The 71083-nt window shown below is 47.7% G+C and overlaps 2 protein-coding genes across 8 annotated transcripts; one reads left to right on the top strand and one right to left on the bottom strand.

Moving 5' to 3' along the window:
- The first annotated feature begins 43248 nt into the window (after positions 1-43248).
- On the top strand, positions 43249-48058 carry SMPD1 (sphingomyelin phosphodiesterase 1). Its single transcript, XM_046017770.1, has 6 exons — positions 43249-43755; positions 44665-45437; positions 45979-46150; positions 46566-46642; positions 46823-46968; positions 47133-48058. The coding sequence occupies exons 1-6, from the start codon at positions 43456-43458 to the stop codon at positions 47540-47542; spliced, it is 1878 nt and encodes a 625-aa protein (XP_045873726.1). The 5' UTR covers positions 43249-43455; the 3' UTR covers positions 47543-48058.
- Positions 48059-48245: 187 nt separating this feature from the next.
- Positions 48246-70519, bottom strand: APBB1 (amyloid beta precursor protein binding family B member 1). 7 transcript variants are annotated; one of them, XM_046017126.1, is made up of 15 exons: positions 70408-70519; positions 62154-62888; positions 56471-56649; positions 56315-56371; positions 56150-56235; positions 55972-56035; positions 55386-55535; positions 54872-54999; positions 54760-54765; positions 54346-54460; positions 54121-54205; positions 53783-53866; positions 49230-49345; positions 48906-49082; positions 48246-48821 (listed from the first exon to the last, which is right to left on the bottom strand). In XM_046017126.1, the coding sequence occupies exons 2-15, from the start codon at positions 62872-62874 to the stop codon at positions 48654-48656; spliced, it is 2136 nt and encodes a 711-aa protein (XP_045873082.1). In that variant the 5' UTR covers positions 62875-62888; positions 70408-70519; the 3' UTR covers positions 48246-48653. The 7 variants fall into 7 exon arrangements, with proteins under 7 accessions (XP_045873082.1, XP_045873077.1, XP_045873079.1 ...); XM_046017121.1 differs by lacking the exon at positions 70408-70519 and adding an exon at positions 70004-70352; XM_046017123.1 differs by lacking the exon at positions 70408-70519 and adding an exon at positions 70004-70349 and having other exon boundaries at positions 56471-56646.
- Positions 70520-71083: the final 564 nt, after the last annotated feature.

The following is a 71083-nucleotide window of genomic DNA, read 5'->3' as shown; positions in this document are numbered from 1 at the left end:
AAAATCCCATGCCAGTTGGATAAGAAATTGAGGGTTGAATTTTAGAAGTAAAACTGATCTTTATGAGGGAGGAGTCAAGATGGCGGAGAAGTAGCAGCCTGAGACTACATCAGGTAGCAGGAGATCAGCTCGATAGCTTATCTAAACATTGCAAACACCTACAAATCCAACGGGAGAGTGAAGAGAAGAACAGCAACTCTAGAAACAGAAAATCAACCACTTTCTGAAAGGTAGGACTGGCGGAGAAGTGAATCTAAAACGACGGGAAGACAGACCGCGGGGGGAGGGGCCGGCTCCCGGCAAGCGGCAAGCGGCGGAGGAACGGAGCACAAAATCAGGACTTTTAAAAGTCTGTTCCACTGAGGGACATTGCTCCAGGGGCTAAACCGGGGTGAAGCCCACGCGAGGCCAGCGTGGCTCCAGGCCCCGCAGGGTCACAGAAGGATCGGGGGTGTCGGAGTGTCGGAGAGCTCGCAGCTATTAGAACGGAGAAGCCGGCTGCCAAGACAGAGCCGAGGACTGAACTCTCAGCTCGGGGTTACCTTGAACTGGTCGCAGGCTGGGTGAGCTCCGAGCGCGGCTAGAGGCTGGGGATACGGGAGTGATTGGGTGCTGTCCTCTGGGGGCGCACTGAGGAGTGGGGCCCCAGGCTCTCGGCTCCTCCGGGCCGGAGACTGGGAGGCCGCCATTTTCATTCCCGTCCTCCGGAACTCTACGGAAAGCGTTCAGGGAACAGAAGCTCCCAAAAGCGAACCCGAGCCGATTACTTAGTCCGGCCGCCGGTAAGGGCGGTGCAATCCCGCCTCGGGCAAAGACACTTGAGAGTCACTACAACAGGCCCCTCCCCCAGAAGATCAACAAAATATCCAGCCAGAACGAATTTCATCTATCAAGGAGAAAGCAGATTCAATTCCTAAGACAGCAGAGCAATTCCAGAGGAGGAGAAAGCAAAGCACGGAACTCATGGCTTTCTCCCCATGATTCTTTAGTCTTGCGGCTACTTCAATTTTTTTTTCTTTTTTCAATTTTTTTTTTCTTTTTTCAATTTTTTTTTTCTTTTTTCTTTTTTCTTCTTCTGCTAAATTTTTTAAAACTTTTACCCTTTTCTTTTTTAACATTTTTTGACTAGTTCATCTAAATATATATATTTTTTCTTTCTTTTTTGTATTTTTTTATTTGTTTTATTTTTTAAATTTTTTTCTTTCTTTTTTTTTTTTTTTTCTTTTTTTTTCAGAAGCTGTTTTATCCCCTTTCTCCCCCCCACAATTTGGGGTCTCTTCTCATTTGGTTACAGCGCATTTTTCCGGGGTCTTTGCCACCCTTTTAGTAGTTTATTTGCTCCTTCATATCCTCTTATCTGGACAAAATGACAAGGCGGAAAAAATCACCACAAACAAAAGAACAAGAGACAGTACCGAAGGCTAGGGACCTAATCAACACAGACATGGGTAATATGTCAGATCAAGAGTTCAGAATGACGATTCTGAACATTCTAGCCGGGCTCGAAAAAGGCATGGAAGATATTAGAGAAACCCTCTCTGGAGATATTAAAGCCCTTTCTGGAGAAATTAAAGAACTAAAATCTAACCAAGTTGAAATCAAAAAAGCTATTAATGAGGTGCAATCAAAAATGGAGGCTCTCACTGCTAGGATCAATGAGGCAGAAGAAAGAATTAGTGATATAGAAGACCAAATGACAGAGAATAAGGAAGCCGAGCAAAAGAGGGACAAACAGCTACTGGACCATGAGGGGAGAATTCGAGAGATAAGTGACACCATAAGACGAAACAACATTAGAATAATTGGGATTCCAGAAGAAGAAGAAACAGAGAGGGGAGCAGAAGGTCTATTGGAGAGAATCATTGGAGAGAATTTCCCTAATATGGCAAAGGGAACAAGCATCAAAATCCAGGAGATGCAGAGAACCCCCCTCAAAGTCAACAAGAATAGGTCCACACCCCGTCACCTAATAGTAAAATTTACAAGTCTTAGTGACAAAGAGAAAATCCTGAAAGCAGCCCGAGAAAAGAAGTCTGTAACATACAATGGTAAAAATATTAGATTGGCGGCAGACTTATCCACAGAGACCTGGCAGGCCAGAAAGAGCTGGCATGATATATTCAGAGCACTCAACGAGAAAAACATGCAGCCAAGAATACTCTATCCAGCTAGGCTATCATTGAAAATAGAAGGAGAGATCAAAAGCTTCCAGGACAAACAAAAACTGAAAGAATTTGCAAACACCAAACCAGCTCTCCAGGAAATATTGAAAGGGGTCCTCTAAGCAAAGAGAGAGCCTAAAAGTAGTAGATCAGAAAGGTACAGAGACAATATACAGTAACAGTCACCTTACAGGCTAATAATGACACTAAATTCATATCTCTCAATAGTTACCCTGAATGTTAATGGGCTAAATGCCCCAATCAAAAGACACAGGGTATCAGAATGGATAAAAAAACAAAACCCATCAGTATGTTGCCTACAAGAAACTCATTTTAGACGCGAAGACACCTCCAGATTTAAAGTGAGGGGGTGGAAAACAATTTACCATGCTAATGGGCATCAGAAGAAAGCTGGAGTGGCAATCCTTATATCAGATCAATTAGATTTTAAGCCAAAGACTATAATAAGAGATGAGGAAGGACACTATATCCTACTCAAAGGGTCTGTCCAACAAGAAGATCTAACCATTTTAAATATCTATGCCCCTAACGTGGGAGCAGCCAACTATATCAACCAATTAATAACAAAATCAAAGAAACACATCAATAATAATACAATAATAGTAGGGGACTTGAACACTCCCCTCACTGAAATGGACAGATCATCCAAGCAAAAGATCAACAAGGAAATAAAGGCCTTAAATGACACACTGGACCAGATGGACATCACAGATATATTCAGAACATTTCATCCCAAAGCAACAGAATACACATTCTTCTCTAGTGCACATGGAACCTTCTCCAGAATAGATCACATCCTGGGTCACAAATCAGGTCTCAACCGGTATCAAAAGATTAGGATCATTCCCTGCATATTTTCAGACCACAATGCTCTGAAGCTAGAACTCAATCACAAGAGGAAAGCTGGAAAGAACCCAAATACATGGAGACTAAACAGCATCCTTCTAAAGAATGAATGGGTTAACCAGGAAATTAAAGAAGAATTGAAAAAATTCATGGAAACAAATGATAATGAAAACACAACAGTTCAAAATCTGTGGGACACAGCAAAGGCAGTCCTGAGAGGAAAATATATAGCGGTACAAGCCTTTCTCAAGAAACAAGAAAGGTCTCAAGTACACAACCTAACCCTACACGTAAAGGAGCTGGAGAAAGAACAAGAAAGAAACCCTAAACCCAGCAGGAGAAGAGAAATCATAAAGATCAGAGCAGAAATCAATGAAATAGAAACCAAAAAAACAATAGAAAAAATCAATGAAACTAGGAGCTGGTTCTTTGAAAGAATCAATAAGATTGATAAACCCCTGGCCAGACTCATCAAAAAGAAAAGAGAAAGGACCCAAATCAATAAAATCATGAATGAAAGAGGAGAGATCACAACTAACACCAAAGAAATACAGACAATTATAAGAACATACTATGAGCAACTTTACGCCAACAAATTGGACAATCTGGAAGAAATGGATGCATTCCTAGAGACATATAAACTACCACAACTGAACCAGGAAGAAATAGAAAACCTGAACAGGCCCATAACCAGTAAGGAGATTGAAACAGTCATCAAAAATCTCCAAACAAACAAAAGCCCAGGGCCAGACGGCTTCCCAGGGGAATTCTACCAAACATTTAAAGAAGAACTCATTCCTATTCTCCTGAAACTGTTCCAAAAAATAGAAATGGAAGGAAAACTTCCAAACTCATTTTATGAGGCCAGCATCACCTTGATCCCAAAACCAGACAAGGATCCCACCAAAAAAGAGAACTACAGACCAATATCCTTGATGAACACAGATGCAAAAATTCTCGCCAAAATACTAGCCAATAGGATTCAACAGTACATTAAAAGGATTATTCACCACGATCAAGTGGGATTTATTCCAGGGCTGCAGGGTTGGTTCAACATCCGCAAATCAATCAATGTGATAGAACACATTAATAAAAGAAAGAACAAGAACCATATGATACTCTCCATAGATGCTGAAAAAGCATTTGACAAAGTACAGCATCCCTTCCTGATCAAAACTCTTCAAAGTGTAGGGATAGAGGGCACATACCTCAATATTATCAAAGCCATCTATGAAAAACCCACCGCAAATATCATTCTCAATGGAGAAAAACTGAAAGCTTTTCCGTTAAGGTCAGGAACACAGCAGGGATGTCCATTATCACCACTGCTATTCAACATAGTACTAGAAGTCCTAGCCTCAGCAATCAGACAACAAAAAGAAATTAAAGGCATCCAAATTGGTAAAGAAGAAGTCAAACTATCACTCTTCGCAGATGATATGATACTATATGTGGAAAACCCAAAAGACTCCACTCCAAAACTGCTAGAACTTGTTCAGGAATTCAGTAAAGTGTCAGGATATAAAATCAATGCACAGAAATCAGTTGCATTTCTGTACACCAACAACAAGACAGAAGAAAGAGAAATTAAGGAGTCAATCCCATTTACAATTGTACCCAAAACTATAAGATACCTAGGAATAAACCTAACCAAAGAGACTAAGAATCTATACACAGAAAATTATAAAGTACTCATGAAAGAAATTGAGGAAGACACAAAAAAATGGAAAAATGTTCCATGCTCCTGGATTGGAAGAATAAATATTGTGAAAATGTCTATGCTACCTAAAGCAATCTACACATTTAATGCAATCCCTATCAAAATACCATCCATTTTTTTCAAAGAAATGGAACAAATAATCCTAAAATTTATATGGAACCAGAAAAGACCTCGAATAGCCAAAGGAATATTGAAGAACAAAGCCAAAGTTGGTGGCATTACAATTCCGGACTTCAAGCTCTATTACAAAGCTGTCATCATCAAGACAGCATGGTACTGGCACAAAAACAGACACATAGATCAGTGGAACAGAATAGAGAGCCCAGAAATCGACCCTCAACTCTATGGTCAACTAATCTTCGACAAAGCAGGAAAGAATGTCCAATGGAAAAAAGACAGCCTCTTCAATAAATGGTGCTGGGAAAATTGGACAGCCACATGCAGAAAAATGAAATTAGACCACTTCCTTACACCACACACGAAAATAGACTCCAAATGGATGAAGGACCTCAATGTGAGAAAGGAATCCATCCAAATCCTTGAGGAGAATGCAGGCAGCAACCTCTTCGACCTCAGCCGTAGCAACATCTTCCTAGGAACAACGGCAAAGGCAAGGGAAGCAAGGGCAAAAATGAACTGTTGGGATTTCATCAAGATCAAAAGCTTTTGCACAGCAAAGGAAACAGTTAACAAAACCAAAAGACAACTGACAGAATGGGAGAAGATATTTGCAAACGACATATCAGATAAAGGGCTAGTATCCAAAATCTATAAGGAACTTAGCAAACTCAACACCCAAAGAACAAACAATCCAATCAAGAAATGGGCAGAGGACATGAACAGACATTTCTGCAAAGAAGACATCCAGATGGCCAACAGACACATGAAAAAGTGCTCCACGTCACTCGCCATCAGGGAAATACAAATCAAAACCACAATGAGATATCACCTCACACCAGTCAGAATGGCTAAAATTAACAAGTCAGGAAATGACAGATGCTGGAGAGGATGTGGAGAAAGGGGAACCCTCCTCCACTGTTGGTGGGAATGCAAGCTGGTGCAACCACTCTGGAAAACAGCATGGAGGTTCCTCAAAATGTTGAAAATAGAACTACCCTATGACCCAGCAATTGCACTACTGGGTATTTACCCTAAAGATACAAACATAGTGATCCGAAGGGGCACGTGTACCCGAATGTTTATAGCAGCAATGTCTACAATAGCCAGACTATGGAAAGAACCTAGAGGTCCATCAACAGATGAATGGATCAAGAAGAGGTGGTATATATACACAATGGAATACTATGCAGCCATCAAAAGAAATGAAATCTTGCCATTTGCGACGACGTGGATGGAACTAGAGCGTATCATGCTTAGTGAAATAAGTCAATCGGAGAAAGACAACTATCATATGATCTCCCTGATATGAGGACATGGAGAAGCAATATGGGGGGGTAGGAGATAGGAGAAGAATAAATGAAACAAGATGGGATTGGGAGGGAGACAAACCATAAATGACTCTTAATCTCACAAAACAAACTGGGGGTTGCTGCGGGGAGGTGGGATTGGGGGAGGGGGAGCGGGCTATGGACATTGGGGAGGGGAAGCGAACCATAAGAGACTATGGACTCTGAAAAACAACCTGAGGGTTTTGAAGGGTCAGGGGTGGGAAGTTGGGGCAACCTGAGGGTTTTGAAGGGTCAGGGGTGGGAGGTTGGGGGAACAGGTGGTGGGTGATGGGGAGGGCACGTTTTGCATGGAGCACTGGGTGTTGTGCAAAAAGAATGAATACTGTTACGCTGAAAAAAATAAAATGAGAAAAAAAAAAAAAAACTGATCTTTATTTTGTCTACCGTCTATAGTGCATTTCACGTGGCCTAGGCTTTTAACCAGTACCTACACTGATTACAGTTTCTTTACTAGGTGAACTGACCCAAATCTTCATACCAGGAGAGTTTGAACCCTTGGTGAATTAGTCTAGAATTGTGCTAATATTTTAAGTAACCTTTACTACCAGACACGGCAGAACAAGAAGTCATGCCAGGGGCTCCTCACATTCTACCCATAAATCTTCAGGCCTGTATTATATTGGGTGCTACTCAGGTGTCACTTTTTTGCAATAAGCAGAAGCCCACTCAAGCTGGCCAGGCTTCACCACACTGCTCTGCCCAGGATGAAAGAATCTTTGCCACTTGATACCATACAGCAAAGCTAGAGAGTATCCACATTCTTTGAGGCTCTATTGCTTGCAGACCTACTTGTCAAAACCCCTTTCTCTTCTAGACAAGGATCAGTTGGTTGCAAGGAACAGATACTATCTTGGTTAATATAAATGAAGGTGGGTTTATTATAAAAGAATTGGCAGCCACCCCCACTCCCAAAGAAGACTACTGAAACAATTTATTGAGTCTGGAGCCCTTCCTGAATAACCAAGAGGGAGGAGCCATTAAAGGATAATATAGCTTATTTATTCTTTCAATAGCTTCCCAGGCAGAGCAGGAAAGAAACCAGACCTCTTTTCTGAACAATAATGGAGCCCACTAACTCTGGGAAAAAGGCGAGATGTCCTTCTAATTGAGGAAATACATCCTTTTTCAATATGAGTCTAGATTGCACTCTCTAAAAATTAATGTCTGTTCCTGGGAGCAGTAGATGAGCTAATATAACAATTCTATTAATCAAATGAACTGACATGATTGCTGCTCACACATACAGGAATATGGAAAAGGAAATCTGGCCAGGAAGACCTAAATCCACAACTACTACAGACCCAGAAGTTCTTCTTCCTTCCCCTGCACCACCTCCTCCCCTATACACACAGTTCTGCAAGACTTGGGTGACAACAGGCATCGTTTTGAACTAGCTTAATGTCCTTGAGGCTCACCTCAGATTGGCACAGTGAGACTAGGAATGTTGGGCTGGGGTAAGGATGGAGAGAGAGAAGACCCAAGAAGTGAGATCCCTTCTTATGACTGGTCTGGAAACTGGTGGGGCTTCAAATGGGACAAATTTTAAAAGGAGGCCCAAGAAGAAAAAGGTGTCCAGCTAAAATCCAAGGAGTCTGAAGGATCTGGATCTGTACCTGTACATAGCATCCCTTTGAGAACTAAAGGAAAAGTCTCAAAAAAAAAAAAAAAAAGTTAGGCGCACTTTATCCTTCCCTTCTTTGACACTGACTCTTCCTCCTGAAATTGCTTCAACTCTTTGGTGAAGAAACCTGCACATAATCACTTAGGCTGCTGGTAATTTGGGAGAGACAAGAGGAAGAGACCTGTGAGGGGAAGGAAGATCTGCCCCCCAAAACCTCTTCTTTTGAGGTCATGGAGAGAGACCTAAGTGAGCTCTAACGAGGAGCTCCTGGTGGTGACAGGCTACCTGAGGGCAGGGGGAAATAACCATGATGATAGGATAGCCTGACAAAGATGACAAATTTGAGGAGCAATATGATCGAAGCTTTGGGGTCTTTGTGTCGATTACAGGACCCTGCCTTCTAAAAGAAGTGAAGGATGCTCACTTCCCAAGTGACCAATATCATCAGGTTACAGTTAGTTCTAAACCTCGGTTTCAAGCCCAAAGTTCTACACACTCTGATCCACTTCTATACACACACACACACACACACTCTCTCTCTCTCAGGGCTCCTATACTCCCTTGGTCTGCCTTCATTCCTCCAAATGAATCTGGGTGTCAAGCACAATCCCTTCATCAATTTTCGCTAAGAACACTGACAATTTCCTGTTTCAAGAGATCAGAACTCTAAAGTTTCAGAGGGTTGGTCATGGGAAATGTCACACCAACATCACAGACTCTACTCCACACACTCTTACTCTCTTTCTTCCTTTTCTCTCCAGACTAAGCAAATGCTTTTCCTTGCTCCAGCCAAGGTTTTGTCCATACTCAGATTCCTCGGCTTCTCAGCTTCAACCTCAAGTGAGCCTATCATGAAAGTTCTTCCAGAAAAGTAACAGTGCTGTCTCATCAGCAAGTCCAGTGAGTACAGTTCCTTCCATATCATCAACCTAGGGAGAAGTGACTATCTCACTGACTCTAAGATCTGAAAAAAAAAGCCTGTGGGACTACAATAAGGAGGTCAGAGAGCTCATCTTCTGCCTCTGATTCTCAAAGGTCTCCTAATCGTTTATCTCCCCCCATCTGTGTGCTTGCTCCATACTCCTTTCCTGAAGCTGAGTCTCTGTGCCTACTTATCAGCAAGGCACAGGGCCAGAAAATGGCTCTCCCAATCTAGCTGAAGCACCTACTATCAAATGATTAAAGTCACTGTGTCTTAGGAGAACTTCCTGAAAGATAAAGAGAGTGAGCACCTAACTGACAGCTTTGGGTCAGGCCGAGTTAGCTATTGCCCAGGAATGAGGGAATGAGATGAATACAGTAAATATGGCCAACTCTTTTTTTTTTTTTAAGATTTTATTTATTTTATTTATTTGAGAGAGAGCAAGCGAGCATGAGTGGAGGTGGGGGCAGGGGCAAAGGGAGAGGGAGAAGCAGACTCCCCAGTGAGCAAGGAGCCCGATGTGGGACTCCATCTGAGGACCCCAGGATCACGACCTGAGCCAAAGTCAGGTGATTAACCAACTGAGCCACACAGGCGCCCAATATGGCTAACTCTTTTTTTTTTTTTTTTAATTTCTTTCCAGCGTAACAGAATTCATTGTTTATGCACCACACCCAGTGCTCCATGCAATACGTGCCCTCCATAATACCCACCACCTGGCTCCCCCAACCTCCCACCCCTCGCCCCTTCAAAACCCTCAGATTGTTTTTCAGAGTCCATAGTCTCTCATGGTTCATCTCCCAATATGGCCAACTCTTAATAGGACCTGTGGACAAGGCAGGCACAGAAGCTTATCTAACACAACTAGCTAGTCCATTTATCCTTGGTGGTTGTTGTAGTTTAAAGGCGCCAATAAATAATACCCACCCCATTCTCTGCCTGAGTTCTGAATCAATTGAGAAATAATGCAAAGGAATAAAGTAAATGAGAGGTCAAAATAACAACACTACTGATAAGTTGATATTGATAGATGTGGCTTTATCATTTAGTAATTGGGCTTCTTGATCCTGAACCCCAGGATTAGGGAAACTAGCCCACCCATTCATAGATTGTGCAAGAAAACTATAGCTCTCCCTACTCCCCACTCCATCCTTTAACCCATCCAGGGAAGACCGCTTTAAATTTTACTTCATGGAGGAGGAGAATACAATGTGTATATTCAGGGGGAGTCTGGCTAAAAAGAGCCAGAGGAGCTGTGTTGAGCATACCCAACTCATTCTTTTCAAATTTATCAGAGAAATGACCACTTTGCCCCAAGGGGTCAAATCAAAAATCAAATCTGAATCTGATCAAATCTCTAGATCTAACTACTAATTCACCAGCAATATATGAGACAAAGAAACATTTTTCAGTATATCTAAGCAATCTATGCCTACTGTGGTATCTTTTGCAGGATAAATAACTCAGGTTCCTCAGCTAATAAATTTTAAAGAAAAATAAAGGTGGAAGGTAAATGTATAGATAAAAGAGATCTACAAAACTTATAAACTAATATTAATGATTATATCTTATTTGGACTCTGATTCCAAAAATAGGCTAAAAAATTATGACATAATCTGGGAAATTTGAAGGCTAATTGAATTTTTAAATGCTAACTGAACATTAAGTAATATTAAGGAAAAAAGTTTGAGTGTCATACTGGCTTTGTGCTTATGCTGGTTTTTTTTTCTTTTTTTAAAGGTTTTGAATTCCCACACAGTTGCGGGTACTGGAGTCAAAACCTGGTAGAGTTGAACTAGAGTGTTCTTGGCTACTGATCTCAGTAGATAAACTGATAAAGTCAATAGAATATGTTTGGCATACAAAAAAGTAAACTACAACTTTATAATTTGCTCACAGTATGATCTCTCGTTTTGAGAAGCTGCCTCTTAATGGTTTCCTAAATTTAGTATCCTTTGAAGGAGTCATTCCAGTCAGCTCTGAAATCTGGACTTTTTTTTTTTAATCTCCTTCTAGGTTTATTTAAGATCTAATCACTGTTTCTGAGTTAATAAAAATTCAGACATCTTACTCTGTTCTTATACCTTCTTTAAGAGCGATGAGACCTAGATGCATCTCCTTTTCCCACCTTTATTTACCCATCCTGGTCTTCTTAACATGTGGTGAGAGGAGGTTAGTCTTTCCATGGTTCCCTTTCTTGGGTAGGGTAATTTCAAAATGGCATTATTTTGGATCAGGTTTGGAGCAATCTGACCAATAATACAACTGGTAAACAATTGCCCTGCATGCCCCGTGTCTAAAAGGCTCATATTAAGAAGGACTCTTTCCTCCAGGAATGAAGCAGGAAGGTTTCAGCTACCCCTGTTTATTAGGACACTACAGCCCACCAGCATCTCTGTGTGGTCCCTATGTGGACCACGCACAAATGCTAAGTCTAACAGCTGTGTATTTCAAGGATAAACGGCAGCCATTATACCCAAGGCTCTCATCTTTACTGTGGCTGTGCCTTTTCTGAGAGCAGTGTGGCCAGCAGACGTTTGCTAGATTCTGTGTAGCAGGCACCTGCTGAGGCCAGTGTCGGCTGAGCCATCGCCACCTGCCCCAGCCCTCGGACCCTGGCCCAGGGCGGTATCTGTCTCAATCCTGCCCTTATAAATGTTGAGGCCACCTACTTGCGCTGAGCAGACACACTTTGGCTGAAGGCAGGAATGGCCTGCCCCTGCATCTTAAAGCCAGCCCACCACCCTGCCTCTATCAAAACAGATCCTCACCTGTGGATAAAGTCCTGCGAGGCGTGGGGACCCACCAAGGGGAAGACTCCACACATCTGGCACCAAAAGCCTGAAGTTGCCCGTCCAGTTACAACTGATAAAAACCAACTCCCTGCATAAACAAGCCAGCCCCATGGCTCCATGCAAGCGACCACAAGCCACACGGTCACAAACATATGCTTACTAAAGTCCGTACCTCAAGCTGTGGATCCTGGCCTCACCAGAAGCCTCTTCACGTGTTAATTGGATCCCCAAATTCTATTCCCTATTTATTTAATAAGGCTTCTGATCCAGTGAAATTAGGTCTTGAAGTTCTGTGGATCTTTAGTAAATAGCCCCCCACTTTTCCTCTCCCCAGTTCAAAACCAATTAAAAGGTAGAGGTCAACATATTACTTTTTTTTTTAATTGATAACACTAATAGTGGAGAAGGTGATGTATAAAATCGGATGAACTTTCTAATAGCCCCAGAAATAAAGAGAGGCTTACCTACCCAGTTACAGATTATCCTGGAAAACTAAGGTCTCCCCGCTGGGGCAAGTCCCTTGAAAACGTCCTACAGAACACATGCTTCCGTAGCCAGTCCAACTGCCAAAGAAAGACATGGAGGAGCTGAACCAGTGTGCTCACTTAATTCTTCTCAAATTTTCTGATAAGTTACTGACTTCTCTTCTGGTGAGAGAGGCCAAGAGTGTTACTCCAGAGGAGCTCCCTCCACATGAAACAAAACCCTGAGAGGGAGGGCAAACCACTTTTCTCAAATAATAGTATTGAAAAGAAAACCACTGGCACACACCGCGTGTCTGAAGGCCTCCATCCCGTCCACCTGCTCCTTCCACACTATCATCAGTGCTTGTACACTAAAGCATCCTCTGCTCAGACTCTAGCTCACCTTTCCTGCTGGCTGACCAGCTGAGAATGTTCTATATCTTGACAGAAGCACAGGTTACATTAAATGTGTGCATTTGTCAAAATACATTGAACTATACACAAAAGATCACTGTTCATGCATGGATCATGTTCAGCGACCACTGTGTTGATGTTCACACAATCCTATGGATTTGCCAAAACCTATATAATTGTATACCACAAAGAACAAATATTACTGTAAGTTAGAAATGGGAAAATTAATACCCCAAGTAGTGGGGGAAATGCAAAATAAAATACAAACTATAGCAAATGAGTCTACCTGCTTAACAAATAAATAACGTAACTACAATGAAGGGAGTAGGAAACCAAAATGACTTTGGAAAACTATATTTTGAACAGAAACTAGAAGACAGAATACAAAAGTACTGTCCATACATTATTTTGTATTTCTTTTTTTTTTATTTTATTTTATTTTTTTTTTGAGAGAGAGAAAGAGAGAGCACAAGCGCAGGAATGGGGTGGAGGAGAAGGGGGACAGAGGGAGGGGAAGAAGCAGACTCCCCACTGAGCAGGGAGCCCGACCACGACAGGACGATCACGCTGGACTCAAACCCAGGACCCTGAGATCATGACCTGAGCCGAAGGCAGATGCTCAACCAATGAAGCCACATAGGGACTCTATTCTGTATTTCAAAGATGTGTTCCTCATAATGATACTGATTACCGGTTCTGAAATGATGTGTATATTATGGTACCAACTATGTATATGTAATGTAGATAATGAGAGTCCATTTCCCCTGTCAAAGAAATATGTTACAAACAAGGAAAACGAGAAGGGTGTTCTCTAACACTGTGGCGTTACATTGGAAAAGAAAAAAAAAAAAGAAAACCACAGAACCAAAATGGAGTCACTTAAGCCAAGTCACTAAACCAGGTCTTCATAGTAACCTAATTGTGTTAACCAGCATGCAATGCAAAGTTACTCAAGTAAGAGGGCTGAAAGCTATCAGCAGAAGGGAGGAGGGGAACAGAGAACAGCAGTTCTATTTTGTTTTACAGAACCTACACTTCCAGCCAAGGAGATGCCCAACTAGGTGTTTCACCTGATAGCCCAAAGAAGCTAGTGTGTTCCACTGGTATCTCCTTACTGAGCTGGACTAGAGCTGAGGATCTACACAGAAGCCCACTGAATTGTCCTGAAGTTACCTTTAGTTCATTATAATACTAAGATCTCCTTCTATGGCAGTTTTCTGCTATTTTTTTAAACATATGATGCAGGCACTAGCATGTGGACATGTTAGGCCTGCCCAGGGGAACCAGAAGTGCCTAAGCTCCCTGCCCTGCCCACTAATACACTAAATCAGAGCTCCCTGTGCTAACCCCACAGAGAGACAGTGCTTTGAGAGCTATCTCCCTGTCTCCTTACTTGTACCAAGTAATAAAAAGTTCACTGCCTACAAATTTCCTTGCCTTGTGTTCAATTTGATGCACCCCAAGTGACAACAAACCCTTGGAGTTCAGTTACAATTGCAACTTCCATCTCCCATAGAAATGTAATCTTAACCAGTCAGTCAGAAATGCTCTGGTCTCCAAAGGAAGATGAGCTAATCTGCTGGATAAGACCCCCTGCCATTTCCCCCAAGGGAAGGAAAGGTGACTCTGCCTGAAACAAACCCTGCTTTTCTTTCTGCTAAAAATATCTTGCCACACCCTCCTTCCTATAAAAATCTTGTATTTTTGTACCACTTCTCAGAGCATCTCTCCACTTGCTAGATGGGGTGCTGTGAGATTCATGAATCGCTTAATAAAGCCAATGAGACCTTCAGATTCACTCAGAAGAACTTTTGTTCTTTAATAGCTATCAAGATTAATCATCCTAGACAACACTATGACACCTTTTGTTCCCTTTCTGCTGTGTGTCATGAGAAATATAAAATGACCCGTTTCCAGTATAGTGGAATCATTACTACAGTACCCTAGGGGAAATGCTCCTGACTTGGGTAGTACAAGAATCTTGGTGTCAGGAAGCCAGCATTTTGAGAATGGTTTTTAAAGTATAATTATGAGTAAGGACACTTCCATCCTCCAAAGGACATCTGTGTCTTTTGCAGAGCTTCCTGCAAATCAGGCATTTCTGTTGTCACAAAAAGCTGCAATGGATATCCTCCATTAGGGCCCTTCTGTCAAAAAGCCCGATAGTCTAGTGGAAGAGACTAATATTGTCAATAGTTACGAAAATAATTACTTAATTATCATCATGGTAAATGTTAGGAAATGCTGGGATAGGGTATATCACGCAAAGATCTAACCACATGAGGTTGAAGGTGAATCACAAAAGGCTAAGGAAGTCACAAAGGAAGGGACATTTAAGCTGAGACTTGAAGGATGAGTAGGAGGTGGTCAGGCAACAGGTTAGAGATGGGTACAGGAGGCAGAAGGGTCAGAATAGGTGAGGGTTTCGGGGCGGGGTGTGCACCACCAGCTCACCACACATACTAGTGCATACGGGAAGAGAGGTGGGCCCGTTCGGGAGTTAGTCACCAACAACCCTGTCTGCCTGATCCTTAGAATGGGGCAGGGAAAGGTTGAGGGTGGCAGGGACTGGATAGCCAAGGATCCTATGTGCAACTGGGAAGCGCTTTGACTTTATTTTATCCTCTACATGATAGAGGGCTACTGGAGGGTTTTCAGGAAGGATTTTCGGAAGCTCTACCTTGTGGCAGTGTGGAGGGTGGTCTGGAGAGGGGTAAGGTGGAAGACAGGAAAACCAGGTTGGGGACAGAACAAGCTGGGTGACCTTTGGCAAGTTATGTAGCCTGGCTGAGCTCCAGTTTCTGCATCTGAAAATGGGGATGATAATTCCTATTTTATAGAACACTGTCATGACGGCTGACAAAGTGTTACAGATATTAAATGCTCAGTAAATATTCACGTTTATTATTTGCCCAAATTCTTCATTCTTCCTTTCACATCTACTTTGCCACAAAATCCTATTCATCTTCCCTCCTAAATACCCCTAAATCTGTTTTCTCCTCCCTAACTCCTTCTTTACTTAACTCTCATAAATTCTAATTTGGTTGCCTATCTGGGTTCCTGCATGCAATCTCCCTCCCCTAAGCCACCCCACACCCCACACCTTGGCTACTAGCAAATTAAACAGAACCCTGAATTTCATCTGCCTACTTGAAAACCCTCCCGATTCTTCATGCATTAAACAGCCATAACCAAATCCCTAAGTAAGGACTATACGGTTCTTAACGATTCCCCACTCCACCTGTCTGTCATCCCTACTCCTTACCACCATCCCAGCCCATCCCCACCCACCCTGTTCCTTCTACTGTAGACATTTGGGGTACAGAATGATCCCTCAACACCCATGCTCTTTCCCACCCCACATCTTTATTCACACTTTTGCTTCTACTCCGGGAACCTTCCTCCATTGGTTCCTCACAAACAAAAACCTGGATCATACTTTGAGACCCTGGGTCAATGTCACCTCTTTCTTTCTTTATGTTCACCAACTCCCCAGACCCTAAATTTCTTCCTTCCCTGGACTTCTACAGCATTGGGTACATCCTTGTAGTCTTTATCACATGTATTATAATTATTTTGTTTATGTTAATGTTTCACCTCCAAGATTATGGATTTCGCAAGAACAGCAACCTTCGTTAACACCCTTGTATCTTCCCTCAGAGCCTAGCACAAACTCTATCAGGTACTAGGCCTGCTGAACAACTGAGCAGATGAGTGAATCAAATGTAAAAAGTCACACGGCATTTAATCAGCCTGGTGATTAAGAGGCCTTGGACTCTAAGTGGCCAGTGTTTAGGAGATCTGCTTGGGCCTTGGTAGCCTGGTTCCTCCCTGCCTCCAGGGAATATGGTCAGAGGAGCAACTAATTCCCTCTCTCTTTTCTCACCTGCTTGCACCTGGACCCCACCTTGGGACACAAGCCGGCCGACCAGTCCTTGTGTGAAGCTGCAGTGCCATCTACTGGTGACTGGAAGACCTGCAGATCAGGCTGAAGGAGGAAGGGGAGGAGGAATTAAGGGCCCCTCTGGCTTTATCTGGCCATAGAATCTCAGTTATTGGACCCCACACTGGACAGTTTTCCCCACCTATATGGAGACCTTATTTGTATTTCCTTTGACGAGAGACCTTCAGCCATATCTCAGAGGTCAGAGCTATGTCTTCAAACCTCTCAAAGCCAGGGCCCCCAACCCACACAGTCCCCTCAGAAGGTAGAGACCCTAACTCCATGAACCAAACATCCTCCTTGGTTCTCTCAGGGAGTACAACCTCTCACTTAGGACCTGTTGACCATACTCGAGAATTTGTGACAGTAGCCTCTCCTTTAGGTTTTGGTAACCAGATGGCTCCATCAGTAAGCAGCACTACTGACAGATGCCTTAGTGATGAGGTACATTTCCTCAGGTACTCAATGACCAGACCCCACCTTCAGCAGTGTCTGTGACTGGGGACTCTCACTCAGACCTGTGATGACCTCCCAGGTGACCCGCCTCAGTGACCAGGACCCTCACCTAGACCCTCACTCAGTTACCCAAGCTTTTCCCTCCATTCCTCTAGCCCTTCACTCAGCCTCTCAGTAAGCCAGTTCTCACTCAGGTCTCTGTGACAGGGCCTCTACCTCAGGTCCCTCTTCAGGGATGGCATTGCTGAAGTAGAACCACCAAAACTGAAAAAAAGTTTTTAAAATGAATTTGGTATTTGCAAAAAAGCATCAATGAAACTAACCATCACAGATAAACCTGAATTGTATTACTGAACTAAACGTACTCTATGGTTTAATTGTTTTACTTTGAATGACATATGAAGATCAGCCAGAAACTTTAACATGTTTAGACCTTTCAAAGTTTTGATTCAATCCCTTTCCCTCAGGGGCCTGGTGCCCATCACTTAGGGCTCAGAGATCGAGGGGACTTCATTAAGGTTTAGTGAGCATAACAAGAGCTAGGCTGTCCCTCCAGACTGCCCATCTCCTCTCTGCTTCCCTCTGGTCCCCGAAGAAGCTGCCAAAGCCCCTTGCCTCCAAGACTTCTGCCTCCTGCTTTGTCCCTGGGCCCCATGTCCAGACAGGGGCCACAGCTGGGCCCAGGTCTCATGAGGAAGTGTGAGCCTGCTGGGCTAATTGGTAAGTCCCAGGGACAATCTCCCAAAAGGCCAGCTTTGGCCACCTCTGCCCCAACCCACATGCATCAGAAGTGATTAGCAATAACCCTCTTTGAAACATTGCTGCCAAACAGTAATCCACGTGAACAGTAAAAAAGATAAACAAACCAACTTCTACTTTTACCCCAGGCCCCCTGGGAACATAGTACAGGGTCCAAAGTAAATATGATCATGGAAGAAACTGGTGGGATAGATGTAGGAAATTGTGACTCACCATCCCCCACTCGCATTCCCAGCCCTCCCATAACCTCTTGTTTCCTCTATTTTGGCCCAAGCAGGTTCCCCTGCACTTGACCAGACTGCCCATGGAGTCCCCTTAAGCATTAACCACTGCTCTAGGTTGCCAACTGCCCCAAGGCTTGTTTTCCCCTTTCATAAGCAGATGCTTCAGCATTAAGACTTCTTTTCAAAAACAAAACCATCCCCTGCTTATGAAAGTTACTGTGGGTCAATCATTCAATTCAATTCACTCATTCATTCATTCATTCGTTCATTCATTCCTATCACACGACTTTATTGAACTCTATGTGCTGGGGCCTGTGCTAGATGTTGGGGATACAGCAGTGAATAAAACAGTCAGAATACCTATCCTTGTGGAATTTACCTCCAAATGGGAGACACAGATGTTAGATAAACTACACAGTTTCTTATTTAATGAATAGTATGATATAAGCTGCAAAGGAGTGGGCCTAGCATACACATCTAGGCCAGGGCTACATGCTCTGGGTGATTAAAAAGAAGTAGATTAGATGTAAGTATACTGTCAAGGAGTCAAAATTGAGGTGGAGAGCCAACCTAGAGCTCCTGCTAGGGGAAGGAGAAGGTTGCAGAAGTCTTACACACTAAAGAAAGTCCTTGAGAATATCTCAAGGACTCCTGATGACTGGAAAAGACAAAAAATGGGTAAAGGAACCCAGGAAACAGGGCCAACAAGTCAGGGCTGGCATGATAAACTAGTGCCAACAGGCCAAACAAGAAAGCAAACTAAGTTTAGAAAATGTAGCCCCAGAGAGCTGCTGGTAGTACCAGCTGGGTAGGGAGGGAGGCATAAAGGGAAGGCAGGGTTTCTTAGAGACGGGGTAGGAGGCATGCAGGCTTCCCTCACCTGTTCAATCAGTCTGCACGGATAAATGTCAGGCATTGTGCTGGGCACTAGGGATACAACTACTAACGGAAAAGTTTAATGGGGGAAATACACAATTCAACACAATAATCGCTATAAAATATATGCATGAGGCTCGGTGGTGACTTATCCTTATAATGATGTCACCCTCGCTAATTCGGAAGAAAAAGGGGTGGTGTCACAGCCAGGACTCAGGAATTGCTTCTCCAAAGCCTGTGCCCCACACACAGTAGCCAGGAGTGGGCAGACTGCTAACACGCCAGAAGTCGTGCCAATTTCAAATCATCGTATTGCATTGAGATGTTAGTTATTTTTACCACCGACTTTCATTTCCTGCAAAAATCCTGTCCAGGTTTAGATAAAATTGGGTTTAACCTTTGAGAGCGTGTATGAATATGGATGCCATCCATCACACGTGGTGGGAGGAGAAAAGATTGAGAATGGCTGATGCACATGGCTAAGAATGAGTCTAGTTCCTTAGACCAGGGAGACAGCTAAGTTGGAGGCCGGCGGAAAGGAGCAGCAAAGGATGAATCAGGGTTTCGTGTCCTGGAGACCTCTCCCGTGTGAAGGAACCGAGGGCCCCAGACCTCACAGGTCTGGAGCAGGGAGGAGAGGAAGCAGCCCAGGGGCCTGGAAGGCCTCGTGGCAGAGCAGCGGCTCCTGACTACGGGACGCGCATGCTGCCCTTGGACATCTGACTGGTAGTGCACTATTTCTGTTTTCTATTTTCTCTTGCTCTCTCCTCTTCATAAAAACTCTCAGAAATGCCAGCTATATTTGTACTTTCTCCCATGAATATGTATTGCCTGAATAATTTTTTAAAGATATTTATTAAAAGTCATATAAAGAAAAGACTCTAAAATGATATTGCTAGTTGAGCTCTACTTGGAAGAATTAAAGCAAGTTTTGCCCAACTTCCCAGAAGAATTGTTTTTTAAAAATGAGCAATTCAGCCCCAGGTAGGAGTTAGGGGTAGGAGTGGGCAAGCAGCTGGTTTTTAGGTCTGAAAACCCCAAGGTTGTGGGAAGGTGGGACAGGGGAGTCAGGGTCCTTAGCTAGCTCCCTACCCTCATGGCCAGAGCATTCTTCCAGAACACCCCTCTGTCAGACCTCCCCAAGCTTCCGCGTGGTTTGTCCCCATGAAGAAACGCTGTTTCCATTACAGATGGATGATGGTGGCTGGAGAGACACTAAGGGGACCATCCAGCTCCAGGCTGCAAAAGCCTTGCAAATTCGGAGGGAAGCCAGGAGAGTCTAGTGAGGAGGAAAGGTCACCCAAATGTGTATCATCTCTTCCCTCCATCTTGGTCAGTCCATATCTGTGAGAACGAGACTGCACTCCACCTCCCCTGTGGAATCTTCCCTGACTCCTTTGGCTACCATGAACCTCTTCTTCCTTTAATTATCAAGATTAAGCATCCTTCTGTCTTGTCTCTTTTGGAAACTATATGCTATATATTCTGCCTGTTTATTCATTGGGGTCTCCGTGTATTCTTTTAAAATAAATTTATGGAAGTTCTTGTGGTAGCTGACTGCAAATATTTCCCTGGTTTGTTTGCCTTTTTATTTGGGTTGCCTTTTACTTTTTTTTTTTTTTTTAACATGCAAAAGTTTAAAATACTTCTACAGTCGGGTCAGTTAACCTTCTCCTTGCTCTCTGCTTCTGTTGCTTCTAATGGAAACCTACTTCCTTCCAGAGATGTGATAAGTAGTTCAGTGTTTCCAAGGTTTTTTAAAGCTCCTCAGTTCACCTGGAAAGTTCAAGGTATACAATGTGAGGAAAAGATGTCGATTATTTTTTTGTCGTTAGCTGGTTTCCCCAGACCATCCACAGACTAAAACTTTTCCTTTACCAGTAAATCCTGATTCCACCTTTATCATCTATTTCTTTTCTCCAAGCAAACTTTCCAGTTCCAAGCAACCATCATTTTGACACTTGATGGTACATTTGGTATTTCTCTCTGTTAACTACACTCGAAACTGCTTATGTAAAGAAATCATGTGTTTTCCTTCCAATTTTTCATTCAGCAAGTATTGGTTAGGTGTCCATGAACTTGCTGGGTGCTGGAAACCGAGTGGAGGATAAGACAGGCACGGTTTCTGCCATCATTGTTCTCATGATCAAATAAGTAAAGATGACGAACTATGGAAAGCGTTCAGCAGCAACTGGTGTATCTTAGAGGTGATGGAGGGAAGGCACAGAGAAGGCCTCCCTGAGGTTTCCTCCTAACACCCAGGAGATGAGCAGCACGAATGCAGAGTAGAAGGCTGGCAGAATCTGGGATACAAGGGGACCCGGGCCAGACCACCCCTACCAGAACCGTGATTCCAGCTCCTAGTGGAAAAGAAGAGGTGAAGACAGGAAATTGATGACTCTAGCTAGCTGTCCTGAGTGGAAGGTGAGGCGCAGGGAGATGGGGAAAAGCTCTAGCTCCCTACAGGTGTCATGACATTTCCATGTGGTTCTCATTTTGTTCTCAGAACCTTCCCAGAGGTTCTATCATTTACTCCACTGCCTACACGGGGAGACAAATGCTCAAGGTGTTTACATTACCCACCTGCTCCCCAACATATTCAGGATGAAGGGAGGCCCTGAAGCATGGGCACAGCCACCTTGTCCTGGTGTCTTCCTTCCTGGGCGGGGGAACACTGCCTTCCCTGGACCTTTGTGTTTCCTGTTCTCCTGTCATACGATCCTACACCTAAGTCTTCCTAACACTGTGCAGACTCACCGGAGTCCATGAACTGGCAGGGGCCTGGGTCAGACCCTAGAATCTCTGGGCCATACCCATGATTGTCTTTTCAAGTCCTACGTTCTCCACCCAGACACATTTAGCGCTCAGTGAGCTCCCCCATAGTCAGTCCTCACTGCCTGCTGCTTGTTGCAGATATTTACACGGAAGCTTCAGTGCACGACACACACAAATGCAGAACTGCAGCCTTATGGGGAATCTTTTGGGACTTCTTTCCCAAAAGCTTCCTGTTCCCACCATTTCATTCTGAGCAGGCCATGCCCAAGGCCCATCCATACGGCTACCATCTTCCTTTGTACCCTGTGCTCTAACTTCATGCCAGTCGCCTCCTAGCCTTCTCACCCCCTGCTGTGCCACTGTAAATATAGTCACTGTTCTTCATACCAGTGCTATTCAAGGTGTGGCCTGAGGACCGGAGCCAGGCCACAAATTCTTTGTGTCTGTCCATGATGAGATAAGTTCAGAAATTAAGAGTAAGAGCTTAGAAACTTGTATAACGGTTTGACAGAATGATTATGTGATTTGAATCCAATAATAAGAAGTGCACTAAATGCAGTCGGTAGAGCACTGGCTTGGATCCTGAAACAGAAAAAGGACATTAGCGGGAAAACCGCTAAAATCTGAAAAGTCCGTAGTTCAGTTAATTGTACTATACTGATGTTAATTCGTTAATTTTGATAAATGTACCTTGCTTACCTATCATGGTGATGTTAGGGGAAGCCTGGGCAGGCTATACAGCATCTCCACTCTCTTGGCAACTTTTCTGTAAATCTAAAATTATTCCAAAATGAAACTTGTATTTTTTAAAATATGGGCTTCTGTTTTGTATGTTTTTTCTTCAATTTCGTTTTTTGAGCAATTTAACTGAATTTTACAAAAGTGTCAGTCTGCGATGGATCCAAAACAGAAATTTTAAAAATAAAACTGGTCTTTCCCCACAGACAGCCGGAAGAGAACTGCTTTATCTGTATCTCCCACAGCACTTTTCACCATGATCGGTACGGATGCTGATCACAAACACTTGCTCGGGGCACCTGGGTGGCTCAATCAGCAAAGCGGCTGCCTTCAGTTCAGGTCATCATCCCAGGGTCCTGGGATCGAGCCCTGCTTTGGGCTCCCTGCTCAACGGGAGTCTGCTTCTCTCTCTCTCCCTCTGCCCCTCTCCCCCAGCTTGTGCCCTCTCTCTCTTGCTTGCTCTCTTTCTCTCAAGTAAATAGATAAAATCTTTAAAAATAAATAAATAAATGGATATTTGCTGATAATGCCCAAATTCACAGGTGCAAGTTTGTGGACCAGTTACTGTACACGGACTGTGGCTACAGTCACAGCCCAGCACTGTATCACTCAAATTCCAGCACATTTCAGGGCTCAGTCATATACCCAGCACTGTCACAGCTCAAGGCCAAGCACAGGCCGTGATAGGACCCTAGGAAGTAGTGACAGGACAGGCTCTTGGTTGTTGACAGGGTCCTAGGATGCCTTTATTCAAAGAATGACAAGCCCTGCTCTGTGACTGTACAGAGCACAACAGTACAGTACAGAGCACAACTTTGTCGAGGTACAACAAAGCCCTGACATGTGACATGGTTCTAGAATGTGACTCTGTGATGTGCAGTATTGACTGCTGGGCTGTGCCAAGTTCTGGCTGCGGCAAGGAACAGACTCCAGTTCTCTCTGGGTTTCACAAGGCACCGGATGTTCTGCGAAACAATCACTCTAATGTTCAGGGCGGATCCTAATTTGTCTTGGATCAGTGGACTGGGACAGCTGAACCAACCCACAGGTGAAAATGCATCTGGGTGTGTTGGGCCAGATTTCAGGTTCTTGTTCTATGTTCCAGAACTATTGATTGAGCCTGTCCCGGCTCCTGGGGTAAGGAACAGGCACAGGACTCCTAACTTAGCACAGAATTCTCTGCTTCCCGGGGATCAGCCTGGGGCCATCACCCCAGGGAGTTTGGCTGGAGTCCACCTAATACCCCCCACCCCCCAGGCCTTGTGGCTCCCAAAGCTGGTGGAGGCTCCCCTGAGCCTGTCTAGCTGAGCTTCACCCCAAGGACTGCTCACCAGCTGCCCCTCTCTGAGTCTCGGCTGCATGGGGTCACAGTGCCATCTGCTGGCTGCTGTGAGCCATGCTGGTCAGACCCAGAACATCCAGTGTGCTGGATCGCCTGCAGGCACTGGGAAGGCTTCTCCAAGCATCTCAGTTCAGGATTAATGTAGTGGCCTCCCTCTCCAGAACCCAGCTACTAAGGCCTTCACTAAGACTGCAATGATCTGCTCATGCCACTACTAGCCATGGCCCCCAGGTCCCTAGGATCAAGCCCCTCATTCAGCCCCTAATTCCTGTCCCCAGTAACCAGGGCTTTCACTCAGACCCCATAATGACCAGAAACCTTCACTTGGGCTTCAGTGATCAGACAATTCACTCAGGTCCCACTTAGGGCCTCTCACTTAGGCCCCCTGCATGACGTGGCCTTACACTCAGGGCTTTCAATGACCAGATCTATAGCTTATGACTCCCAGAGACCAGGGCCCCTTGGTGACCCAGAGACCCTCATTCAGGACCCTCTGCACCTCAGTAACTAGAGATCCTTACTCAGAGCCCTGTGGACATATGGAGAGGCATTCTGGGGAGCTCTTGTGTCCCTAAAAGCCAGGCAAGTCCCATCTGGTTCCCCCCATCTATCTTCCTCCCTCTCCCCGATCTCCAAAGCAGAGGCTTCTGGTCCCCAGGACTTTCCATCTTTTTTTGCTGTTGCTCCTGGTCCCTGCTTCAGATGCTGCCACAGCTGTGCCCTAGTCTCATGAGGAGATTTGGCTCTACAGGGTCAATTAATCCCATCCCAGGAGCTCTGGCCCGAGAAGACCAGATTCCATAGCAAGGCCGCCTACCCATTACCACCTGGAGCTCACTTCTGCTGGCTCCCCAACACCAGGCCACACACACGTGTCACCTCATATGCACACACAGACCTGTCACAGACAAGCCCTCTGTCATATCACGGTCTGGCCATAAAAGGCCTAGCAGTCCCCAGACCCAGCATTCCACCAAGCCCTGGTGCTGATTCTTCCATTCTCCCTTTCTTCCAGACCCCAGCATGAGCCAGCCCTGCCCTCCTTGGTCTTTATCCCATTCATCTATTCTTTCAAACAAGTATTAAATGAGCCTCTAGTTGTGTTGGGAATTACCTAAACAGCCGCTTGGGGGTTTGCATGCAGGGACAGTAGCACAGAAGGGGCATTTGGGCTGAGATACAAAGGATGAGTAGGAGTTTGCCAGAGATGTTATGCCAGAGTATGTTATGTAATAATACCAGAGGTATTATGCCAGGAGTATGCCAGAGGTATGTTCACAACCGAAGTGAACCTCTGCCAGAGGGTCAAAGGATAGGAAGGTATTTGAAAAAGGAACTGGTATACACAATGCCCAGAGAGCCCGGCTGTTGAGAGAACTCCATATCCATCTAGCACGGTGCAACATGAAAAGCAGACAAGGAGGGAGGGAGAAGGCAGACTTGGACAGAGTCAGCTATGGAAAGTAGACTATGGGACTGGGGGCAAGGGTGGATGTGGGGAAACCTGTTAGGATTAACTGGAAGCCATCTACGCAACAGATAACACGGTTTTGGCTAAGATAGTAGCTGCAGAGGTGATCAGCAGCAGGATTTAGGATACATTTTGGAGGAGAAATAGATGTGAGTTGGTGGTGAATAAAATCTGGGGATAAGCGAGATGAATGCCAAAGATGACTTCCAAGTCTCCAGTACAAATAATTACGTAGATTGAGACACCTAATCCCTCGCTGGGAATACTGGAGCAGTATCAAATTCAGGAAAAACGATCCCAAATTCCATTTTAGAGGTTATTAATTATTATTAATAATTATTAATAATTAAGTTAGAGATACCTGTCCTCAGAGGTAGGGACTGGAAATATGAATCTGGAACTCATCAACACACAAGAAGTATGTGAAGCTGTGGGTGTGGACAAGATCACTGGGCTCTCGGGAGATGCAGGGATGCCTGGTTCTGCGTCAGGCTGACCCAAAAACGTTCCCAGAATAGCCAGCAGATCTTCCTTATCACTTTATTGGCAGCTGGATTCCCCTTATCTTATTTTCCCCACCTTGGTCAGAAGTGAATCTCTGCATTCCAATAAGGCCTTTATACTCCTATAAGCAAGGCCCCTGGTCTGACCCCATGACTCAGGGGACCAAAGTTTTCTGTATCCTGTGGCGCCTGGGAATGGCTGGAGGTGGCACTGCGGCTGGTGGGTCTGGGTCCGGATCCAGTGGCCATGATCTCTGTTTCCTTCCTTCAGAAGAAGCAAGCACAGGACTTCGGTAAAAGAGATCTTGGAGGATGGAAGATCTTTCTAGTATGCCCCAAACTCATAACCTATGAAGGAAAAGATCAAAATTTTAACAATGGGAAAATTGAGATTCTGCATTGAAAAATCGACCATGAGGGAAAAGACAAACTGGAAAAAAACTGATACTCATATTCGTGATAAATGCTTAATTTCCCTAACATGGAAAAAATTCCTAGAAATCAATCATAATAATACCAACAGAATAATAATCCAACAGAAAAATGGACAAAGGAAAGGGTTCCAATAAAAGAATATATGAATGGCCCTAAATATGAAATGATCAACTTTACTTAGAAAAAGCACAAACTAAAACAACTCTGAAATATCATTTTGTATCTGATCTTATTACCAAATGTAATGCTTTGCTACAGTGACATTGTTAGGAGACACACAATCCAAGTATTTATTTTTATATGCATAGAAGATCTCTGGAAAGACACCAAAGAAACTAGTAATAATGCTTGCCTCTGAGAAGGGGAGCTCATGGGGACAGGAGACAGGGATGGAGCACTGATTTGTTTTCATTTTATAAGCTTTTGTACCTTTTGAATTTTGAGCCATGTAAATGTGTTATCTTTTAAAATTTTTAATAAAGTTCTTTTAATCAGTAAAAGGATATACATTGAAATAAATGAATGTGCTTATTGCCTGAGCCCAAATCTATGTTTTCAAACTTGCTTGAAATGTGCTGGCCCTCTGCGTGGCCCATCCAAATCCTATACAAATTATAAGACCCACTTCAGGCACTACATTCCTCTGGAGCCTTTTTTGATCATCCTAGCCCACACTGACCTCTCCCTTCCCCAAAGAGTCATCTCCTACAATCCGAGTCCAGTAAATACAGATGGTAAAAGAACACCGAACTAAAAATTAGAAAGCCTGAATTCTCATCTGAGCTCTAGCACTAGCTCATTCAACAATTCCACATAGTCTCTGAGCTTCCACGAGTGAAGAAAGTGACAGCACTGAACAGGTGAGAGAATGCAAGGAGGGAATGTCAAGGTAAGTTTAATTAGCCCTGGCACGGAAGGGTTACACACAGCAACGGAGGCTACAGTGCTCGGGATCCCCGTTCTCCTCTCCTTCTTTGGCCCACAGACTGCCCAGGCCTCCTCCTTGCCCCACTTCTTGCTAAGGGAATCTGAGCAGTAGCAGCAGGCACTATTCCAGGCCCAGGATTTCATGAAAACTGCTTCCAAGCCTGGATCACCTCTCTCTCTCTCTCTTCCCACCCACACCCACACCCCCACCTGCTGCCTGGATTTCAACATCCAGGCAATTCAAGGAGTCATGAGCTAAAGGTGATAGAACTTCTGTCTACCTGAGTCCCTCCCACTTCTCTTTCATCACAGACCCACACTGGACAGTGACAAGAGCTAAAGGTAAATCCATACTGGGTTAAGTCACTGATATTTTAGGACTGTTTCTTAAAGCAGCTGATGTTACTTATCCCGACTAATATGTAAGTATGGAAACAGAATAATGGTCCTATAAATCCAATATTGTTTCACAATATTAACTGTGTTTCCCTAATCAATTGGCTTTTGTGCTGTCCATAGCACAACTTTCTCATTTTCCTCAAATCACCAACTTCCCATCCACACTCTTCATGTATGCCTTTATACTACAGTGGTATGGATCTGTCTGTCCAAGAACAGAAAACCAAAGCTCCATTTGTAAGCTAAGGAATCAGACCACCTCTTTAGTCATTTGTAACAACTTGAGCTATTTTCTTACCCAGCCAAGGACTACAGAAAAGACCTTTTTTGTTTGCTTGTGTTAACGTTACTCATTATGTTCTTGGTAGACACGGGAATGCCACACACATTTCCCACCTTTTCAATGATGTCCAGTCCCTGGGGCACACACTCTCAAAGGTTTATGCAGCACCCTGATATCTATAACTATTCCCTAAATTGGAGGAAAGCTTGACATTTTATAGGCCTGTCTCTAGCTGGCAAGACTTTCACAATGGAAGGTGGACAGAAAGAGGCATACATTGGAATTTTGACAGCATGGCCTGGAAGCAAGTCCCAAGTCTTGATTCCACTGATCAGTCATTTAATCTCTCTAAGCCTCGGTTTCCTGGAAACTAGGGATGATAACAGGACCTGTCTCAGGGTCATGTTGTCATAATTTGATTAAATGCTCTACTTCCTGGCTTCCTCCTCCCTTTCTTAGCTGCTAAGATACTAAAGCCCAGCTCCAGAATCTGATTTTACTCCCCACTCCCTCCAGAATGTGTGCATTAAATTCTGACTGCAGTAAATGAAAATAAGAATTTGAATATTTTCAATCCAAAGAAATGGTGAGAGGTACAAACAAGATTTCAACATAAAGGATACAACAGGTCTGGCAAGTTCTAGAAGGTCACCAGCCCTGCCCATACACACACCTGCACAGGACTTGGAAAGCAGCCAGCTCTCCCGTGCAGTGAGGTGGGACCTACAGACCTCAGCCCCAGTGATTTCCATGCATCTTTGAGTAGCTGAAGTGTCTTCTTTAGCACATGAAAGTTAAAGCAGGAGGTTTGCTTTGGCTGGAGCTTCGCAGCTCCAGATAAAAAGCAAAAGAAAGTCCATTATTGGCTACTGGTAACATTGCATACACTGTCACAAGGGAGGAATAGATAAGAGATATTTTTAAGAGAAAAGCACTAAGAAAGAAGAAAACTGTTGCAGAAAATAATATACTTGCCTTGCCTCTTGGCTTAGATTTAAGCAAGACAAGAAAGATAAGAGAAATAACAAGGTTCTGAGCCAGGCAGGCAGGAGGCCCAGTTATGAAATATGTCCTTATGTTAGACAATGACTTCACATACTTTTAGATGATAAAGGCTGAAATTAACTGTCTTGGCTAAGAGGAAGCTCCCTCTCCCACCCTCACCAAGGGCAAAATGCAAGTATATTGCAGGTTGCTTATGTCAGAGTTGAGTGTTCTAAGGGGAAAGAGCATAAAGCGGGAAGGCCATCCTAACAAGGGGCAATACTGGGAACTGAGTGTCACAAATAGGATCTAGGGTTTTTGATGCTATTTGAAGCTAAGACCAGAACCATGATTTTGCTTTACAGCCCAGAGTACCTGCCTTGCATCTTGAATCCTCCACTGATGCTAGGCTGAGTTAGCAGGTAGCTTATAAAACCAAGGTCCTTCCATCCCTCGATAATATCAGATAATGGGTGAAGAGCACACGTCACCTCATCACCTTGTGTTTGCAGCATCTACAGGAAGTCAACGTTGGGAGGGACTGAGAAGGAACAGAAGGGATGGGGGAGGCAGGAAAGAACAGCCAAAACTGAGGTGTCAGAGAAGCAGAGAGAAGGAGTGCTGGAAGACAGAGTCATCCAACATGTGCAGACCCAGAAAAGAAAGACCGAGAAGTGCCCGCTAGATCTATTCATGTGGAGGTCATAAGTACCTTAACTGTTCCGGTAGACTGGGGGCATCGAGATGAGATGGGAGTGTTTTGAAGGACAAATAGCTGAGGAAGTGGAGACGGCACACGAGGAGAGCCCTTTCGAGATGCTCCCTGTTTCAGAGAGCAAAGAAATGAGGACTGGAGATCAGATTTGGCCTGGAGAGGGGACTGCATACGTTTTGCCTTGCTTATGTTTACTTCATTTTTAAAGATGGAATGTCAATTGGATTTTCAAGTTGAAGGTGCCAGAGAGGTGAAGTACACTGAGACAGCTGATTTCCTCCATCAGCCCTTCTCCTTTCTTCCATGGTAGTTGAATCTATGAATTTCAGCTGGGTAGAGGGCCTCCTGATGGTGGGGATAAGGCTGCTCAGCCACTTGATGGTGACCCTGGCATAACAGTTCCTCCCGGTCTGACCTCCTCCAGACTCTGAGCCCACCTCTTACCACCAAGTCCTCACTTTCAGAAGTTCCAAAGGTCCTTTTCTAGTTTCTCCAGGGCAAGAAGGGGGGAATTAAATTATCTGCTTTGTTCTGTTCTCCATCATCATAATGACATAAAGCCTATGTCTTGATTCCCCTTTCCTTGTCATTCTCACAAACTTACTTGAAAATAAACATACATACCAGATACCAACACACCACTCTTAACATTCCTACTATTACAACAATCCTAATTTTCCATGAAATAATATGGCTATTTGCACTGTCTACAGCAGGGCTCAGCAAACATTTCCTGTAAAAGGCTGGATGGCAAACACTTTGGGTTTGAGGGTCAGAGGGTTTCTGTGGTGACAGCTCAGCTCTACCATTCAGGTGTAACAGCAGCCACAGAAAAAAGATAAATAAGGGTGGCTGTGTTCCAATAAAACTTTATGGATACTGAAATTTGAATTTCCTGTAATTTTCATAAGTCCTAATATATCATTCTTCTTTTGTTTTTGTTTTTTTTTTTATCATTTAAAAGTGTAAAAACCATTCTCAGCTCATAGACTATCCCCCAAAAAAGGCAACAGGCCAGAATTTGCCCACCCCAGTCTACAGCTGGAACATGCAGAATGGAAAAAAATGGGCACACAAAAATATTTCAAGATATCTTATGGTAGTGGAATACTACACTGATTTTAAGTTTCAAAGTAGGAGGAGATGCTTATCACTTCATTCTTTAAGTTTTCATGGAGAGAAAGGATTCTGCTCTACTCTCCAAGAGAACACTGGCCTAGAAGAATACTTCTGGTCTCTTTCTCCTCTCGCTGAATGAGTAACTCAGGTGCTGAGATGAGACAGTGTTTGCCAAACCACAGCCTAGCCTCCTGGCTCCTGCTCTCTTATAGGAATTGAAGGCCCATGTGAACCACACTCTTCCTCCATTTCTGTTCTTGAGTCAAACCTAGATTCTCCTTCTAGGGCAGCAGAGCATGCACATTGCAGGCAGGGCACAAACCAATCCACTGAGGTACAAGAATAAGACTTTAGAAAATTAGAACTGCTATTTTTATTTTGTTCTCAAATTTGTATTTTAGTAAGTTGTTAAAGAAAAACAGCTATGTTACAGTATGACTGTAAATTTATTATGTAATTTGTAAATGAAGGAACAATTGAGGATGAGTGCTCAAAAGTCATTTATTCATAGGGATTTGTAAAGACAAAATTTGGATATTATTATTTTAGAGATAGTAATGAAACTGTGTTGCTCTCCTCTGCCAGGTAGATGGGCCCTGTGCCAGGCTGTGATCCTGGATGAGGACCCATCCCAGAGTATAAATCTAACCGAAATTTCACTGTGACCTCAGGCCCAAGCGTCCTTCTCCAGTACAGTACCAGATTGAAGCAGACCTCAATCCTCACCTGCCTCTGAGCATTTACCCTCCATTCAGAATCCAGTGAGGAGCCCATGTGATTCACTGGCTCCCTGGAACTCTCCAGAAGTTAGCTCTCTGCCAGTTGATAGGAAAAGATATTTTGCTAAGCAAAAGAAACAATGTACTGTTTTCTCCTTTGTGTATTTTGCATGACAGCCTATAAATACAGATGTAATGGATTTACTTAGTGAACTGAATGCAGAGAAGCACAAATATTCAGCTTTCTTTCCGAACACAGCCTTCACACATGCTGTACTGAGACCCCTTCTCACACCACCCGCCCCATGAAGTCTCGAGCTGATCCCACAGATGGACAGTCACTTTCAGATAGAAAAATGGTTTCAAGTCGATAATTACAATTAAGCTCACTCCTGTGTATTAAAATGGTTCAGTCCTGCCTAAATCAAAATAGAGAAATATTTCCAGTTCAAAATGTCCCCCACCAGCCCTGCACTTCCAGCTCAGGCCAGCTCTGTGGCTTGGGAACTTGTAGTAATAAAAGGAGGTGTGAAGAGTGCTTTCATCTTCCAACCACCCTCCTTCAGCTGTGGCACCTGACTCCTTTGGAGTCCACATGGGTTGTTTGGGTGTGAGTTTATGTGTGTGTCCCTAGCCTGTTGGAACTGAGCTCTGGATAATATAGAGGTATAGAGGTGTCTACATTTGGCTCTCTCCTGGGGAGAGGTATGGATCTCAGAGGCCCTGTAGGGGTGCGTTGTTTGCTGACCTGGGGGCTGGGGAAGAAGCAGACAGGAAGGTGTATACACCCTCCAGCTAATCTCCTGAGTCCCCATCTCCTCAGTTTCTCTCCACTGACGTATACTCCATAGTCTCTTATTGCCAGTACCAAGTACCCCCTTGGACAAGGTTCCTTCACATTCAGCTCTCTTCTTTGTCTTCACTTGACCTGGACATACCATACTCTGAGCACACAGACTACCCCATCGCTGCCTTCTCTCCTTGCTCTAATACTGAGGGGCTACTCCAGCCAACCTCCGCCTGAAACTTATACAGGTACAAAGGAGGCAGCAGAGTCCTTGTCACATACGAAGCTCTCCCAAGAACTCTCTCACCATACTTTGCTCTGATAGCTATACTGGGATTGTGCTGGGTACACATTTCTGCAAATTTCCAAGTCTTTCTCCCCAAGAAAGATACCATATTCCAACCACTCTTGGTTTTCTTAGCAGCATGTCCCCTGCACCCTCCCAAACATGTATACAAATGTACACACACTTAGAAAAATCATAACACTGGTCCCAATGCTTTAAATGTCATAGAATTTGGGCGTGCCTGGGTTAAACCTCTGCCTCCCGCTCAGGTCATGATCTCATGATCTCAGGGTCCTGGGATTGAGCCCCACATCGGGCTCTCTGCTCAGCAGGAACCCCGTTTCCCTCTCTCTCTCTCTCTGCCTGCCTCTTTGCCTACATGAGATCTCTGTCAAATAAATAAAATCTTTAAAAATAAATAAATAAATGTCATTGAATTTTTAGACTTCTTTTATATAGACTGAAGGTGGATGTTAGGATGAGGGTCAAAGATCTGTTCAGCCAACTTTTTTTTTAAGTAGACTCCACAACCACCATGGAGTACAACGTGGGGGTTGAACCCATGACCATGAGGTCAAGACATGAACTGTGATCAAGAACTGGACACTTAACTGACTGAGCCACCCAGATGCCCCTGTTCAGCCAACTTTTAAGTAATCCTTTGGGTATATATATTGTCTAACCTTAAAGATTTGGTCAGGCATCAGAAGTCCCATTCAACACTCTATTATACACACACACACACACACACACACACACACACACACACAAACATTCTAAAAACACACAAAAAAAGAAGTTATGTCTCTCTCCAGAGAAAGGCTCCAGAGTTTGGGGTAGGAAGAAGCATTCTCTATTTAAAGCATACCTTTAGGGGTATCTGGGTGGCTAAGTCAGTGGGCATCTGACTTCTGCTGACTTCAACTCAGGTTGTGATCCCTGGGTCCTGGGATTGAGCCTGCACTGGCCTCGCCACTGAGCGGGGAATCTGCTTCTCCCTCTCCCTCTGCCCCTCCCCCTACTGTGCCGTCTCTCTCTCTCTCTCTCTCTCAAATAAATAAAATCTTAAAAAAAAAATACCTTTTAAGTACTTGAAAAAAATTCTTAATATATGCATACACTGCTCTTCTGGTTTTAAGAAAACCGGCTTTTAAAATGAAACACTTTATTGAGGTGTGGTCCTCACACGGATGTAACAAAACAGTGTGGGTGTTATTACTCACATAAAGCAAAGCAAGGGCTTTGTTAAAGCAATTTAGACAAGTTGATTTCAAGCAAGGGTTAAAGTTTTATTTCAAACTTCCCCTCAAGGAAGCTAAGCTTCTAAGAAACCACAGCTGAAAAGATTTCTTTGGGGGGGGAATGACGTTTTACTGAGGTAGGAGGGGGTATGTATATAAAAATTCGATTAGATACAAGAAAACCACTCCTTTATCTTTGAACAAGTGAACAGTGACAGGGAGCCTTCACTTTGCCCCAGGCACCATGCCAGGGAGTGGGGATAAAATAGAGACACTGAAGGTCTTGCCCTCTAGCCCCCACCCCCATCACTCGTGGTCTTGTGGAGAAACCACTGAGTAATTGTCTAGAGTTGAGGGCCAGAGGAGTGTGCTGTAGGTGGAGCATGGGGAGGGTGCCCTGTGTGTGCTGGAGTGGCTAAGCTGAAACCTGATGGACAAGAAAATAAGCAGCTGGGGGAGGAAGCAAGTCAGTCACCAGGGCCTGTGCGACCTTGATTCCTGACAGATCACCTGACACCGAAATCCTGTTTTCTGTCCTCCTCCTACCTCTACCATCAGCCTCAGAGGAAGCTATTTCCCTTTTTTTGTGCCAATCCACCTCTTCACATGTGTGCTCCATTTCTACCAACGAAACCAGAAACCTTGGTGTCTTTAATTCAAGTGTTCCCTCTGTTCATCTGTTTATTTAGAGATCTGAGGTGGCCCCTTGGCAGGCACCAAGAGCCCTTAGATCTGGTTCTGTGGGTGTTGCTTTCCTTGTATCTCTTCTGCTTCCCCTGCTGAACAATCTTCTTCAATCCCACTTTTCAGAATTCATCTCTAATGTCACCCATTACCAGCTGATCTCTCTGGGTCTCCTCACTAAAGGTCCACAGGCTATGAGGATAGACTCCACTAAAATCCTTTAATGACTCAGTTGCCCAGATTTGCAAACAAACTCTTCAATACCTAGGTCCTGCCTACTTCCCAGCATCTCTTCTCACAACCAGCCTTCCTCTGAGCTTTTGGAAATTTCCCCTTTTGCATTGTGTTTCATGCCTTTGGCCCTTTGTTTATACTCTCACTTCTAATTTATTCAAGCAATCAATCTTATGGAGACACTGGTAGACATTGTGGTGTGTACTGGGGACACAGTGGGAGCAAAACCAGACATGGTCCCCACCCTCATGAAGCCTAGAGTCTACTGGAAAGGCAGGCATTAATTAAATAAGCACATAAACAAACACAAAATTATAATTGCAATTAGAACTATGGTGGAGGATGAAGAATAAGGAAAAAGAGTAGGACAGAAGGAGAAAACGAAGACAAGGAGGGAGAAAGGAGGAGGAGGAGGAGAAAGGGGAAGGGGAAAGAGGAAGAAAAAGAAAAAACGGATCAGGGAAAGCATCCCCAAGGAAATCATAGCTGAGCTAAAGAACGAGTAGCAGCTAATTAAGTGAAAGGAAAGGGAGATCTTTTTAGGTAGAAGGAACAGCAGATGCAAAGGCCCTGAGAAAGCCGGGAGCATGTTGTGTAGGCTCTGAAAGAACATTAATGCATCTAAAGCACTGAAAACAAAGGAGGGGTGCCTGCATGGCTAGGTGGGTTAAGCCTCTCCCTTGAGCTCAGGTCATGATCTGGGAGTCCAGGGATGAGCCCCAGGTTGGGCTCCCTGCTCACGGGGCAGTCTGCTTTTCCCTCTGCCACTCTGTCTATCCATGCTTGTGTGCTCTCTCTACCTCTCTCTCTCTCTCTGAAATAAATAAAATCTTAAAACAAAAAACAAAGGAGAAACCCCTTCCCAATCTTGTCCTCTAGGTAAATAATTCATATTTCAAGACTGGCCTCCTGGAAAAATTGTTCTCATTCCCATCAACCTTTACTCTCAGGTCTGTAGGAATCAGCCACTTCTTCCCTGAACCCGTTACAGTACCAATTAAACATGTCACCAAAAGCCCTTTCTTGTGGGTCTGTGCTTCATGTCTGTTTCTTCCCACAGGTCCACAGGCTGGCTGAGGGAGGAGCTGGTGCATAGTCATCTCTGTGTTTCAGGGTCCACAGCACAACACTTGGCACAGAATAGACTCCTAAGTGTGCGTCACCTGACCAATGGCTGGAGGGATAAATGATTAACAAATGCATCCATTCCTTTGGGGATTAAGATGAAGGTCTGATGTAATCCTCCTACTTCAGTGCCACTGCCAGTCTAGTGTCAGCCTCGCACACCCTCCAACTCCCTCCCAGGGCTCGAGTGGTCACACTGTCATCTTCCTCAGTTCCCAAAGTTGCCAGGCCTTCCCCGCCACAGGACTGTGCATGCAGTTCTCTCCGTGGGGGCATTAGTCTCACCCGGCCTGAGCATTCTTCAGGCCCGGTATAAAAATAACTCATTTCCTGGGGAACCTGCGTGAAGGCCCTGAGCTCCAGGTGACACGCCTCCTCTTTGCTCTCACAACTCCCCACACATCCTCCATGGAAACTCTTATTGGACTGATAGATTTGCTCAGTTACTAGCGTAACAATACAGGGAAACTTCTAAATCATATTCCTCTTAGATGCAAAGTTTCTCTCTCTCCCCTCTGAAGGGAATTGTTGTTACTGAAAGAAGTCTTTCATAAGGAATTTCGGGTGGGGAGAGTGAAGCTGCATGAATAATAGCAAATGACTGTAGGGTTTTTCTAGGGACGCTGAATTCTGTGAGGGTTTTGTTTAGACAAATGTGTGTGTATGTGTGTGTTAAGCAAATAAATGTATGACTGCCTGGCGATAAAAGGAGCCAAGTCACTGTTAAGTCACAGCTCGCCACATCTTCCATGAGTGATGAAGGGAGGTGAGTCAGGGAAAGGATTTTTCAAAGTTTCCCACATTCTTTCCTTTGGCCTTCACCTCACCACAGGGAGTTCCTCTTCCCAGGCAACAGACCCTGTAAATGGGGCATGGAGAACCAGGAACCCTGGGAGCTGGACCTCATTAAGTCAGTGATGGTCTATACAGATGGAAGATACAGTTTAAAAGGACGGCATCTTCCTTCCACCCTACATCCTGTTCTAAGCACTCTGGATTTCACTGAACCTCACCACGACCTTGTACCATTATTATCTCCATGTCATCTAGGAAGAATTCAAAGCTCAGAAAGTGGTGTGTTTTGTCTAGGTCACACAACTAGTGAGCAGCCGACCCAGGAGACTGAATCTGAAGCCACTGTCCCTACCACTGAGGGTTCTGGACACACTGTTGGAATTGCCTGTCAGAAGACCATTTCTTCAGGGTCCATGTCCTTAAATTCATAGATTCCTAGCTCTCTGGTACTCCCTAAAAAATCCACAAGAGGGGGACCTCTTCCCACCAGTTCCAGGCTGCGGTGGGAATTATGGATTTAATTACCAGTTTCACAGGCAGCCAGAGAGTTGGCTGGTTACCTGTATAGAATTTGAACAGGTTTCCTGACACAATGGAGCATACCCTAAGTGGGTGCCTGATCCAATTAGCCCAAATTAATCAGGAAGTTCTCTTTCCCGACCAGGCAGCCCGTATTATCCCTCTGCCAATCACTCTCCAAGCTTGGCGCCCAATTTGCTACGGAAGCAGGAGCTGCATGAGCCTTAGATCTTTAAACACTAGGCTCATCTCCCCTGCTGCAAGTTTCACCTATTGCCTAGTAGACTGGGAGACTCCAAAACAGGTTTCAGAGGTTCTAAGATCCAGAGGAAATGAAGAATAAAATTGTTTTTACCATTCTCACTCCTAGCCCCACAAAGCTCTGCTCATAATAACTCTTGGGCCAGAAGATGTCCAAATTGTATCTATGCCCTTTCTTAAGGAACCTGAGAACAGGTGTGTGGTGGACACTGCTAGCGGTCACCCAGGTTTCCCCTCAGGAATGAAAGACAGTCTCCCAGCTGCAGGGGGGTGCTGCTGGAATAAGGCGCTCAATATGAGCCCACCCAGGAGCCTCCACCTAGGAAACCCACCTCATCCCAGGCCATACCCTCTTCCTGAGGCATATAGGATGCCTATGATTGATCAGTTTGGGAGGGAACAAAGGCCCAGTCCCCTTGATTCAGCCTGGAACACTTCTGAGAGGTTATCTCAGCTTCAGAACTCACTGTAGGGTCGGCTGAGGCCTCTGTAGGGACTACACCAAGGTTCATCCTCTGCCTTTGCCAAATTCTACTTGCTTCCTTTCCTTCACAGGTAGCGATCCTGACAGTACTCCCTAATAAACCTCAGCAAGTTTGTCTCCATCTTAGGGTCTGCTATTGGGTCACCCAACCTGTAGAAGTTGGTGCCAGGATGCTTCAAGAAAGCAGATGGTAAGACGGGATTGAGGAGCTGGATCCTTCACCACCCAGCCGACAAGGACCCCAGCACCGGTTAGGTGGAGTTGGGAGAGTCCTTGGTGAACTGGGATTGTATGCTGGTGGAAGGAAATGCGCGGGCCGGGTCATGAGGGAAACTGTAACTATACGAGAAACAAGAGGGAAATTGTAACTCTAAGAATGAGGGAATTGGGTGTAGATAAGCTCAACTGATGCTCTAGAAAAAAGTAATGAAAGGTTTAAATTAATTAACCAGCAGTTAAAAGCATGGAGAAAGTGATGGCCTGCACCAAGAGAGGCAGAAACACCATCACTGACAGGAAGGATAAAAAGACTCAGAAGGGGGGTATCAAGAATGGATATATTATATGAGGTTGGAAAACTTATGAAATAACTGTTCCATGTGTTCCATGGGATACACAATTTTCCGAAGTAATAAGGAATGTTTAGTAAGAGGGGCACCAGCATCACTAAGAAATTCCATAATGGCTCTTCTGTATAGGCCTAGGCTGATGGTAGAAAACACTCCTGGGGCGCCTGGGTGGCTCAGTGGTTTAGGCCGCTGCCTTTGGCTCGGGTCATGATCTCAGGGTCCTGGGATCGAGTCCCGCATCGGGCTCTCTGCTCGGCAGGGAGCCTGCTTCCCTCTCACTCTCTCTGCCTGCCTCTCTGCCTACTTGTATCTCTCTCTGTCAAATAAATAAATAAAATCTTTAAAAAAAAAAAAAGAAAACACTCCTGCTGAGCTGGGCTCACTGACAGCACTAGAAATGACAGGACTTTCCTCCCAAAACAGAGACTAGGGGGCAGCATATCATCATTAGAAACCTATTACCATAGACCGAATAGTGTGGGCTCTCACTTACCAATGCTGACACAGATTTCTGACACATGTCAAATGTCTAACCCACTAGCAGCAAAACAGAAGCCAAGTCTCCAACATGGCATCATACCTTGAAGAGACCAACTAGCCTCTTAGTGGCAAGTTGACAACACCAGATTCCTTCCACTCCAGGTGAAGCAATTTGTTTTGTCAGGAATAAATACATATTGCAGGCATGGTTTTGTCTTTACTGCCCACTGAGAGTCAACTATCACCATGCTCCAAGAGCTTACAGTGTTTGAACAACAGGCATGGGATCCCATCACATCAGACCAAGGACCCAGTCTTTAGCAAAGGAGGTGTAAAGTGAGCACATGACTAGGAGACCCACTAGTCACATTACATATCACATCACCCAGAAACCACCAGCCTGATACAATGTTGGAATGGGATGGTGAAGGCACAGCTAAAGCATAAACTTGAAAGTGACACCTACAGAAGATAGGGTGCCATCTTCCAATGTGCAGTGTCCACTTTAAAATAGCAACCTTTATATAGTGCTAGGTGCCCAACAGATAGAATTCATGAGTCCAGAAACAAGGAAGGAAGCAGGAATGGCCTTCTTACCATTAATCTTGTGATCCAACTGGGGAATTTGCACTTCCTGCTCCTACAAGTCTAGGCTCCACAGGTTTAGAGGTCTTGATTCCCAAAAGGAAAATGTGTCCAACAGGGGACAGAGCATGACTGCTGCTGCCCAGGAACTTGGGGCTCTTTTTGTGAAGGGACCAGCAGGCAAAACGAGGCATCACTCTCTTGGCCACAGAGAGAGTCCTGATTATAAGAACAGAGGAGGCTGGGCAGCTGCTACACAAAGGAGATGTTGGCTGTCCTGATACCAGCTACAGTACCTATAATTCTTCCCAAAAGCTTTCCTTTTCTAAGTTGCCACCATTAAGGGAGACTCACAAGAATGTTGAAAGAGCTGCTCCCAGACCATATATGAAGAAATGGATCCAAGTGGCACACAAGGTATATGGACAGTGGTGGATCCTGTCATTGTCGCCTGGTCTCCATTCAGGAATGAAGGACTTATTCTCCTTGCTGTTAGGAGAGCTCTCAACAGAAAACCCTCAGCTATCAGCCCCCTACAGGCGTTTCCCCAAATGAAGCAAGCCCACTCATGCCATTTCTGGACAATTCTGAAGGGTCATCCCAGCTTCAGAACTCCCATAAGGTCCACTGAGGTCTCTACCAAGACAGAATCAAAGCTCAACTTGTCCCTCTTCCCAATCCTGCTACCTTTCCTTCCTTCCACAGCTGTAGATTCCAAGAGCACTTCCTAAGAAAGCTCTCGTATGTTCATCTCTGTCTCAGAACCTAATTCCTGGAGAACAATGTATCCATGTCAAGGGAAGAGAGGCTTTTGATCAACTACCCAGAAGGGTAAAAGTGTGTGACACACAGCAACAATGGTACCACCAAAAGCAACTCTATGAAGCACTGTGAGAAAGAGAACTGGGCAAGTGAGCAATGAGGGAGTGAGCAAGAAAGATGCTGTAAAGGAGATGCGATGTGAGCAAAGGAAAGGACTTCCTGGGACAAGGTCTTGGAGAACAGAAGGAATTTGGGCCCTAAGGGTCATCAATGTCCTCTTACATAGGAAGGACAGAGACTGAGAGCAGTAACAGTTAAGGAGAAATGGTGCTATTTGAAGTCCCCTTCTTAATAACCATCTAAAGATACCCATCCTACTGTCCATCAAGATGTACCTTAACTCTCCCCTTTGTGTCTCCCCCTTCTCTTGTTAATCTAATGTTTTTATTGGCATCTGTAAAACTCATGAGGGGAAGCTTAGACAACAAATTTGATAAGACTTCTTGGACTAGGGCGCCTGAATGGCTCAGTTGGTTAAGCGACTGCTTTCAGCTCAGGTCATGATCCCAGGGTCCAGGGATCAAGTCCTATATTGGGATCCCGGCTTAGCAGAGAGCCTGCTTCTCCCTCTGACCCCTTCCTCTCTCATGCTGTTTCTCTCTCTCTCTCTCTCTCTCAAATAAATAAATAAATAAAATCTTAAAAAAAAAAAAGACTTATTGGACAGTTGCTTGATTTTGCAGCAGAAAATTTACATGGGGGGGGGGGGTTCATGCAAAAGTGGCCTGCTTAACCACAGTGTTTACCATGACCTAGGTAATGGGCATATTCAATGGGTGAGTATATAAAGTCAAGGTCATCATAAAGCCAGTCCCACATGGCTTGCACATGAAGCAGATCAGCTGCTTGATCTAGGCATTCCACTTGGAATTTATAGGGGTTGTTAACAGTGTCCCTTGTCAGAGTAAAGAGACCTCACAGTGGCTTTTATCCAACCCAGCAGGCTGGCCATTTCCTCAGGAATAACCCTCTGTGTATCTGGATGGTATACAGCCATCTGGATGGTTCCACAGTAACCAATGGGTCCTGTAACCAAGCTCTTCCATTCTGAAGCATCTAATAACAAAGATACTGCCCCTAAATTAGTCATGCTCACAGTCCATTTCAGTAAAGGTTCTTCAAGAAGTTGATGATCTTAATCTACAAAATAAAACAACTCTCTCACATTGTACCTCCTGGTTTCAGTAGTTTCTTGGTTTTGCCCTCTCCCATGTGGCCAATCTTCTTATGACCAGAGTCTTAGAGGTACTCTGTTTTCCCCATATAATTTTTCCCTTTGGGGGCAGATTTGAGATTAGTGGTGAAAACTCAGACTAGTTAAAATCTGAGCTTGGTCCAGCATCAAGGACTCAACAGCATTCTCCCTTCCTTTCATTTTTGCTATTACAGAGAACAATAACCAAAAGATTATAGAGTTTGCTTTTTTCATATTAGTTTCCATCACCTTTAGCATCCAATGAATCAATTCCCCAGGAGTTGGATCTACCTCTAAATTCCACTGGTAAATTTTATCTTTAGTAATTGGTTACAGCACGATTGCTGTTCCACACTTTGGGTAACTATGTGGCCATGGCCACCCTGGAATCAAAGGTTCCTCATCCTTTCCTCCATCGTTTCATCCTCTTTACCAAACCACGTTTCCATAAGCTAGGGCCTGGCTAGCAAATCCTACTTCTGACACCACACAATTCTCCAATTCTCCAATTCTCCAAAACCAACTGGCTGTTCAACAACTCAATTAAACTCTGACACTACCTGGAGTTAACATCAAATCCCACATATTAAAGGACTCGGTCGCACAAGATTGTCCAGCTTCAGATGCCAGTGGCAAGCTCCAGGTTGCCACCAGCACTTCTGATCAACCAGTTACAAATTCTGGGGTTCCATGACACTCTCCTCAGGTTTGCTATTTTGCTGGAACAGCTCACAGAACTCAGAAAACAACTTACTTACATTTACCAGTTTATGACAAAAGGTACAGGTCCGGAATAGCCAAATGGAAGAAATGCACAGGACGAAGTATAAAGGGGAGTGATGTCATGGAGCGGCCACGTGCTCTCCAGCTGTGACCCATCCTAGCAACTGAGTAAATTCACCAACAGGAAACTCTCAGAGATTGAGAGCTCATTCTGCAGTCCTCCTCCCTTACCTGCAGGTTGAGGGTGGAGCTGAAGTTTCTCACCCTCTAATTACTTCATCTTTAAGTCACCAGCCCCATCCTGAGGCTACCTTGCAGAAGTCACCCCTCATTAGCATAAGTTTAGGTGTGACTGAAAAGGGCACATATAAAGAACAAGGAAATTTTAAAGATTTTAGCTGTGTGCCAGGAACAGACACTGGAGACAAAGATCAAATATATTTCTGACTATACCACTATTACTCTGAGATGATGAAGAGTCACTTGAAAGAAATTCTCAAAGAATTGCCAGGACTTGGTAGTTCCGGGCCACTTGAAGAAGAACTCTAGAATTAAAAAAGAGCTCACAGGTTTTAACTGCCGTTCTGCCAATTAACTTCCCCACGCTTCATTTTCCCCATCTGCAAAATGTAAATAATAACAGCATTATACTTACTTCTTAGAGTCGTTCCAATTGAAGACAGTATGATAAAGTGTCTGGATCCATGAGGGAACGTGCATAGAGCTCAGTAAATGTTAGCTTTCACCAACATGGATACACGGGGATGGGACACACAAGTTCTAGTCCCTGTTCCTGGCTCTCCTGGCTGTACGCTCTGTACCCCTCCTTAGTCATTTCACCATCTCTGGGCCAGTTTTCTCATCTGTAAAGTGAACGTGTGGGTGTCCCCACGAGTTAAGGGCCCCTTCCATCAGGAAAAGTCTGCATCAAATGTGACTCAAAGATTCTCAGTCAGGGTGATTCAAGGGTGCTGGTGCTAGGGGCAGAACATCAAAGATGGAAGGGAGGCGCTCTCTGGCCAGAGGCAACACTCGGCGACCTGCTTGGTCGTGCTCTACCCGCGCCTCCCTTCCCGAGTGGGCGGCCGAGTGGAGTGCCAAGTGGGTCTGGAAGTTAGCTGCCCCAGGAATTAGTCCAGGTTTGGAGAGTCGAGCCTTTCACCAGCCACACCACACTGCACCCACGCACAACAGGAGCGTGGGCGGCTACAGTGCCCTGCCGCGGTCTAGACCACGGGGAGCTTCCCTCCACCCAGCGGCCCGCGCAGGCGCAGTCGCAGTTGGAGGCGGGGCGGGGCGGGGCGGGGTGGGGGTGGGTCCCGGGCGCGCTCGGTTCTCTCCACCTCCCCGGCTCTGACAGGACTCTTGGCTGCGGCGGCCATCAGCTGCTGGAGAACAGAGGAAGAGGAAGGGGTGGAGCTGCTTTGCGGCTGGACGCGAAGCAGTCCCCCTACTGCAGCGGGGGCTAGTCAGCTGTCTCTGGTGCTGCTCGGCCCCTTGAGAGCCTGCGCCTAGACCCGCGGGACAGGGACGGGCGAAGCGGCCTATCTAGGAACTCGGGCAATGCCCCGCCACGGAGTATCTCCCGGCCAGGGCCAGCCTAGATCCGGCGGGGAGACGGAATCGGACCGGTCCCGGGGGTCCCCCAGACTGAGGCTCCTGTGGATAGGCCTGGCTCTGGCGCTGGCCCTGCCCGACTCCCTGGTTCTCTGGGCCCCTGCCGGGGCCCACCCTCTTCCCTCCCAAAGCCATCCCGCCAGGTTCGGTCGCTTAGTGCCCCAGCTCCGCAACGCCTTTGGGTGGTGGAATCTCACCTGCCCAGTCTGCAAAGGCTTGTTCACCGCCATCGACTTTGGGCTGAAGGTGAGCGCTTAAAAGGGCTGTGATGGAGCAGCCAAGGGGAGCGCTGGTGGGGGCAAGGGCGAGGGAGGTGCTGGGCCTGGGGTCCTGAAGAGCAAACCTGATGGGGAGGCTGGCATCTATCTACGAGCCTTCACCGGATTTGCTGTCCTTTAGGGACACCCATGATTACACACCAGCACCACCTCCACTGTGACCTTGTGAAGAAAGGAAAGAGTGCAAATTGTGGGCCGGCCACTGTGCCAGCCATTTTATATAGGTTAAATCAAACCTGTGAGGTGTTCATTACAGTTCTTATCTTCCTTTTACAAATGACTAGAGTCTGGAAGAGGTGAAGTCACTTGCATAAGGGCACACAGCTGGCGGCTAGGGGGAGGGCTGGGACTCCTTTCCCTGTATATCTGACACTGAATCCCCTGTGCCTTAAACTTGGCAGCTCTAATCCAGAGCACTAGGCCTTGTACTGGTTACTCAACCGGGACTTGAATTCAGAAACATCCAGGGGGGTGGGACTAGATTGTGATGTCTTGACCCTGATGGGATTATGATGAGTGCCAGTTGGTCGGTGAGCTTTGCAGTGTTCTCCAGGGCCTGCCCCAAACTATGGACAGACATACTACCCAGCCCAGATTTCAGGGCACTCTGCAGACATTGCCTGAGGAAGCCAGGTGGGTAAGCAAAAGGCCTGAAATGCCACTGCCTCCTGAGGGGAAGAGGAAGTATTGGCCTGGTGCTGCCTGAGTCACAGGGCAGTGTCTGTGGGAGGCAGAGAGTGCACTGAGGTCTCTTCATGGTGGCACTGAGGCCAGCCTGGCCCCTGTTTGGAGATGGAGGTACAAAGGGTGGTAGCCAGGGTTTGGCCTGGTTCTTGTGCTGCCTCTGACCTCTCATCACTGGTTCTTCCCACTACAGAAGGAGCCCAGTGTGGCCTGGATGGGCTCCATGGCCACCAAGCTCTGCAAACTGCTGAAGATAGCACCGCCTACTGTGTGCCAGTCAGCTGTCCAGCTCTTTGAAGATGACATGGTAGAAGTGTGGACACGCTCAGTGCTGAGCCCATCTGAGGCCTGTGGTCTGCTCCTGGGCAACACCTGTGGGCACTGGGACATCTTCTCATCTTGGAACATCTCTTTGCCAGCTGTACCAAAGCCTTCCCCACAACCACCTAAACCCCCAGCCCCAGGTGCCCCTGTCAGTCGCATCCTCTTCCTCACTGACCTGCACTGGGATCATGACTACCTGGAGGGCACAGACCCTGACTGTGAGAACCCACTGTGTTGCCGCCAGGATTCTGGCCTGCCACCTACCTCTCGCCCAGGTGCTGGATACTGGGGCGAGTACAGCAAGTGTGACCTGCCCCTGCGGACCCTGGAGAGCCTGTTGAGCGGGCTGGGCCCTGCTGGCCCCTTTGATATGGTGTACTGGACAGGAGACATCCCCGCCCACAACGTCTGGCATCAATCACGTCAGGACCAGCTTCGGGCCCTGACCACTGTCACAGCCCTTGTGAAGAAGTTCTTGGGCCCAGTGCCTGTGTACCCTGCTGTGGGCAACCACGAGAGTACACCTGTCAATGGCTTCCCTCCCCCTTTCATAGAGGGCAATTACTCTTCCAGCTGGCTCTATGAGGCAATGGCCAAGGTGTGGGAGTCCTGGCTACCTGCTGAAGCCCTTCACACTCTCAGGTAGCTGAGGTCCACGGAAACCCAGGAAGAGAAAGGTGGATGATAGGGAAGGGAGTAGAAGATCTGGGCATTACCTGTAACTATTCTATCAGGAGTCAGCTCTCCTCACTGGCCCTCCCCCCACCTCTGACCCTGGCTTCCATCCCTACCCTTATATCCAGACACCCTCCCTCACAGGGCTGACAGAATACCCTCTCCATGTCTTTGCTCATGTTGGCCCTCTCTAAAATGTTGGCACCCCCCATTTTAACATCCCAACTTTCCCAGGCCCAGATCATATTCCTTGTGAAGGGCCTTTGCTTCCCATTCTAGCTCACTTATCTCTTCCCTGAACTCCTAGAGCCCTTGGCCTTCTGAGCCCCTTCAGCTCAGTCACATGGGCCCTACAATCAGTACTGTTTTTTGGTCTTCAGCTGGAATGTGAGCTTCTTGGTGGAAGTCTTGTGTGCCTCTGCCTTCCACCCAAATGCTTAGCACAGGACTGGGTGAGCAGGACCTGGATTATGAATGAGTGTTGATCTTCATATTCACTTTGTTTCAGAATTGGGGGGTTCTATGCCCTTTCCCCACGTCCTGGCCTCCGTCTCATCTCTCTCAATATGAATTTTTGTTCCCGTGAGAACTTCTGGCTCTTGATCAACTCCACAGATCCTGCTGGACAGCTCCAGTGGCTAGTGGGGGAGCTTCAGGCTGCTGAGGATCGAGGAGACAAGGTGAGGGAAAGTGGTGGGAACATGGTGGAGTAGCTGCTGGTGGGGGTTGGGAAAGAAGCAGGCCCTTTGTGACCGGACTCCTATCTAGAGCCAGAACACCTGTGAGCAGAGAAGCTTGGTTTTCTGAAGCTCCCTACAAGTGTTCCCTGGGAGTTCGGCTCCTGGTCCCTCTTAGAAGCCCTTTCATCCACTCCCTGTCTCTGGCCAGCAATGCCGGCTGTTGTAGGAAATGAGTACCAACTTTTCCTGGCCAGGGCTGCCTGAACCCCTCATTGCTCTGATATTTGTTTGTTTACTTGTTTATTTATTTAAAAGATCTAATTGGCTTTATTGAACAACTCATGAATCAGGCAGCATCCCATCTAGCAAATAGAGGGGCATTATCCCTGATAACCTTCCTTAACTCTCCCTGCAGGTACATATAATTGGCCACATTCCCCCAGGGCACTGCCTGAAGAGCTGGAGCTGGAATTATTACCGAATAGTAGCCAGGTAGGAGGGAGGTGGATGAACAGCCTGAAGGTTGGAAATTCCTTTCAGCATCTTATTCCTGCTGCTCCATTGGGGTAGAGAGACTTCTTAGTTCAGTGTGTGAAGAAAGAAGCATCCCATCTCCCCAGATTTCCTCCCCATCCCTAGAACCTTCTGAATATAATTAGTGTCTTCTGGCAGGTATGAAAACACCTTGGCTGGTCAGTTCTTTGGCCACACCCACGTGGATGAGTTTGAAGTCTTCTATGACGAGGAGACCCTGAGCCGGCCACTATCTGTAGCCTTCCTGGCACCCAGTGCCACCACCTACATCGGCCTTAATCCTGGTGAGTGAGGTGGAAAGGAGCTATTAGGATAGAGGAAGTTGGTGGGATAGAGGAAGCAGAAACAGACTTGGAGCCAAGGCTAGCAAAAGGCAGGTGGGACATGTGACCCCTCCCCAGAGTGGCCTTAGCTCCTTCCCTCTCCAGTCATTTCTCTCTCCTTGCAGGTTACCGAGTCTACCAAATAGATGGCAACTACCCGGAGAGCTCTCATGTGGTCCTGGATCATGAGACCTACATCCTGAACCTGACCCAGGCTAATGTACCAGGAGCCACGCCACACTGGCAGCGTCTCTATAGGGCTCGAGAAACCTACGGGCTGCCCAATGCACTGCCTGCCGCCTGGCATGACTTAGTGTATCGCATGCGGGGTGACACGAAACTGTTCCAGACCTTCTGGTTTCTCTACCATAAGGGCCACCCGCCCTCAGAGCCCTGTGGCATGCCTTGCCGCCTGACGACTCTGTGCGCCCAGCTCTCTGCTCGCTCTGACAGCCCTGCTCTATGTCGCCATCTAGTGCCGGATGGAGGCCTCCCAGATGTCCAGAGCCTGCAGCCAAGGCCACCTTTCTGCTAGCACCCCCAGGGCCCAGAGTTGGGAAAGTGGAAAGCTTAGAAAAGGAGCAAAAACCCCCACATGATAGCTGTGGTAAGAAGTGCATCTGAGCCCCAAGCACACCAGGGAAACAGGACCTTCTTTCATGGAGCTGGTTTGGCTAGATACAGGAGAAGGGGCAGCTGCTCTGCCTGGGCCCAGCATCTAAGCTGCCCTGGGACCACTGCCGTTCATGGCTGCGGAGTGAAGGTCTAAGTTGGCACTGCACCAGCAGATCAGACAGGAGCTGTGCTGGCCAGCCAGGAACCCTGTGCTGCTGCTGTCACCTGGTTACCAGGGTGTTAAAATAAAGATAAGAGACATGGACTCCAGACCCCTCTGTGACCATCCCACTTACTTCTTTTAAAGCTGGGAGGGCAGGGCGGCTGAGTGGCTCAGTGGGTGAAGCCTTCGGACTCTTGGTTTTATCTGGGGTCATGATCTCAGGGTTGTGGGATGGAGCCTTGAGTGGGGCTCTGCTCTCAGAGTCTGCTTAATTCTCTATCTGCCCCTCCCCGTGTGCGTCCTCTCTCTCTCTCTCAAATAAATTAATAAAATCTTTAAAATAATAATAATAAAAAATAAAGCAGGGAGGTCTAAGTTGGTGGCTTTGGGAATATGAGCCCAACTGAGGGGTCAGGGTACTGCAGGTGATGATATAATGCAAGCACAGGAGGCACACGGCTTAGCAGGGCAGACAGACTTTATTAGTGATATCAGTACAGCAGAGGTGCTCATGGAACAGGGGGGAGGGGACCCATGCCTGAACCAGTCCCCTCCTGCCCCTGCCGGACCCTACCAAGATGGGGCCTGGCCAGACCAGTTCCTCCTGCTCCACCTGAAATGTGGGGGTGGAGAGCCCAGGGCTGGCCTTGCTAATAGCTCCCCTTATCAATCCAGTATTGTCACGTCCTTGCAGGGATTAGGTCTCTCTCCCCAGCCCCTAAGCAGGGAACCCCAGCTACTGGGGAGGGGCCACTTTGGTGGGGGGGAGTGGCTGAGGCCTAGCAATAGCCTCCAGGGCCCCTCCCTGCCCCATACCCTTGAGTTCCCTGGGACCCAACGCAAGCAGGTGGAAGGAGAACTGAGGGCTTCAGGGGGTATGGGCCCCCAGGCGTTTGGGCTTGAGGGAACCCCACAACGACTGAACGCCCCTGCGGACAGTCCACCCTACACGCCGGGCAACAGACTCGGCAGGGGGTGCTGGGAGGCAGGAGGTGGAGGCCTGGGAGCGTGCATCCAGACACTTCTGGTAGCGGAGCTGCAAAGAGGCAGGTGGGGCAGTCACTCTCCAGCCTGCCCCCTGTGAGGTGGGCGTCATCACTCCACCACCCTACCCACTTACCATGCACGCAGCCTGCACGGCCTCTGAGAGGCTGGCAGCATTGGGCTCACACCAGAACATGTGGCAGCAGAAGGAGGCTGGGCCGGCAGCCATGATGAATGCAAATGTGTGGACATCTCTGCCCACAGCCAGGAAGGAGAGGAAACGCACCCGACATTCCCCCAGCACTGCTTCCGTCTGGAGGGATGGAACCCGGTTAGAAAGGAACAGCCCAACCCTCTCTTCCACTGGGCACATCCACCTTACTGGCAGCTCTTCCTCAACCACCCCAGGCTCCCCTCCATGGCAAAGCACAGCCATGCCTTCTCCCACCCCAGTCTTTACCTGCTGATGCAAGATGGTAAGGGTAGCAGGAGCCACACTGACATGACTTGGGGTCCACTGCTCACGGCTACTGGAGGACAGGACTGACTCCAGGGCCCCATTTATCACATCCACCCCTGGAAGATAAGGACACAAACATGACACCACTAGGGTTGGGGAGAGGATACCCCAGGGCCTTTGCTCTATCCCCACTTCACCAGTCCACAGCACTATATAATGCTGCACAGGTATCCCTTCCTTGGTGCCCTCCTCCTTGGCTTCAGTGATTTAGCACTTTTCTGGTTTCTTCTATATTGAATCCTAGGCTTGGCTTTCTTCACCTGACTCAGTCTCTTCCTTCAATCTTCAAAGTGAACTGAACCCCGCCTAAGCTCTGACTTCCCCTTATCTTGGCTCTCAGTGTTCACCCACGTTCAGACATTTACTGCATCGTACCACAAGAACCCCCAAATCAGCCCCTGTAAGCCACTCCTCTCCCAAGACCCAACCTCTGTTTTGTTCTATATCCACTTGAGGTATGTTGACTTGTGTGTGCCACGGTGCATGCCAGTCATTACAGTGCACAATCCCATGCACACCACACAACAATCAATTGATTCTTTTATCACCATTTTACAGATAATGAAACTGAAGCTTACAGTTCCCCTGCTCCTTCTCTTTTCGGGACTAGAAGGACTGTCAAATCTTAGTTGGATTCAGTAAATTTCTGTAATTTCTATTCAATTTCTATAATGTGCTAAAAGGACAGTTATGCAAGGTTTGTAGCTTTTAGATCAATCAACATCCCCCTGTAAAAGAGTGGCTTCCTATACCGCAAACTGCTATTAAACACTTCACTCTTGGTTGCACTTGGCCAAGAACCAAGGCAGAAGCAACAAACAGAGCCATGGGTTCTGGTCCCTGCACTACTCATGAATGTGTGATCTACTGTGTTTACCTTCACAGCTAAGAGATTAGAGGAAACTGCCAATGTAAAGACATGCAGCTCTGTGGTCCACTCCTGGGCCCTCTCACCCCTTTCAGGGCCTCTGGGCTCCCACAGGAGCAGACCACATGGACCCTTTGTGGGAAGAGGACAAATAACTTCCTCGAAAGCCCTCCCTCATCTTGGCCTTGCTCATCTTACCTCTGGCTGGATCAAGGCCCAATTCCCCTCGCAAGCATGCAAGTCCTCCAAAAACTGGCCTCATCTGAGCTGTCAAGCCTCATATTGTATTGCTCCCTGAGCTTCAAATGATTTATGTAGCATTTATTAACACCTAATCTTGGCAAATGCCCTGCTAGGCAGATGGGGAATACAAAGTAAGAAGAGGATGCCCTCAAGGGACACAAGCAGTAACTGTGGAAAAGCCTCTGTCTGGAGTGCCCTTTCCCTCTAGACTGTGTGAGAAACTCCTAATTCTCCTCCTTCAGGGTTCACTCAGACCCCACCCAGCAAGCCTTCCCTGCTGCAGGGCAGAGAGGGAATGCTGCTGGGACAACTCTTAGCACATCTCAAGGACAGAAGGCAAGTTTATTTCATCTCTGTGTCCCCAATCCCAGCACAGGGCTTATCCAATTAAGGAATTCCAGATGCTTGAGCAAGACACCCTCAAGGCAATACTGGCCAATGCGTTCCAAACTTGTATAACCAAGCAAGCTAGGAGTCCACAGACAGGTGAAAACACAGGCAGTTCCTGAGTGGGTCTGGTCCGATTGGCATGGGCTGCGGTGTGTTTGACATTTATGCCAGTCAGTGGAAAATCTCAAAGACCATAAGTGTGGACAAGGTATCAAAGTCAAACCATTTAATAAGCTCATACGGCCGTGGGGATGGCGCTTGGCCTTGGAGCTGGGGAGGATCAGCACAGAGGTGGGGAAAGTAGTGGAACAATGGGGCCTAGAAACAATCTGCCATGTTTGGTGACAATTCAGGATTAAAATCTTACCCTGACCCCTAGCCCTGCACTCCGAATCCCCCTTACCCTACTGTCATTTTTTTTTTTCATATCAATTGTTGCCTTCCAACACACCATATAATTTCATTATTGTCTGTCTCTCCTGGCAAGAATGTCAGGTACCTGAAGGCAAGAATCTGTCAGTTTTGTTCATTAATGTGTACCAAGAACCTAGAATAGTGCCTGGCACAGATCAGGCATCCGATAGTCACTTGTTGAATAAATGAATGATTCATGAATGATTTATCAATATTGCAGCCTCATGAGGAGCCAATGTTAAACTCCTGGAAGTTAAAAAGGGAGGACGAGACAAAGCAGGAAATGAGTTTAGAGACTCAACAGAGCAGACCCGTCGAGGTAACGGGCAGTGGAGGGGCAGTCAAGGATCTCAGACAGTTGCTTCATCATAGTGAGAACCTACATGAGGTGGTGGGTTGACAGGGGAGTAGGGGTAATAACTAGAAGAGGCAACAAGGGTTTGGAAGTTGAGGGTGAAAGGAGAAAGAAATGAAGCAAAGGCATAGAGGTCAGCCAAGCTTCCTTCCTGCTCCCTAAGCATGATTTTCTCACCTCCAGCTCCATGTCTTTGGCACTGCCTTGAATCCAACTGGAGTACCAACTCCCCTCTGCAATCCAGGCCATCTTTCTAACCCCAGATCAATCCCCACTCTTTCTAAGATGGGTTCCCTTATAGGATATAAGGTGCTGGTCATTAAAGTCAGCATGGTTTGAGGGGAAGAGCAGACAATTAAAGATGACCGGGTTTGAGTCCTAGGCCTACCATCTCCTAGCCATGTCATTTGAGGCAAGTCTCATTCATTGTTGCATTTGTCTATTCATTTATCCAGCCACCAAACAGTTGAGCTCTTCCTAAGTAATTTTTGATATGACACCTGACCACTTCTTGAAGTGGCCTCTTTCTTGCCTCCCCCTCTCTCTCCTTCTGCTCTCACAATCCTTATAATTTCTCTGTCCATTAAGTGCTGGAAGGTCTAAAAGCTAGGCCTAGCCTCATTTCTCTTTTCACTGTGAGCTGCCACATTCACGGCTTTGATTACCTCTATAACCCAATAATGCCACACTTTAATCTGTAACCCAATCCTCTCCTCTGTGAATCCAACTGCTAACCCATGTTCGTCACTCAGCTTCCCCATCAAACTTGGCATGTCTGAAACTGAACTCCAATCTCCATACCAAAACTGGTCTCTTCCAGTGTCTGCCACCTTTAGAGAATGGTGTCACCATCCGTTAATTCCCAAAGCCAGGAAGTCAGGAGTCAGCCTGATACCTCTGTCTCTCCTCCCACATTCAGTCAATCACCAAGACCTGTTGATTTTAACTATCTAAACACCTCTTGAATCTGCACACTCTTCTTCAGCTCCACCATATTCCGTGATACTCTTCTTATCGGCCATGGCTATCCCAAGATCCCCCTAATTGATCCCTCACATCCACCTCCACCTGCTAAACATCTTTCTCCATGGTATAGCCAAAGCCAGCTTTTACAAAATGCAAATCTGATTATGCCAAGTCCTTTCCTGAAAACTCAACTATAGCTCCTTGCTGCTCTCAGGATGAAGAACCAACGGTTAATGTGGCCTCTGACATCCCATAAGGTCTGAGTGCCACCAAGTTCCCAACCTCTTCTGGCACCAGTGGCCTTCTCTCAATGTCTTTGAAGTCCCAAAATGCCTTCCACTAGGGTCCTCTTCTATACCTTTCACCCTGCCTGAAGAGTTCTTCCCCTGCTTTATTCCTATCTCCATTTCGTTTACATTAGCTCCCATTCATTTTTTTATCTCAGTTCAAATGTCACTTTCTCAAGAAAGTCTTTTCCAACATAGTTTTATAGCACCTTGCTACTTTCTTTCCGTGAATAACTCAGTTAATAATTATACATTTATTATTAATATGATTATTTGACTAACTCCTTTTTTTGTTTTTGTTTTTTGTTTTTTCTGCTGCAGCCTTCTGTAACCTCCACAAAAGCTGTGGCCATTTTCCTCCCAAGACCCAGCCCAAGGTGGACTTCATTGGAATTTGTTAAGTGAATGAGCAAATAAATAACAGGTACTGTGAAAGCACTAGAAATATAAGAGACAACCAGACAGTCTCTATTCAGTTTCCTTATCTACAAAATGGGTATTACCATAATCCCAAACTGACAGGATTGTCAAGATTTAAATGACATATAAGGAAGTACTTCATAAGCAATAAAGCATGTCACGGTTATGCTCACTGCTTCCTCTCTGGATGCTCACAGCCTATCATCCTTAGCACTGCAGTACCAAACCCAGCTCCCAGCTGCTACCTGGTATTTATAGTCATCTAAGACCCGCCTCCCAAACCAATCAAAGCTTCTCCATGGGACGCAATAGTGCATCTCCCGATGTGCCTGGTTCACTGGTTCAAACTCAGTGAAGGCATGCCAACTGCTACTATAGGCAGAACACAGAGTGCGGATGGGACAGAGGTACAACAAGCTGGGATGCATTTTAAAGGGCAGAGTGACATCAAGCAGGAGGAAGGTCTGGTAAAAAAGGCATTAGGGGGAAGAGGGTGGGCATAGCCTTGGGATCAAGGTGGTGGTCCCTGGGTGAAGAAGAACGCACATACCAACAGGTTTAGCAACAGGCACATTCCCCAGGTAATAGACTTGGAACTTTTGTACCAACTCATTCTTAGGTGCTGGAAATTCCACTGTGAAAAAGAAAAGAGGATCAGTCGTGGTGGCAGACCTTGCTCACTCTCAGTCCCCACCACCAGGACATAAGCTGGATATGCACCCAGCCAAGGCCCTACCTCCACCCCTTCCCCATATCCCTTTGACTTATTTGATCCAAAGAATTTAGTCTCCATGCGCCCATGTCCACGTAGTAGTTTGTGCCTCTTCTTGAGTCACCTCACCTTTGCCGACAAAGCTGAGCTGGACCTGGCAGGGTTGTGGCACTGACCTTGGAAAGGGACATCCACCAGTTTAGAGTGGTCCAGGGAGAGTCCATTTACCAAGCAGCGGGCATTACGCCTTTCGGCCATGATCTGAGGAGATGAGGGGAGGAGCAAAGGAGAGTCTGTTAGGTCTTCATTGCCCTGGAGTCCCCCACCCCCACTCAATGACCCCACCCACATCCTTGTAGAGCAAAGGTGGCAGCTAGTCCAGGGAGCAGAGGGGGCCGTGCCTTAGAGCAGATCTCATGCAGGCTGGTGGCGATGTTCTTGGCAGGTGCCTCACAGCGAAACACGTGGCACTTGAGCATCTGGGTCAGCTTATCGCGAGCTACGTAGGCAAAGTCCCTGTTGGGGGAGGGGCACCTCAGTGTCTCCCAGTGCCATCCAGTGTGAGATGTCATCCCTACCCCACCCAGACCCTCCCTGTCCATTGCGACTCCTTCAGGGCTTCTGCCCTCGGGCTGGTATCCTGTGGGTGCCGCCTTCTGGCTGGGGCATAGACAGGCAAGCATGCCGAGGTAGGGGAAGATGGGCGAGCACAGCGGGCAGGAAGGGGCAGGGCAGAATAGAGGAACTTGGGTGCTTTGAGGCATCTGGTCCAGGTGTGGGAAGAGGAACGGTCAAGGTAAATTAGACATAAGTACCTCTCTCTGGGTCCGGCAGCACAAGAGAGGCAAAGAATAGAGTTAGGAAGGAGGGCCCCCACTCTGACTGCGGGATGCGCCCCCACCCGAGGATCCCCAGCCCATCTCCCACCTTCCACTGTCCCGCCCGACGCCCCAGACGCGGATGCTGACGATGGGCTGGGCATGCAGTAGGGCCTGACTCTGCGGCTCCACCAGCTTTAGTGTCTCGTCTTCCAGCTGTAGCAGCAGGTCCTTTCCCTGCGGGCCCAGGAAGCAGGCACTCAGTGGAGCCCCAGCTGGGGAGGTGGCCGATCTCTGCCACCTCCAGCTCAGGGGAGGTCAGTCACAGCTCTGGGTCCCCGGCCCTGGTGTGAGACCACCCGCCCTGCAGGCCTCACTCTACTCGAGTCACGTCTGTCATCTCTTACATGATCTGGTTTTACGTGATCTGGTCACTGCTAGAAACCATCTCCCCAGGCCACCACCTGGGATTGCACACCCATCTCACTGGGCTGTCATTTGCGGGGGTTGTCACCTCCCTCCCCCAGTCATTGCTTGGGCAACCCAGCTCTCTCACGCTCTCTCTCTCTCTCACAGCTCCCTTCCCCTCTCCACTGAACCACACCCGCCAGCTGAGCCCTCACCTCCCCCCAGCCCCCAGACATGGGGTCGTGCAGATTGTTTTTGTGGTAGGAGAGCTGCCGGATACAGTTGTTGACAGCCACGCTGCTGCGTCCAGGAGCCAGCTCCTCCTCGGTCATCTCCACCCAGCCTAGGGAGCGCACGGCGAAACACTGCCAGACACAGAAGACGGGGTGGGAGGTACAACCGGAGGACCCCCCAACACAGGATGCTCTCTGCTAAGAGCAGAGGAGTTTGTGACTCAGAACATGGCAGCTGGGGGGGGTGTTCTGAGCTAAGGCTGAAAAGCTCCCCAAACAGGATATGGTTGGTGGGAGGGGGATGGTCTCAGACAAGACCCCTGCCAGTACAAGAAAGCATCTGAGCCAAGACTGGATGGACCTCCTGCCAAGGCGCTGGATTGGCTGAGTTAGACTCTGACATGCTTCTGGCTCAGACACAAGGATCTGTGCTAAGACTGGAAGAGCTCCTAACTCAGGACTTGGAGAGCTTCCTGAGACCAGAGATGCCCCCCAGAACATGACACAGGGGGTCTCCTGCACACAGAGGAGCCCCAACCTGAGGAACGGGCATTGGTCTTGAACAAACCTTGATCCCTGGGTTGGCATTCCGTGGGGGCAGCTTCTCCTCCTCTTGGGGTAATGGCTCTGGGCTGGAGGAAGATGGTAACACTTGGTACAGATCCTTGAACATGAAGCTGTCCTATGGCCCCTCCCAGAGAGATCCATTCCCCTGCCAGCACACTGTATCATGCCTTCCCACTCACCTGAGACTCTGAGCTGGGAAGGGCAATGTCCCCTCCTCAGGGTCCTTCAGTCCCAAATCCATAGGAGCCTCCTCACTGGGCTCATCCTTGGGAAAGGGAGAGAGGAGTCAGGGCCAAAATGATGTCCCTTCTCCAGCTCACCCATTGTAAAGCAGGTCCCCTCACCTTCCAAAATTCTCCATCCTCAAAGCCTTCTCTGTGGGCAAAGCCTGTCCAAGTGAGCTAGGAAGAGGGATGGGAGTGATAAGTGCATGGCTCATCTGGCTCCAGCAGCACCACCCCTCCACCCTTGGACAAAAGACAATAGGCCTGTGAGCTCACCTGAGACTCCTCTTGGGGGCTGCTCCCCTGTGAGGGAGAAGCCCGGCCCGGGGGCTCCCACTGGGTGGTCCCTGTTGGGATGTGCCAGTAGTAGGTCCCTGAGGTATCCTGGACCCTCATCCATCCAGCCGGCAGGTCGGAATCCGTCTCGAAGGCGTTGGGGTTCCAGAAGGAATCTGCTGGGTGGGGGGACTGATGAGGGTCTGCCCACCCAACAAGCAGACAGTAGGTACTTATGCCCAGTCCCCTTGCGGAGACCCCATAGTAAAGAGGAAGAGATGGGGGAAGGCCCCAACTCAAGGTTCCTGCTTCCTCCTAGAGCTTGCAGTCTGGAGTCACAACATGGGGGACCACCAGCCAGGGACATGACTCAGGTCTCCTCCTGGACCCTGCTCCTGGCTAATGTACCCACATAGTGGGAGGGAGGGAGGCAGAGAGAAGGGAAGGAGACTGGGTGACCCTAACTGACCTCCTGTCATGCATATCCATCTCTCAAGTACACGGACTTATCAGCAGCTCCCACGCACACATGTGCATTAGGATACACAACACATACAAGCCCTACTACGATCCTGTGCAGCCATCACACAGAAAATACCAGCAGAGACAGCAGATATCACAGTCAGATGCACACACATGCACAAACACACACACCCCAACTCCAGCCACACGCAGAGGTATGCACACACACGGTTGTATCTATCAGCTCCCATCACACGTTTGCAGAAGCCACACCCACAACAACCCCCCACACATGTGTGGGTATCACCCAGATAGTGAATGCACACTCAGTCAACCTCTGCCACATGTGTGCAGGTACCACAGACACTCATACCCTAACCCTTGGCACTCACAGATGCAGGCAAACATTCTTTGCACATGTACACATACCTGTGACATACACCCCTCTTCTTCTAGCAGAGCCCCACCATTCCAGCTCCGTAAGCCAGCTTCTGCCTCCTCTGCCTGTCCTCCCCACCCAGCCCCAGCCTACATCAAGCCCAGACTCGGGCTACCCCTCACCTGGGCTGCTGTCCTGCAGGATGATAGCCAGGAAGAAGTCCTGGGAGAACATGGCGCTGGTTCCCAGCCCCTCCTGCCTCCACCCTCCCTCCTCACAGCCCCTCCAGCCCAGCCAGCTGGGCTCACAGCCTGGTGCTGGGCTGCAGAGAAAAGCTCATCCCGCCCCCTTCTCACCAGGGCAGAGCGCCTGCCAGGCAAGATCCTCCCCCACCTGGCGCTCACTAAGGAGGGGCAAGGACCACCATGGGAGGGGACTTCCTTTGGATGAGGATGGAGGGTCCTCATAAGACCCCAGCCCTTCCTGCTCACATCTCTTCTTTCTAATTCTGGCTCCCCTCCCCCAACCTGAATCTCCATCCCACCCCACAACAGGCACCACAGCACCACAGTCAAACCTAGTCTTAGGGAACACCAGGAAGCTCAGCGCCTTGGGAATACCTCAGTCACCTGGGGCTCTGCAAAGCCTGGAGCTCTCAGCACAAAAAGGGCGTGGCTTCAGGGCTCCCAGGGATCCCTCCCCTGCCCAGAACCTGTCCTGCAGTTTGAGCCCCAAAGTGGGCCTTGAGGGCTGGGCCCCAGCAAGCTTGAGGATGGGCTTGGGGCTTCCCAGAACAGCCCCCCTCACCTGCCAGGGCCCAGCTAGGCTGCAGCGTCTCCTCGGCAACCGCAGCACCAGGCCGGCTGGGAGCGCCCAGACTGCTGACGTGCTTCCCGTTACCAGGGAAACAAGGAATCCTGACTGGTCCAAGAGGCAGCACTGAGGATACAGGCAGTCCCCAGACCCAGGCTGCTGGGCAACCAGGCACAGGGGTGCTGGGAGCAGGTGTGGTTACCCAAGGTGGCTGCACACCTGATGGGAGAGTTATTTCAGCAAGATGTCTTACCACCCTGTTTGCAAATGAGGTGGGCCCACAGAGGAGGGGCTCTTCTTGCCTGTCCAGCCTTCTAGGTAGCCATTACCACCTCGTCTCCCTCCACCCTCCCCTTTCTTCACGCCCCAGGGAATTAGAATGTCCACTCTTTCCCAGGGACCCTCCATCACCTTCAGGGCTCTCCTGTCAAATCTTCCGGGAACGTGGGCACCGAGGGCAACCGTGTCCTCCACGGCCACACCCTTCTTCATGAAGGATCATACACCTCTTGAATCTGGGGACCAATTCATCTTCTGACTGAGTCACGAACACCAATCCATCTGCCATCCCTGTTAGCCTGTGCCTTCCTGCTTCAAAGAGCGTCATCCTTCCGATCTGTCCTGGAGGGGCCGCTCTCTCCCCCTCCCCCCAACCATCTGGGAGGCCCTTCTGGAGCCTGGCATATCTCCCTCCAAGCAGAGCCCCACTCAGGCCTTTGCCGCCGCAAACACACATTTATTCCAGAACGGACATCTCCACTCTTGCGTCAACTCATTCAGGCGTTCACACACGGATTTAAAGGTTTGTGTATCATTCTTTCATCCATCCACGCATGTCTTCATGGTGAAACCGGTGTAGTCATTTGCTCAGGAGTCAGTGAATCATGTAATGCTCTCTCCTCTTCTCCATCCCATGTCACTACAGGAGTCCAAGCTACTACCGGCAGTTCTTCCCTGGATCGCCGCAACAGCCTCACAGGTGGGCCCCCTCCTCCAGCCTAGGCTCCTCCAATCTGGACTGCACACTACAGGCCACATGACTGTTCTAAAATGCTGAACTATTCTCCACTTTAATACTCTTTATTGTTTTCTCTTGCCCTCAGGATAGAACCCAAACTCCTCCCTGGGTTTGTGTGCTGTTCTCAGCCCTTAACCTCTGCCTCTCAGCCTTATCTCTGATCACCCTCCACCCCTTGTCTCTCTCTCCCTGCGTGGCATGCCCCTCATCCTCTCCAAGCCCAGCCTCCCTCTCTCAATCTTCACTGGACTATCACCCACTCCTCCTTCAGGCATACATGTAAAGGTCATGTCTCAAAACTGACCCACCCCATCTCCCCCATCACGCACACAGGCAGGGCTGGGTCCCCCTCCTGCACCTTCCCCACCCCAGTTCTCACCATGCTGATCAGAGCCGCCCGTCTTTCTCTGTCTCCCCCACTAGACTGTGAGTGCCATGAGGACAGGAACCTCTGTCCCCTATAGTATGCCTTCTCAGCATTTAGGACAAGGCCTGGTACCAAGTATGAACCCAACACAGGTAATTAAGTTCATTCACTCATTCATTCATTCATTCATTCATTCAGGCACTTATTCAATCAAAAACTTTGTGGAGATCCTAGGCTGGGAAGGGGAAAATAACTTTTGCTCAATTCTACTCCATTCCTACATGAGCCCAGACTTCCTCCGTGGCCTTCAGGATTATGGCACCACAATTACAAAGGAGTAAGCAGTGACTGGACCCCTTCCCCAGGCTGGCGCCACACCACTCCCTCCACTTTCCAGAGTCTCCACCAGAGCTTGATCCTTGGTCATCCCCTCTCCCTGACCATGCCCAGCAGGCCCTTCCCACTTCTTCAACAGTTCCAGCCTCCTTCTCCCAGAAGGCTCACAGGTGCAGCTACTGCACTGACCATCCCAGCAGCCTCTGAGCCATCACGCCCTCCAGTATTTGTCCTCTGACTCAAACCCCCAGCGCCCCAAGCTAGGGCAGAGTCTGCAAACTAGCAACCTATAGACCAATACAAGACTCAGACTTCGTATGGCCTGCATGGTGCTTTTTTAAAAAACAGAATTGGTTGTTAATATTTAGAAATTGAGATATTTCACATCAATGTCCAGTTTTCAGTTTACCTTGAAAAGTGTCATGAACTGGCTCCAATGCCACTACATTCCACCCCCCCAACCCTATAAATAGAGTGAAGCAGCAGCTGCTCCCTTCAAAGGAGGTCCAAGCAATGACCATGGAAAGTCACTAACATCACAGAAAAGAGAGGCAATCAGACTTTGCCTTTGATAGAAGTACCCAATACCACCTATGAGGTGTCCTTGCAAAAGCAAAACACCAAAAAAACTCTCAAATCCAAATCTGATCAAGTCTCTGGAACACACTAACAAATTTACAGGAAATCTAGGGGAAGAGAAACCTGCTCAATGCCACCACAGGGAGAGAGTCTGCAAATTCAGACCACGGAAAACCCAGGCCAAATAACCCTGTGTCTCCAATTTAAAACAACAACAACCACCTGCAAGCAGAAATAAAGAGAGACAGAGGGATGGAAGCGTAATATACAGCTCAAAGAAACTTTGAGATACACATCCACCATCAAAAGGTCTAGGACTATTTGATTATTGATTCAAATAATCAAAACTTTTTAAATAGCAGAGTGGGGGATCATTATTAAACAATTGGGAAATCATAAACACTGACTGGATATTTGATAATATTAAGGAATTACTGTTAAATTTTTGTATGCAACATAATGGTACTGGGGATTGTTTTAAGAGTTTTGTTTTCTAGAAATGCATGGGTGAACACTTATGGATTTGAATGTTTGCTTCAAAATAACCTAGGCTAGGGCCCGGAGTAGATCAGGGTATAGATGCAGCAAGATTAGTCATGTGCTGATAATTGCTGAAACTGCATCATGGGTAAATTGGGCTCACTATTCTAGTCTCTCCACTTTTGTAGACATTTTGAAAATGTCCATAATAAGTTTTTGGAAAAGGAAAGGGGATGATGCACTGCCCTTGGCTCCATGGCTCCATGGCTCCATGGCTCCATAGCTCCATAGCTCCATGAACTGCATGCTCCCCTGCAAAGGCTCCCCAGTATGGGGTTTGGTATGGTGTCTATTGCCAGGTGCACAGCAGAGTCCTTCCGAGGCTCTACTTAGACTCCAATCCACAGAACTCCAGGCTTGTAGCTACAACCCATCATCTCTGTCCTCCGTTCCTCAACTCTGTCTGCATTTCTACGTGACAGAGACTCAATTTATTTAAATGGGACATATTTAATGATCAGTCCTTGGAGTCTTAATACCTACTTTCTACTTTCTCCTCCTGCCCAACCCCACAAAGAAGGACCTATTTATTCTTCCTTTATTTCCTAACCTTTGGTCCGTATTCTATTCCTGATACAAAGAATACAAAACGGTATCCTTGAAATGCCTTGAGTGGTGCTCTGCATACAAGCCCCAACCTCAGTCTTTCTGGGAGACATTTGTGGGGAGGTGCTGTTGCCTCCAAACCTGGCCTGGTAAAAGCTGGCTCACGTGCACGTGGCTCACTGTACTGCATGCACCAGTGCAGGGTAAGCAGGGCTAATAGCTCGGGTCTAGACACAGTTCCACTATGAACGCAGACTGTCTGTGACTATGGGAAAGCTACTTAACCTCTCCGGGCTGATTTTTCACCATCTGTAGCACAGGCCCCATAATAGTATCAGACTCACAACATAATTATGAGGATTCAGTACAATAACGCTGAACAGAGGGTGGTACCTTGTAAGTGCTCCCTAAATGCAACAAGTCCATCATCCATTAGCGTCCACGATGGATGGACCTATTAGTTTGTGCAAGCACTCTAAATATAGGAATAGTTTTGTTCAGGAAAACCCAGTTATGGCCTGCTGAGGACTGAGAACATGGGCTCTGTGGCTCACGCCCTGGCTGGCCCTGGCCTTGATTTGGAGAGGTCTGACCTCTACCCTCTTGCCCTCCCATCTTCCCCATGTCAAGCTCCATAAGGTACCTGTGTCCTCCGGGGAGCCATAGGAGGGGCTGCCCTGGGATAAGGTAGCCCAGCTTGAGTCCTCGTCACTGGCCGCACTGTTCCGCATGCCAAACAGGAGGCTGGCACTCTTGCTGTGATCTCGGGGACCGTCGGCAAGGGCCTGGGGTCTGGGGGGCACCTCCACACTCTCCGGGGGCTCAGGCAGCCCTTGGGGAGAAGACAAGTCCTCCTCCTCCTCCTCCTCGTCCTCTTCCTCATCATCCTCCTCGGCCTCCCCTGCCGCCTTCTCCTCTCCTTCATCCGGCCCCTGCTCTTGGGTGCTGATGATCAGGCCAGATCCTCTGAGCCCTCTGTTGGCCGCATTGTGGGCAGAGAGCTCCAGCTCAGAGTACAGGTGCATCAGGCCTTTGGGGCCCAAGGGTGCCATCTCAGGCTCCTGACTGGCCTCCTCTGCCAGGGTCAAGGTCACGTTGCGGTTCTGGTCACGATGGGCTGTGGCAGCCCGCCGGAGCTGGTTCTGGCCCTCCTTTAGCCACTTGGCATTGGCAGGGCCTGGCTCAGGCCCACCCCCCTCCCCCATGGCACTGCGCAGGTCCTTGGGTCCCACAGCCGTGGCCTGCAGCTTGGAGTTGAGCAGCTGGTTGTGGGCAGCGTGCAGGGGCAGGGGTAGGCTCAGAGCGGGGCCTCCGTGGCTGTTGGCATTAATGGCCGACTGGCTCAGTGATGACGGAACCGACATGGCCTTGGCAGATCCTGCAGGTGAGGAGAGGAGACCGCGTTGAGCCTCTAGGTGGGAACAGCAGCACCCCTACATCTACCTGAGGCTGTGCTCTATACCTCCTCGACTCCCTCATGCTCAGCAGACCAGCACCCACCCGTCTGTGTCCTGGGAGCTATTTTCCCAAGAAAACGACTAGGCTTAACTCCTGTCCCCACTCACCACCACCCACTCAACCACCATCTCCACCAAAGGCTAGAGCCAGGCCTACAGTCTACCCTGGGCCCAAGTCCCCAGTCCTGAGCTTTCTGAGCCAGCACAGCCAGCCCCTGCTCTGCCCTCACTCCCAACGGCAGAGCCTCCACACAATGGCTCTCTGTGCATCCCCACCCCCAGCTGATCCGACCGGGGCTTACTGTGCCAGGGACCCAGCTGCTGTGGGACTGGCTCATGTGCTCTGGACACTGGACACTGACTGCCCCCTTCCTCTTGCCACGCTGCTAACCCCAGTGTCCCAGTGTGAGCTCCCCAGGCAGTATTCCTATCATCATCAGTAACTGGGCTCAATCAGTCCTGAAGCCCAGCCTTACTAGGGACTGTGAGAATAGGAAAGAATGAGCTGCAGACCCATCTCTCAAGGGCATGGACCTGGGAAGGAAGATCACAGAGGAAGGACCGTCAGCTCCAATTCATGGCTCCTTTGGCTGGATAAAACTACATTTTGATGAGTGTTTCTATTAAGTACCTCACTTTGGGCACCATTCCATCTCCCAGAGCCTATAATGCCCCATGTCTGGTGGCTCAGTGCAGGGGCTTTTGACCTGTACCCTCCAGGCCTTCAGGTCTTGATCCAAACATCACCTTCTCAGTGAGGCTTCCCCTGACACCCTTTTAAAACTGCATGCCACCATGCCCTCTCTCAGCAACACCCAAACCTTCCCTGGTGCCTAGCACCATGTGTCAAGGTATTTACCAATATCATTATTACTATTTGTTTAATGATTTTCTCCTTATGACTATAATTTCAGTTCCATGGTGGAGGATTTTTTCTTTTTTTCAATGCCCTATGCCTACAGCTTAACACAGTCCTGGCACAGAATGGGAATTCAATAAATATTTTTTGGAAAGGCCCTCCTATCTCTTCCAGGCCTGATTTTAGCATTCCTCTGCCAGTTTCAGAAAACACACTTGGGCCATGTTACTGTGTCTCAACCACTGTTCGTGGTGGCCCAACCAAATCTCATCTGCCCTTCATGTGAGGGGATCTCCTGTTCCACGGTGACAGCCTCCCCCCACTTCCTGTCTCCTTGGACCCCTCTCACTAGAAGACTTTGAGGATCACTTTCTCTACCTACCTGTCCTTCCAGCCACATCAGCCAGTGATCCCACCATCAAGGTCTCATTGCATCTTCCCCATCTCCCCTACCTTCCATTTCTCTACTCCCCTCCTTCCCTGACCCCTACTGTAAAGTGCTTACTCCCTGGACCCTCACTGCCACCATGTCGCCGGTCATTCTCCCTGACCAACCACTACCCAATTCTCCCTCATCCTGGCCCCCTTAGCTCCTGCTGTCCACTTCCCCCATGCCCTCCCTGAGTCCTCCCAAAAGGCCTCCTTGACCCTTGTCCCCAGCACAAAACTCTCCCTCACTGCACACCTCTCTCTCTGACTTCCACTGTATGGTTCTTTCACCCCTATATCTCAACTGAGGTTCTCTCCCCACCCCAAAACCCCACTGAGGAGTTTTCTCCCCCTGACCCCCGGCCCTGGTTTTCTCAGCACCTCACTGTAGCTCTCAGCCCTGAGCACAAGTTGCCAGTGAGGGACTTTAGGCTGCCTGTCTCTCGGGTGCAGTGCACGATGCCTTTCCATCTGCCTCCCTGCCCAGACCCTAGCACAATTCTGTGCGCACATCTGTGACATGCATGAAAAAATGTTCCTGTCTGTGCGTCTGCTTCATGTGGAACTGCTGGGGCACTTGGTGTGCCTCCACCTGGGCAATAAGCAAACTCATGGTCACTGGCATAAATGAGAAAAATAAACAGCTCTGCCACTACCTAGAACCACAGTAATCTTCCAAAAATGGAAACCAGATTGTGTCACTCCCCATTTGGAAAACTCAGATGGCTCACTGCTGTCTTCAGGATAAGGGCTGTGCACACTAGCAGGAGCCTCCTTGAGCAAATCTCTATGACCTCTCAAACCTCCTCCCCCTTTCCTGCCTCCTTCACACCTGACATTCCAGCCTCACAAAGGGTGGCAGATTTGAGAACATGTCACACCCTAACAGCTCTGGCTCTTTGTTTACAGTGCTCTCAACCCGCACTTGGAATCCTGTCTCCCCATGTGAGAACCTCTGCTCATGTTTCAAAACTTGGCTCAGCAGCACAGCTCCAAAGCAGTGAGCCTTTCCTGTTTAGTCCTCCCTCTTCATGCTCAGGAGACCATTCCCTCCTCCATGTCTCATGATACCCAGTGCCCTATTCAACCAAACACCTGAGACTGTGTCTTACTCAACTTCACATTCCCATTACCGAGGAGTGTGCATTGTGCATGTGCCACAGTGTGGGCCCTCAGGGTGGACAGAAGGATGGAGGGGACAGACATAGAGTAAGAGGAATTCGGAGGCTCAGAACTCAGAATTTGGAGGTTGGAGCAGACACCAAGATAAGCTTGTGTGGCCCTTTGGGCTGAAAGCAGGCAACGGGAGTGTTAGGGAGGGTGATGGAGAATGATGAAGGGTACCCAAGAAGGCAGGGGGTCCCAGAGCAGCGAGGACCAAGATCTGGAGAAAAGGAAGGGAGGGAGTTAGTGTAAGCCGACATGCTGGCCCAGAGGCTGTTCCACGGTGGCATCTCCATGAGTGTCAGGATGTGGAAGACCTGTGACTGGCAAGTGCAGAGGATCATGGAGATGACGAGCCCTTCTCTGAAGCAGCAGTGTATGCAGCCAGACTTCTAGGAGGTTAGGATAGGACAGACCTCCTTAGCACTTGGAGGTGTGATCTGGGAAAGGCACATACACTGTGAGGCTGAGGCGCTGAAGAGTCAGTCAGGTCATCTCCAGGATAGCCCTGTCACCCTGGTCACCAGGGCAGAAGGTACTAGGTAGAAAGGAGGAAGTTCTGCTGTGAAAAGCACTGAAGCCTAGGCACCTGGCTCAAGGTACGGTGTGGAGCCATCACCTAACTTATTGTGGTCAAAGGGTGACCAGCAGCCCAGCATCCTCAAAAAGGGCAAATTTGGGGGTTTGGTGTACCTGAAGCCTCTCAAAGGATGGAAAGAGCCACAGGGATTCTGGCTCAAGGCAGGGAGCTGGGCGGATCCCTCATGGAAAGGAGCTAAAAGAGTGGCGGCTAAGCCTAAAGGAGCTGCGGTGGGGGGCACATCCCACTCAAGGTCAAGCCTCCTGTAACCTGAAAGCTTACTATTTGCGAGGCACTGTGCTAGGAATGGGGAAGAGTGATGAGTTATAAAGCAATGGTCCCTCCCCGGTGGAGCACAGAGATCAGCAGGGAAACCACCCCTTACTGTACAGAACAGTGCCAGTGTCTGGCCAGTCCCTGGCACTGATGAGCACTCCCTATTTGTTGAATAAATGATGGAGTATTGTGATGGGGAGGAATAATACAGGGGTAAGAGTCTGTCTTCCTCCAGCCCAGACATCAGCAAAGAGCTGCTTAAGGAAAGGACTTTTTTTTTTTTTTTAAGATTTTATTTATTCATTTGACACAGAGAGAGAGAGATCACAAGTAGAGAGAGAGGCAGGCGGGGGTGGGTGGGGAAGCAGGCTCCCCGCTGAGCAGAGTGTGGATGTGGCCTCAATCGCAGGACCCCTAGACCATGACCTGAGCCAAAGGCAGAGGCTCAACCCACTGAGCCACCCAGGCACCCGCGGAAAGGACTTTTAAGTTGAGACAAGAGCACAACTCTCCTGGGACCACCCCCTGCACCAGCCCCCCTTCCCAGAGGAAGACCTCCCAATCTTCCTTCACAGAGGAAATGGAAGCCACCAGTTGAGGGATGTCCCCAAACACAACTTGCTGTCTTGAACACCTATCCTTTTATCCTTCTTCCTAAGACCAACTGCTTTATCTGTTACTTCCCTCCTTCCTTTCATGCCTTTCCAGGAATTTTATACCACTGTCTATTCATTTTCTCTTCTATATAATCAACCTCTCCTTCTGAATGGGACCCACTATCTACCAACTTACATGCAGAATGTTTCTTTACTGACACTCCTCTAGTGCAACTAACTGCTCGCTCGCTCTCGCTCTCTCTCTCCCCTGCCAGCTCAAGCAAACTTCTTGAAAAGACTTGTCTTTTCAAGTCATTGAAAAAAAGTCATTCTTACTCATTGTTGTCATTTCCTCACCTTGCACTCACTGCTCAACCCTCTCCAATCCTGCTTCCACTCCCAGCATGTCTCAGTAACAGCTCTTGCCAAGGTCAGCAGGACCCTATGTCATCTAATCCAACCCACACATAATCTTGGTTGTATTCTCAGCATCCCTCCACACCCTGCTTCTCATCCAACTTTCATCCATGGCTTCCTCATGCTACATCTCCTGGTTTTCTGCCTACACTCTAATTCCTGTCCGATGGCTTCTTAGACCCCTATGCCGGCTCACCTTCCTCTACCAGCTGTTACACCCTGGGATTTCTCATGGCTTATTCTTATGCCCTTTTCTCTTTCTCACCAAATATTCCACGTAAGTATTTATTTGTGTCCATAGCTTTGGGTGCCACCGATATACTGCCCATTTCCAAATTTACATCTCTATTTCAGACCCCTCATCCAAGGTCCAGACATGTACATTCAATTTCCTACTCAACATCTCCACCAGGATGTCTCAAAGGCTTCTCAAACAAACATGCCTGCTTATGTTTCTCTCTCCCACACCCTTACTGGTCCTCTTTCAGGATCCTGGTTCATGGAGGGATATAACCACCTATCCTGTTGTACAAATCAGAAGCAGGGGTACCATCCTTAACACTACCGTCTCCCTCACCAGCCCCCACGTTTAATCAATCCCCAGATACGATAATGTTCTCTCCAAGGAAAATTTCTGGACTTCACCTACTCTCTGCATCCACTATCATCACAATCCACACCAAGGACAAAGAACTTAAGGTCAAAATTATTAACGTGGCCTAAACTGTCCTGCTCGGTCTAAACTGGCCTCGGCCTTCCTCTCCATCTTCAGCACTATGCTCTCCAGCCTCACTGGCCTTGTTTTGATTCCTCGAAGACCTCATGCTCTCTCCTACCACAAGGTGTTCGCATGTGATTTTTCCCTTCTGCCTGGAACCTCCTTCTGGTAACCCTCAACTTAACTAACTCGAACTCAACCTTTACATCTGAGTTCAAATGTCACGTTCTCAGAGAAGCCTTCCCCAGCCCTCTCTCTCTACCTCCCAGACCAGTTTAGCTTGTGCCCTTATGTATTCTCAAGGCACCATCCAACCATCCACTTCATGGTATTTATTACACTTGTCATTTTATTCTGATTCCCTCCTGGATTGTGGGACAAGATTGCAGTCTATTTTGTTCATAATTATATCTTCAGTGCATAACACTACCTGATATATAAAAGGTGCTCAAAGTTTATTTGCTGAATGAATAAATAATTAGATCGCTGCAATTTTTTTTAAAGGATCACACTGTGTTGAGAGCATTTAATGGGAGGTAGGCAAGAGAATATATGCTATTAGAGCAATGGGGGTGGAGAGTGTTGGCTTAGATTAAATCTGGTAGCAGTGAGGATGGAGTGAAATAAATGGATCTGAAAAATATTTAGGTAGCGGATGTGACAGAATTTGGTGACATTAGATGCAGAGGATGAGGGAGAGAGGTTAATCTAAAATGTTGCCCAGGAATCCAGCTTGGATAACTGATTGGAAAGTAGCCATTTCTGGGGAGCTGTAGGAAGAACAGATTTGGAAGAACGGTAGAGAGGGAACACATGGAAGATAATTCAGCTTGGGATCTGTAGGTATGGAATTTCTCTTGATTCAGTGGGGATGTCATGAGGGCAGCTGGATATGGAGTTCAGAAAGAGGTCTGGGTCAGATACATACATCTAATAATCATATATATATATATATATATATATATATATATATATATATATGAATGAGAAATCTGAAGACTTGGGAGGGAATAAAATACCAGAGGAGAAAGTACAGAATGAAAGAACACAGCTCAGGACAGAACCAAGAGCTTTACCAACATCTAAAGGGAGGGGAAGGAGATGGTAGCAAATGAGACCATGAAGGAGCAATGCCGGACAAGAGAAACCAGAAAAATGCTTCCAGGAGAGTTAATGCACACCACTGCATATACTAAAAGGTTAAAGGGGGAAAACAGGAAAGTGTCCCTTGGAACCGGCCACACTTTGGTGGTCTCCAGTGACCTTGGCGCCAGCACTTTTGGTGGGTGTCCGCGACAGAGACCAAACGAAGTGGTTTTGAGAATGAATGGGAAGTCAAGATATGAAGACAGCAAGTGTAGGCAAGGTTTTGGCTTTCAAAGAGTAGAGAGAGATGGGACTATGCTGGAGGGCTGGGAATGCAAGAAATGCACAGGCAGATGCATAATAAGTTCGGAATAACCTCTGAATTGGCGGTAGGAAAACTACTCTTAATGAGTGCTTCTGCGAGTGCTAGGCCTCCTGACTGAGCTGGGGCCACAGCCGGCCCCAGGGCACACCCCTCGGTCGCCGAGGGCAACTGAATGCGGCTTGATAGATTGCAGGCCAGGGACCCTGCAGAAAACCGTGAAGGCTCGGCCCACCTCACCCCACCGCCCACCTCACCCCACGTCCCATTCCCAGCCCTAGACCTCCCCTCCCCCATCCCCCTCCCCCATCGACCCCTCGCTTCGTGTACCCCATTCTCGCCTCCCCTCCAGCCCCGAAGGACACGAGGTAAAGGTTGGGAAGGGGGCCTTGTGATGACCGAGGTGGAGCCTACAAGGGAGGGACAGGACGGCGGTCGGAATGCGCGCGGCGGGAGACCGTCAGCGGGGATGGGGCCTGATCGGGGTACCCAGACCGAGGGACCAAAGGGAAGGGGCTGCGGGGTCCGCCGACTGCTGGGGCTTGGGATCTGACCTCCAGAGCTGGGCCCGGGCAGGGGCAGCTCTTACCTGCGTGGGGAGGCCCCAGGCCCAGGTGGCGGAGGTGGCTCAGACTGCGGGGCTCCGGCTCCGCGGCGGCTTCTCCATCACAACATTCCCCCGCCCTGGAGCGCGCGGGCCGCGGGGCCGCGCCCCGAGCGGCGGAGGCGCGCGCAGGGCGGGTAGCGCGGAGAGGCGCCATCTTGGGCCGCGCGCGGGCACGGGCGCGCGAGCCCGTCGCGGGCGACACTTGCCGCAGCTTGCTTAGGGGCCCCACCCTGCGGGACCCTCGGGCCTCCGTGCACCCTACCGCCCAGCTGCCCCGGCCAGCCGCCAGCCCTGGGCCCAAGTCCCCGGGTCCCAGAGCTCTGCCCCGCCTCCGCCGACCCCTGCCCAGCCGGGCACCGCCCTCCGCGGCGAGGCCCCGGACTCACCGAGAGCGCCCCGCCGGGCCCTGGGTCCGCACCCCAGCGCGCGCCGCACCCACGAGGCTGGAGCGGGAGGGGCTGTGGCGGTGGCCGGGCCGCGGCCGCCTGGGGAGGGGCTCCGAGGAGGCAGCTGCTCCACTCTTGCGGCAGCAGTCCTTGACGTCCTGGTGGAGAGGCGATGAGGACACAGTGTCGGTAATAATAATAATAGATCGTATTTACTGACCAATTACACTATACCGGGCTCCGTGTTAGAAGTTTTTCAGGCATAAATCCTCACATCAGACGTGTGAAGACGCCACAGTTATCCTTATTTTTCAGAGGCAGATGCTGAGATTCAGAAAGGCAGAGCGACTTGCCTGCAGTCACAAGTTAAGTGCTGAAATCAGACTGAAACCTAGACGTTTCACTAACACTCCAGCCCTGATACTGAGGGTAAAGCTGCGACATCAAGGTCTCTCACATATGTCTGCTATAAAGGCTTCCCTGGTAGAAATTCATAAGAAAGAAGGAAAAAGAGAGAATGTGCATGAAAAGTGTGAAGGAAGGAAAGGAGGGGCGCCATGCTGTGCAGACTACTCCCTGGATCGTAGGGTAGTACTCAGTGGTCGGTGGCCAAGACGTCATCAAAGATATGAGATGAGGGGAAATGTTACCATCCAGAAACCTTCTCTTGGTTCAT

Source organism: Meles meles, chromosome 8 (assembly GCF_922984935.1).
Source record: "Meles meles chromosome 8, mMelMel3.1 paternal haplotype, whole genome shotgun sequence".
In the NCBI taxonomy this organism is placed as follows: domain Eukaryota; kingdom Metazoa; phylum Chordata; class Mammalia; order Carnivora; family Mustelidae; genus Meles; species Meles meles.
The sequence above is the reverse complement of the archived record's forward strand: the minus strand, read 5'-3'. Positions and strand labels throughout refer to the sequence as shown.

Bases quoted from the DNA above. Each gene is read 5' to 3' on its own strand.
- SMPD1 (XM_046017770.1), top strand. From the start codon at position 43,456: ATGCCCCGCCACGGAGTATCTCCCGGCCAGGGCCAGCCTAGATCCGGC. The intron at 46,151-46,565 runs GTGAGGGAAAGT...CTCTCCCTGCAG, and splicing joins CTGAGGATCGAGGAGACAAG to GTACATATAATTGGCCACAT. The intron at 46,969-47,132 runs GTGAGTGAGGTG...CTCTCCTTGCAG, and splicing joins CTACATCGGCCTTAATCCTG to GTTACCGAGTCTACCAAATA.
- APBB1 (XM_046017121.1), bottom strand. From the start codon at position 70,175: ATGGCGCCTCTCCGCGCTACCCGCCCTGCGCGCGCCTCCGCCGCTCGG. The intron at 62,889-70,003 runs GTAAGAGCTGCC...CCTCACCTGCAG, and splicing joins CCTGGGGCCTCCCCACGCAG to GATCTGCCAAGGCCATGTCG. The intron at 56,650-62,153 runs GTACCTTATGGA...CCCCCCACCCAG, and splicing joins TGGCTCCCCGGAGGACACAG to CAGATTCCTTCTGGAACCCC.